The sequence below is a fragment of the Nicotiana sylvestris genome, chromosome 8 (genome assembly GCF_000393655.2).
Source record: "Nicotiana sylvestris chromosome 8, ASM39365v2, whole genome shotgun sequence".
NCBI classification, from domain to species: domain Eukaryota; kingdom Viridiplantae; phylum Streptophyta; class Magnoliopsida; order Solanales; family Solanaceae; genus Nicotiana; species Nicotiana sylvestris.
The window spans coordinates 102,939,766-103,011,854 of NC_091064.1; the positions used below are offsets into that span (position 1 = coordinate 102,939,766).

A 72,089-nucleotide genomic window follows, 5' to 3' on the forward strand; every position below is an offset into this window, starting at 1 on the left:
TGATTTTGTTGTCTTCAAGGAATTGTGTTACCTTGCTCCCGATGAACTGCCTCCTATTATCGTATTCTATTTCAGACGGAATTCCGAACCAGCATATGATATGATCCCATATAAAATTGATGACTTCCTTCTTTCTTATTTTTTCGAAGGCCTGCATTTCCACCTATTTTGAAAAGTAGCCAGTCATAAACAGAATGAATCTAGCCTTACCTGGAGCCGTCGGCGAAGGGCCGACAATGTCCATTCCCCATTTCATGAATGGCCATGGTGATAAAACGGAATGTAGGTGCTCACCAGGCTGGTGGATCATGGGAGAAAACATCTGACACTTGTCGCATTTTCGGACGAATTCCCTGGTGTCTTTTTCCATGCTATCCCAATAGTAGCCCGCTCTGATCACCTTTCGGACTAAAGAATCGACCCTAGAATGATTTCCGCAGATGCCCTCGTGGATCTCCCGAAGCACATAATCTGTGTCACCCGGTCCCAAGCATACCGCCAGGGGGCCATCGAAAGTTCTTCTGTACAAAGCCCCATTTTCGTCGAGTGAGAACCGAGCTGCTTTGGTTCGCGGGGTACTCAATTCTTTTGGATATGCGGGTAACTTCCCATCCTTCAGATAAATGATGTATTTACTTCTCCAATCCCATGTTAAGCTGGTGGAGTTAATCTCCGCGTGACCTTTCTCGACCACAGATTTGAGCAATTAGATGATAGCCCTAGGGAGTAGGTCTTCTTCTTCATCAGAGGATCCCATGTTCGCGAGGGTATTAGCCTCGCTGTTCTGCCCTCGGGGTACATGGACTAAGGTCCATTCTTTGAAGCGACGTAATGTGATTTGGATTTTGTCAAAATACCTCTGTATCCTGTCCTCTCGGGCTTCGTAGCTTCCGTTCACTTGGATTACTACGAGGAGCGAATCACATTTTACCTCGATGGTCTTGGCTCCCAAACTTTTGGCCAGTTCTAAGCCTGCAATCATAGCCTCATACTCGGTTTCATTGTTAGTTAGTTTTGCGGTTTTTATGGATTGTCAGATTATGCTGCCGACGGGCGGCTTTAGGACTATACCGAGACCGGATCCTCGTATGTTTGCAGCACCGTCTATGAATAGAGTCCATACCCCAGAGGACGTGCATGATTTAAATAAAAGTTCTTTCTCTACCTCGGGCACGAGGGATGGTGAGAAATCGGCCATAAAGTCCGCCAGGATTTGGGACTTGATGACCGTCCGAGGTTGATACTCGATCATACCCTCTGAGTTCAATGGCCCATTTGGCCAATCGACCTAATAACTCAGGTTTGTGCAGTACGCTTCGGAGGGGATAAGTTGACAAAACGCAGATATGGTGACACTGAAAGTAAGGCTTCAACTTGCGCGAGGCACTTATCAGTGCGAAAGCCAATTTTTCTAGATAGGGATACCGGGTTTCGGTGTCCCCTAAGGTTCAGCTTACATAATAAACAGGAAATTGTGTACCTTGCTCTTCTCGAACCAATACGCCACTTACCGTTCGGACACGGCTAGGTATAGGTATAGCATTTCATCCTCCTTGGGTGTGTGCAGCAAAGGCGGGCTAGTTAGGTACCCCTTTAGTTCTTCTAGGGCGTGCTGGCATTCTGGAGTCCATTCGAAGCTGCTCTTTCTTTTGAGTAGGAAGAAGAAATGGTGGCTTTTGTTCGATGATCTTGATAAGAATCTACCTAGGGCCGCTATCCGCCCTGTCAGCCGTTGGATGGCTTTTACATTGTTCACTACCGTGATCTCTTTGATGTATTTTATTTAGTCGGGGTTGATCCCGATCCCCCTATTTGAAACCATGAAGCCCATGAATTTGCCCGAACCTACTGCGAAGGCACAATTCTCGGGGTTGAGCTTTATGTTGTAACTTATGAGGATGTTGAAAGTTTCCTGCAAATGGGCCAAATGGTCCTCTGCGCGTAGGGATTTGACTAGCATATCATCAATATACACTTTCATTGATTTACCTACTTGATGCTCGAGCATTTTATTATCTAGGCACTGGTATGTTGCTCCCGCGTTTTTTAGCCCGAAGGGCATTACATCATAGCAATATGTACCATACTTCGTGATGAATGAGGTCTTTTCCCTATCCTCGGGGTTCATCTGGATTTGATTATACCCCGAGTAGGCATCGAGGAAAGTGAGGGTCTCGTGGGTGGCCGTAGCATCGATCAGACGATCGATATTAGGCAACGAGAAGGAATCATTGGGGCATGCTTTATTCAAATCTTTATAATCTACATACATTCTTAGCTTGTTCCCTTTTTTTTGGCACTACTACTACGTTAGCTAGCCATTCGAGATATTTTACCTCCCTAATGGCTCAGATTTTAAGAAGTTTCGCTACCTCCTCTTTGATGAAGGCATGTTTTACCTCGGACTGTGATCTTCTCTTTTGCTTTACGGGTTTGAATTTGGGATCAACGCTTAGCCTGTGGGAGGTTATTTCCGGTGGGATTCCTGTCATATCTAGGTAGGACCAGGCAAAACAGTCGATATTGTTACTAAGAAATTGAATAAACCCTGTCCTGAGTTCGGGGGTCAGCCCTGTCCCCAGGTATACCTTGCGATTCGGGAGGTGCTCGATCAAAATGGTCTGCTCTAGTTCTTCGACTGTTGATTTGGTCGCATCTGATTCCTCGGGGGCGACAAAGGTTCGTGGGGCGAAGAAGTCTTCCTCGTCAACTTTGGGGGTCTGTACGCTTCCCTCCTCATTTGAGACCGGGCATATGGGGGTTGGCGTCTCATGCTGGACCGCGAACATTTCTTGCGCTGCCCGCTGTTCTCCATGTATGGTCATGATGCTATCCCGCGTGGGAAACCTTATCACTTGGTGCAAGGTTGAGGGCATTGCCTTCATGTTGTGTATCCAAGGCCTACCGAGTAAGGCGTTGTATCTCATGTCGCCATTGATGATTTGGAACTCGGTGTTCTGGATTGCGCCAGACGTGTTGATTGGGAGGGTGATCTCTCCTTTCGTTACTTCGCCGATCGTGTTGAAGCCATGGAAGATTCGAGGGATAGGAACGACTTGATTGAGTAGTCTACTACTTCTGACCTGATTATGTTGGCCGAGCTGCCTGGATCCACGAGCACGCGCTTTTATTCTGGTGTTGTTTAAGAGAAACGAGATCACTAGCTCATTATTGTGTGGTTCCGTCATAGCCTCGAGGTCCTCCTCGCTGAATATGATGGTATCTTCGGGCACGCGTTCTCGAGTCGGTCTTTCTTCCATAGCGGACATTCTCATTCGTTTGAACATGGGTCCTTAAGGAGCTGTGGTTCCCCCAATAATCATGTGGATGTTATGTTGGAGGACCATCCCTTTCGTCCGAGTTGAATCTGGTGGTATGTCGGCCTCTAGGACGGTCGCGTCCTTTTCTTTGTTGTTTTCGAGGTAGTTGTTCTTAACCTCGCTTACCGAGCCGGACATTTCGACCTGAAATCAAGAGATCTTGGACAAGAAAAAGCGTAAAAGATAACTTGCATTTGTGCAATGAAACTAGCAAGACAATAATCACTATTATTTTTAGCCCCACAGTGGGCGCCAAATTGTTTACCGTAAAAATGGTAACAACAATTAAATTTGTTAATGAGATTCTAAAAAATACGTGATCTATTTTTATGCTAGTTGTTAGAGCAGATGATGCTAAGAATATGAAGTTTGACGATAAAATACAAGCTAAAACAGGGTAGTGATCAAACCGAGGGGCCTGCTGCCCTGGCTTCGGAATGGTCGATGGAGAACCTCGAGGTCGATATCTGGGCTCGATCTTGAGCTATCGGGGGTAGTCGGGAATGTGATAACAGTTAAGATATGATTAAACAAGGCTTTTTATGGCCAATACCAAGCAATAAATGAAGAACAAGTGAGAGAATAGTAAATTCTAAAGTGGCCTCGAGCCAGTAAGAACGAGCGAGTTAGAGAGAAAAGAGAGAGAGATATTATTGATTTTGTGGAGAAATAGTTGGAGCAACATCAGCCAGCCCGTTGCAAAGTGATGGGGATCTCCTTTATATACGAGGGAAATCCGTTATAGCACAAAACATGTTAACGGTGAAGGCGTGGAGATAGGATGGCTGGACGTGACATCTTGAAATAGGCCCCGGGTAGGTCAGCTTTGTTAGATTTAAGCCGTGTGCCTTGGAAACTCCCCTCTTGCCTGTTGTAGCCCGCTATAGCTGTCGGAATGCGATGTCCTCTGGGCTGATACCTGACGACCCCTGAGGGTGAGTCTTGACTTTGGCTTCGAGCCTCGAGGGGCATGACAGTGAGACGACCCTACGACGGGGAAACCGGGTCCCCGGATTCGCTATATACATTCTCAAAAGCCTAATGCAAATATGCTTTATGTAGTTTAATATTATTACTATTATGCTAGGAGTACGGGCGGGGAGAGGGGGGTTGCCGTGCTTTTGAGATGGCAGTTCCGTAGCTTTTGCTTTAGAGAGCTTTTGCTTTGTTTGACTAGTGAGATACGTTGGCAAAAATAGGGACGCATCATAAAGTAATGATTAAGATATCTTGAAAATGACACAAATTCACAAGAAATCTGCGAAATCTGAGCTTCCACGTACACCTTAATTAAAATCCTTCTCCTGCCACTCTATTTTGCTTAATTCTGCTTTCTGTCTAATTTGGTTTATCTTTTTTCTCAAACTTTTGAGTACTTCAATTTGACACATTTTCTCGAGGTAGTATATCTTTAATTTAGACCAGTTGGTACTTGGTACTCGTACTGAATATTCAGTGTCTATTGCTTCTGCTACAATTCACCAAAGCAATCATTCATTCCCTACACTGAATTGAGTAAGAATTTAATTATATAAATCCTTGTCTTATTTCACATAATTTTGAGAATTACTTATATAAATCATGCGAGTATAAATAGATTGAAAACAACGCAACTAATTATTAGTTTAACCGATTTTATCATAATAAGGTTTTTACAATTTAAAGATGTATTATTCATAATGATATATGAATTTGGTAAATAAAAGAATTAAGTTGAATAAAATAAGTGATGATTGAGGACTATGTTACAGTTTCTTCAATTATTGAGTTATCTGTATATGATTAATACTCATAATTTTCAGAATTTTATAATTTTATTTGGTAACTAGCTCAAACACATTTTTTAAATATAATATTTATATTATTTTGATAAAGAAAATTATATTCATTAAAACAAGAAACACGCAGCGCGCGTACTCTAATACTAATTTAAAAAAAGCACCAGTAAAAGAAAAAGTAACACAAAATCCAACATTCATCAAAATTACAATATAACAGTCAAGAACACTAAAAGAAGAAGTAAGTTTCTAGAAAATCACAAGTAACCCAAATCCAACCCCGCCCTCTCAACAAACCCAACATCAACTAAAAGCACAATCTAACCATCAATATGTGCTACAAGTGACAGTTGTATGAAGAAATTGTACTCTGTCGTCCTCTTATTTAAGAAGGTGAAACTAAAGTTTAAAAGAAAATGTGGAAATACCACAAACATCTTTCCGAGATTTGTGTTTGCGAGCATCAAATTAGGGTTCTACTGCCGTCCTTGTGCCGTTAAGTAGTGCTATCCGGCGAAGTTCGTGTCTTTCCGACGACTTACCTGTTTTAAGGTGAGTTTTCCGGCAGGATCTGTATAAAGTGGTATTTGCTCGGTTAATTTCTGCTGTTTTTATCGGCTTCTTACTGCATGAACCTCAACAATAAGAGTTTTCAGCTTTTGAATTGATTGAAGATTTTTCTCAAAAAAAAAGAAGAAAAAAAAAAATTAGAAACTGCTAATTTACTATTCAAAAGTCGTAATTTTCAGAAAATTTTACTGCTTTTAATTAAGTTATTTCACTCCGCATTTCTATATTTGAGCTATTACATTCCCCATTTATGCCAAGATCTAAATCAGTAAGCTTAAACATTAATGATTTTACATAAATCCTAAACTTTTGTTGCCAGCATTGTGTGCCTCTGTGCATTTTGTGGCAATTGATTGTATTGACTAATTTTCAATTCCACTCTGCACTTGTGGTATTATTGCTTGGTCTATCAAGACTCTATATAGTTGAATTTTCAGCTGAGAAGGGCACTTGTTCTGTCTTGCTTCACGTCATCATTTTCTTCAATTTTTTTCTTCTTCTCCTTTCTTGGTACATTTTATATTGTTGGGGCTATACCAGTGGTAGCGGTGATAGCTCCTTCTGGTTTTTGGGTCGTGGTATTTTCTGTGATTTCAGAAATTCTCGGAGTATTGGAGACAAGTTGGGCGCACGAGCACTGACAAAGGAGAGCAACCTGGGCGAGTGTCAGCAAATGGCGGTAGGAAGTGGTGCGTGAGCGCACAACTGCATCGAGTACAACAAATCAGCCACAAGTTTTGTTATCAGGAGTTGGTACCTCCTGTTTTACTGTTTCCCTTTTGGTGTTAGCTAAATTACTGTTACTTTACTTCGCAATAGTTAAACCTTTCAACTAGGATACTAGTTACCACTTGTTTCCTTCTTGTTTGATTTGCGTACGTTGTGCACTAGCGAGTCTTCTCTAGATTGTTGTAGGTGTAGTGGCTGCAGTCTGGAATGATAGAATAAGGGCATGTCCTCGGGTGGGGCAGAGTGGGGGCTGGGGTTGGGGGTGGGTCGGGTAGCAGGGGAGGTAGAGGGGGCAAGGGAGCCTATAGGTTGAGAATCGGGTCATGGAACATAGGTTCACTAACGAGTAAATCCATAGAGTTGGCGAAAATCCTGCAGAAGAGGAAGATTAATATAGCGTGTGTCCAGGAGACTAGGTGGGTCGGATCGAGGGCGAAAAACGTGGATGGGTATAAGTTGTGGTACTCTGGTATCCTGAGGGGTAAGAATGGAGTGGGTATCCTGGTAGATAGTCATCTTAGAGAGTCCGTGGTAGAGGTCAGGCGGGTGAATGATAGACTAATGACTATTAAGTTGGTGGTAGGTGAGGGTACTTTAAATGTCGTTAGCGCGTACGCACCGCAAGCAGGCTTAGATGAGGATATTAAGAGGCGCTTTTGGGAGGGGTTGGATGAGATTGTTCGTAGTATACCGCCTTCTGAGAGGTTATTCATAGGAGGAGATTTCAATGGTCATATTGGGTCATCTGCAGGTGGGTACACTGAGGTGCATGGCGGCTTTGGTTTCGGAGAGCGGAACGGAGGGGGCATTGCGCTGTTGGACTTTGCCAAGGCTTTCGATCTAGTCATTGCGAACTCGAGTTTTACGAAGCAGGATGAACATTTTGTTACTTACCAAAGTTCGGTGGCGAAGACTCATATTGACTATCTCCTCCTCAGGAGATGCGACAAAAGGTTGTGCGAGGACTGCAAGGTTATCCCAGGTGAGACCCTCTCAACGCAGCATAGGCTTTTGGTGATGGACATTTGTATTAGGATAAGGAAGAAGAAGAGGTCAGTACAAGGACGCCCTAGGATTAGGTGGGGCGCCTTGACTAAGGATAAAGCCAAGGAGTTGGAAGGAAGGTTATCGGCAATGGGAGCTTGGAGAAGTGGTGGGGACGCAAACACAATGTGGTCGATGACGGCGGACTGTATAAGAAAGGCGGCGAGAGAGGTGTTAGGGATATCTACGGGCCGCAATGGTGGTCACAAAGGAGATTGGTGGTGGAATGCAGTTGTCCAAGGTAAAGTGAAAGCGAAGAAGGCGGCTTACCTGCGGTTAGTAGGGAGCACTAACGAGGAGGAGAAGAGAGAGAACAGTCAAAGGTATAAGGTAGCTAGGAAGGAGGCAAAGATGGCAGTGACGGAGGCTAAGACGACAGCTTTTGCTCGTCTGTATGAGGAACTAAGGAACAAAGGCGGGGAGAAGAAGTTATTCCGACTCGCTAAGGCGAGAGAGACTCGAGATCTAGACCAGGTGAGGTGCATAAAAGATGCCGACGGCAAAGTTTTGATGGGAGATGACCAGATTAAGAGGAGGTGGCAGACCTACTTTCATAAACTTCTAAGTAAAGAAGGAGATCAAGATATTAGACCTGGGGAATCGAGGAATGCCGACAGTCACCATGAATTAAGTAATTGTAGGGACATTTAGATCGATGAAGTCATGGAGGCAATGCGTAAGATGAGAAGGGGCAGAGCTACCGGGCCAGACGAAATCCCGGTTGAACTGTGGAGGTGTGTGAGTAGAGCAGGCTTGGAATGGCTTACTGCATTGTTTAGTGTTATATTCAAGACTAATATGATGCCTGAAGAGTGGAGGTGGAGTACAATGGTCCCGTTGTATAAGAACAAAGGTGATGTCCAAAGCTGTAACAACTATAGGGGCATCAAATTACTAAGTCACACCATGAAAGTTTGGGAGAGAGTGGTAGAAATGAAAGTGCGAAGGATGGTGTCTATTTCAGACAACCAGTTCGGGTTCATGCCGGGGCGATCTACCACAGAAGCTATCCACCTTATTAGGAGGATGGTGGAACAGTACAGGGATAGGAAGAAGGATCTTCACATGGTGTTTATTGATTTGGAGAAAGCGTACGATAAGGTTCCTAGGGAGGTCTTATGGAGCTGCTTAGAGGATAAAGGGGTCCCGATTGACTATATTAGGGTGATTAAAGACATGTATGATGGAGCTAAGACTCGGGTTAGGACAGTAGGAGGCGACTCTGAACATTTTCCAGTTATTACGGGGTTGCACCAAGGGTCTGCGCTCAGCCCATTCCTATTTGCCCTGGTGATGGATGCACTGACTCATCATATTCAAGGGGAGGTGCCATGGTGCATGCTATTTGCTGATGACATTATTCTAATTGACGAGACACGAGGCGGCGTCAACGAGAGGCTAGAGATTTGGAGACATGCTCTTGAGTCTAAAGGTTTCAAGTTGAGCAGGACGAAGACGGAATACCTCGAGTGCAAATTTGGAGTTGAGCCGACGGAAGCGGGAGTTGAAGTGAGGCTTGACTCTCAAGTCATTCCCAAGAGGGGTAGTTTCAAGTACCTTGGATCGGTTATTCAGGGGATCGGGGAGATTGACGAGGATGTCACACACCGTATAGGGGTGGGGTGGATGAAGTGGAGGTTAGCGTCGGGAGTCTTGTGTGACAAGAAAGTGCCACCGTTACTAAAAGGTAAGTTTTATAGAGCAGTGGTTAGGCCTGCCATGTTATATGGAACTGAATGTTGGCCGGTAAAGAACTCACACATCCAGAAGATGAAAGTAGCAGAGATGAGGATGTTGAGGTGGATGTGCGGGCATACAAGGATGGATAAGATTAGGAATGAAGATATTCGAGAGAAGGTGGGTGTGGCCCCCATGGAGGACAAGATGCGGGAAGTAAGACTCAGATGGTTCGGGCACATTCAGAGGAGGAGCACTGATGCACCGGTGAGGAGGTGTGAGCGACTGGCTGTAGTGGGCACGCGGAGAGGTAGAGGACGACCTAAGAAGTATTGGGGAGAGGTGATCAGACAGGACATGGCGCGACTTAGGATTACTGAGGACATGGCCCTAGACAAGGAATTATGGAGGTCGAGTATTAAGGTTGTAGGTTAGGGGAGAGTTGTGAATATTTCTACAATACAATAGGGTGAGACTAGCCAGTTAGGAGTTAGACTAAGAAGGTCATTGGTCGTCTATTGATGCAGGGCTTTACCTGCTAGTTTTACTATACCAACCATCTTTTTCGTATTTCGTATTCTATATTTCATATCTATTGTATCGCTGTTATTTTATTATGCATTTTTATGGTACTAATATATCGGCTTCTGTTGTTTTTTGAGCCGAGGGTCTCCTGGAAACAGCCTCTCTACCCTTCGGGGTAGGGGTAAGGTCTGCGTACATATTACCCTCCCCAGACCCCACGTGTGAGATTATACTGGGTTGTTGTTGTTGTTGTTGTTGTTGTATCTTTCGAGAACCTTTTGGAAGTACATAAACGTAAATAGAAAAGGAAAAAAGAAAACGACCCAACAAAACACGTTTTTCTTTTAAGCAAATATTTTTTTTCGTAGAATTTCTTTAAAACTTTTCCAGGAAGCTGTCCAAAATGGTTAGCCTTTGGGTCTCCAAATCTATGCTGATTTTTAACTCCCGGAAACATTTACGCCCTTCCTCCTCTTTGCTTGCCTAGGTATTATCACTATAAGCCTTTCCTGCTTTGAATTTTACCCTCTCGTCACAAGATTTCTTCACTTTTTAATCTCCTCTTGGCCACTACCACCATTTCAAGAAATATGCAGAAAGTCACCATTGCCACTCCCACTTCCACTGCGGCCGCCGTAAATTCACGACGGGCACTATCAAGCCAAATCGTACCACCACCAGAGCTACCCCTATTGCTATCACCACCACCGCAGCTGCAAAGCCAACCGCCACCACCGTCAGGAACCCAAAACCTTACCGAACGACATCAAACCCCTACCACCAACACAACCATCTCCGCTTCAGCTGTCGACGTTTGCTTTGCAAATGCTATTTGTGGTCCACCCTTAGCATCGACATCATCCTCTTCTTTGCAGCCATTATCGGTGCTATTTTCTACGTCCTTTACCATCCTCAGCGTCCCAGATTCTCAATCTACTCACTAAAAATCTCCAACTTCAGCCTCACTACCACCCCCGATGACATCACCCAGCGCTCCATAAATTTCAAGCTCATACTCTACACCTTAACTGCATTGGAAAATGAAGTTATTTTAGCCAGTGGATCATTTAACGGGATCAGTAGCAGTCCAAAAAACATTACCATTATGCACTTCATTCTATTGACGGGGTCGCAAGTTCTTGATATTGATTCGGTCACGTCCTTGCAATCTGATCTGCAAAGGAAAGGTTGGTTGCCGGTGACAATCTTAATAGATACAATGATTAGGGTGAAAATGGACAAAAAAGCAAGAGGGTAGGGATAAGAGTAACATGTGAAGGGGTTTATGGACAAACTCCAACGGGGGAAGTTCCAGCTGTGTGTTTATCCTTAAAATCGGATAACAATTAAACTTGTAAGTGATTTTAAGGATATGTGATTTCACTCAGCAAAAAATGATAAGTATAAGAATTAATGACAGAAATTACAGTAAAATAAAGTAAATCAATGTGATGGACAATTACGGCCCTCGAGCTAGTTACTCTCGAACCAATTGAACAAACTATTGAAAGTATGAATTAGACAATAGAGCTTGCAAGAGATAAAAACGTGATATATTGCTTTGATATGCCTTAATGTAAGATCATTACAAATGATTAAGACCCTCTTTATATAGTAGAGGAAAAAAACCATCTTCTCCTTCTCCAGATTAATCTCCTCTTCGGCACTACCACCATTTAAAGAAATATGCCTGCTGAGAAAGTCATCATCGTTTCCACTGCGATTGTAATTAATTATAGAAGTGAATTTTTAATGATTTTTTAAGAAACTAAGGACATTGAGGTGTAAATCATTAAAAAAAATAGAATAATGTGTAAATTAAAAAAAAGTGAATACATTAGGGGTGGAAAATGCAAAAAATCCATTTTGGTCAGGTGATAAATATTCAAGGAAAATCTTACAATTTGCTTTTATAAAAATGCACATAATTTACACGCCCATCGGCTTTAATTCCCAACCAAAATCTTATATATTTTAAATCGAACATAATTATGTTGAGGTTTAATTTGGGACAATTCCCCTAGATTAGAGCGACCATGACCATGTCGGCTTTAAAGATCTTTCTTAACTTCTTTTGCCTCATTCGCTCTCGTTGGTAAGTCCTTTCTTCATGACTCTTCTATCTTTGTTGGTTCTTCTCTCAGGTTCCATTCCTTGCTCTGTTTTGGACTCTCCCTAGTGATGTGTATAGTGTGAGTATTTAATTGTGTAGTGAGTGGATCATTCTTGGAGGGGAAGAATACCTCAAATTTAAATTTATTGTAGGATGAAGACCACAAGAATGCATCTAAGCGTTGTACAGATTTTCATTGCAACTATGGTTTTTCTCAACCATGATGAAGTTGAAGGCTTATCAAAGAAGGACCATGAAGAATTGGAGAGGCAACTAAAGCTTTTAAATAAGCTCGCAGTCAAAACTATTAAGGTAGATTCTTATTCTTTGTTCTGGTTAATTCTCGAAGTAATTGGTCTATCCGTTTTGTTATCAGTTATGTCCTTTTCATAGAGCTAAAAAATGTTACACATAAATAAGCTACATACTTAAAAATTAGTAACAAGTTATTTTGTTTTGTAGACCGTATATGGAGATATTTACGACTGTATAGATTTCTATCAACAACCTGCATTTGATCATCTTTTACTGAAGAATCATACTTATCATCCTCAGGTATATCTATTTGGTATGCAGATCCTTATCCATCATTATTGTATTACTTGTATTGTGAAAGTAAGAATGATGCATGCAGATGAAACCGTCTTTCTCCTTATTAAAGGGAGACAAAAAATCTTCAACATCCAATAGCTCATCCATAATCTAGCTGAAAGGTGCATGTTGTCCAATTGGAACGGTTTCTCTAAGAAGAACTACCAAAGAAGATCTCATTAGGGAAAGGAGATTTAATGCTAGTTATGTTGGTGGCATCTTGTCACGATCCTAAATCCGGACCCGGTCATGATGGAGTCTATCGTGAAACAAGGCCAGTCGACACAAACCCCCAATATTAATTAAACAGATATAATAATAATTCAATTGATTAATATTCTACATAACCCAAAATATAAGTGGAACAGAACAATTTGCGGAAAACAACATAGCCTGACATCAGGGTGTCACCAATCATGAGCATCTAAACAACTATCTGAAAGTAGGAAGAGTCTAGATAGTCTGCTACAAAGAAATCCAGTACAAATGAAAATGAAGATAGGAAGGAGAAACACTAGGCTGCGAACGCCGAGTAGCTACCTAGTGGACACCGAACAATCTGCTGGAAGCTATCAACCCTCGCTAGCAGGACCCGAAGCTCTAGAATCTGCACACATGGTGCAGGGAGTAATGTGAGTATGCCAACTCAGTGAGTAATAAGAATAAATGAAGGCTGAGTGATAAGAAAGCACGTAAAACACAACATAATGCTACATGAGGCCGTATGAAATCAATACAATGCAATAAAACAGTGAAAATCTCTTTAAAGCCTCTTTTACCAGTTAAACAAGTAAATGATAAAGCAGTGAGAATAGATAAACACCTAAAATCAGCCACTCGGGCACAATATCAACAGAATCAGCCCTTCGGGCAATAACATGGAACAACATCAGCCCCTCGGGCTATATCACATATCACACTAGGTACTCGCGCTCACTAGGGGTGTACAGACTCGGGAGGGGTGTCTTACGGCCCAAGGCAATATCAAGCCATCTCGTGGCATAATCAAATAGGCTCTCAGCCTCATTTCAAGCCACCTTGTGGCATACAACTCAGGCCATCGGCCTTATAATCATAATCAGTACAATATTGTTGCGTCATGCAGCCGATCCCGTAATAATCCTCACAACACAAGCCCTCGGCCCTACTCAGTCAGAAATCTCTAAAAGCCACTTGGAGCATAGTAAAATGTGATGCTCAGCCCAAAATATCATTTAAAGTGTTAAAACATAGTAAAAATGGCTGAGTTATGAAAACAGTAGAACATAACATGACAGAGTACAAACAATTTTCGATCAAATACACAGTAAAACGTTCATTCGGGATGGACTAAGTCACAATCCCCAACGATGCACGACCCCACGCTCGTCATCTAGCATGTGTGTCACCTTAACATAGCACAACGATGTGTAATCCGGAGTTTCATACCCTCAGGACAACATTTACAATCATTACTCACCTCAATCTGGTCCAAACTCTAGCTCGCGATGCCTTTGCCCCTCGAATCGACCTCTGAATGCTCCAAATCTGGCTAAAATCAGTGCATAACCATCAAAATATGCTAAGGGAACAAAACCCACTCAAAAGTAATCAAAATACCACGCAAATTCCGAAATTAACCAAACCCGACCCCCGGGCCCACGTCTCGAAATTTGATAAATTTACATCATTAGACTCATTATCTCCGCACGAATTCATACATATCAAAAGCACTAAAATCCGAACACAAATGGCCCCTCAAACCTTTGCTTAAAGGTCTCCAATCTCAAGCCCTAGTTTTTCTAATTTTAACTCTTAATTTCCATAAATTACAAGCCTAATCCGTGAAATAACACCATAGAAATGAGTTTTTGGTTCAACAATCTTACCTCAACGAAGATCTCTTGAATTTCCTCTTCAAAATCTCCCAAAAAGCTCCAAAACCGACTTAAAATGGTGAAGAAAGGCTAAAAATAGCGAAGTCCATAATTTATATGTTCTGCCCCAGCTAAACCGCTTATGCGGTCACAACCTTGCACCTGTGAACCCCCACCAGCGGTCCCAGGTGCGCTTCTATGCAAATCACTTAAACACCCAATTTCCGCATCTTCGATAAGATACCCGCACCTATGCTATCGCAGGTGCGCTCACCTAACCGCTTCTGTGGCTCCAGTTCTTTTTGGCCCCTACCGCTTTTGCGACTTATTTTCTGCATCTGCGGGGGTCACACCTGCGGCCACCCAACTGCAGATGCGGTTATGACAGCAGTCCTAAAACATCAACTGCCATTTCCAAATTCCTATCTTTCTGTCAACCACCTGAAATTAGCCCCGAGGCCCCCGAGACCTCAACCAAAAGCACAAACAAGTCATATACCACCATTCAAACTTATACAAATGTTCAAAACACCTCAAACCTCATCGAATCAACCAAAACACATCGGGTTCAAGCCTAAGGTTCCCAAAATCTTCTGAATTCCGCTTTCGATAAAAAAGTCTAACAAACCACGCCCGAATGACCTGAAATTTTGCACACACATCCCAAATGACACAATGGACCTATTTCAACTCCCGAAATTCCATCCCGACCCCTATATCAAAATTTTACCTATAAATCGGAAAATGCCAAAATTTTAATTTCGCCAATTCAAGCCTAAATCTACTACGGATCTCCAAAATACGGTTCGATCACACTCCTAAGTCCCAATCATCTCTCCAAGCTATCTGAACTATCGAAATTTACATCCGAGTCCTAATTCACATAAGTCAACATCCGGTTGACTTTTTCAACTTAAGCTTACTCAAAAGAGACTAAATATCTCAAACCTTACCAAAATGACTGGCTGGGTCATTACATCTTCCCCCTCTTAAACTCGTCCTCAAACGGGTCAAGAAACATACCTGAAACCTCAAATAGGTGAGGATATCTGCTCCATATCTCCCGCTCGGTCTCCCAGGTAGCCTCTCCAACGGGCCGACCTCTCCACTGCACTTTCACTGAAGCTATATCCTTTGATCTCAACTTTCGAACCTGACGCTCCAAAATAGCAACTGGCTCCACATCATAAGTCAAATCACCATCTAACTTAACCATGTGAAATCCAGAACATGAGACAGATCCCCAATATACTTCTGCAGCATTGAAACATGAAATACTGGATGCACACCCGACAAGCAGGATGGCAAAGCAAGCTCATAAGCAACCTCCCTAATCCTCCGAAGTACCCCAAAAGGTCCAATGAACCGAGGACTCAATTTACCTTTCTTCCCAAATTTCATAACAGCCTTCATGGGTGAAACCTTCAACAGAACCTTCTCACCAACCATGTAGGACACGTCTCGTACCTTCCTGTTAGCATAACTCTTTTGTCTCGACTGCGTTGTATGAAGTCTCTCCTAAATCACCTTCACCTTGTCTAAATCATCCTCCACCAAGTCTGTACCCAATAGCCTAGCCTCACCTGACTCAAACCAACCAATCGGAGATCTATACTGCCTCCCAAACAAAGCCTCATATGGAGCCATCTGAATACTCGACTGGTAGCTGTTGTTATAAGCAAACTCTGCAAGCGATAGAAATTGATCCCATGACCCTCCAAAATCAATGACACAAGCGCGCAACATGTCCTCCAATATCTGAATAGTGCGCTTGGACTGCCCATCCATCTGAGGGTGAAAAGATGTGCTCAACTTAACCTGAGTACCCAAATCTCGCTGCACAGACCTCCAAAACTGTGAAGTAAATTGAGTGCCCCTATCTAAAATGTTGGAAACTGGGACACTATGCAAAATAACAATCTTCCGGATATAGATCTCTGCCAATCGCTCTGAAGAATAGGTAGTACACACAGGAATGAAGTGCGCGAACTTGGTCAGCCGATCCACAATAACCCAAATAGCATCAAACTTCTTCAAAGTCCATGGGAGCCCAACTACAAAGTCCATGGTGACCCTCTCCCACTTCCACTCTGGAATATCCATCCGCTGAAGCAAGCCACCCGGTCTCTGATGCTCATATTTCACCTGATGACAATTGAGACACCGAGCAACAAATTCCACAATGCCTTTCTTCATTCTCCTCCGCCGATAATGTTGTCTTAGTTCCTGATACATCTTTGCGGAACCCGGATGAATGGAATACCGTGAGCTATGGGCCTCTTCCAGAATCAACTCTCGAAGCCCATATATGTTGGGCACACATATCCGACCCTGCATCCTCAACACCCCATCATCACCAATGGTCATATCTCTGGCATCATCGTGCTGAACTCTGTCCTTAAGGACAAGCAAATGAGGATCATCATACTGGCACTCTCTGATGAGATCAAATTAGGAAGACCGAGAAATCACACAAGCCAATAACCGACTGGGCTCCAAAATATTTAGCCTCATGAACCGATTGGCCAAGGCCTGAACATCAACTGCAGGAGGTCTCTCCCCAACTAGAATGTATGCCAAACTCCCCATACTCACTGCCTTTTGGCTCAAAGCGTCGACCACCACATTGTCCCTCCCCAGATGGTACAAAATAGTAATATCATAATCCTTTAGCAACTCCAACCACCTCCACTGCCTCAAATTGAGATCCTTCTACTTGAACAAGTGCTGGAGGCTACGATGATCCGTAAACACCTCATAAGACACTCCATACAAATAATGCCTCCAAATCTTTAACGCGTGAACAATGGCAGCCAACTCCAAATCATGAAGAGGGTAGTTCTTCTCATGGGGCTTCAACTGACGAGAAGCATAAGCAATAACTCCACCCTCCTGCATCAACACACATCCAATACCAACTCTCGAAGTATCACAATACATGATATAAAAACCTGAAGCTGATGGCAATACTAACACTGGAGCTGGTCAAGGTAGTCTTGAGCTTCTGAAAAGCTCTCCTCACACTCATCCAACCACATAAATGGAGCACTTTTCTGAGTCAACTTGGTCAAGGGAGATGCGATGAATGAAAATCCCTGAACAAACCGACGGTAATAACCCGCCAAACCAAGAAAACTGCGAATCTCTATGGCTGAGGACGGTCTGGGTGTTGATACATAATTTTTTCCTATATATATTTTTAATACTTTCAAAATAGCATATATGCATATATAAGCATGCACAAGCTTTTTTATAATTTTTTCTACAATTTTAAAGGCTTTAAATTGATTTATTTCTTCCCTTTTTACTTATAAAATATCCAATAATTATCCTCCAAATTATTGTTGTGGTAATTTAGCCATCTAAATTCTATATTTATGCTAAAATATTTCTTAAATATTTTTAGTACATTTATTATATAATTGTATTTACATTTTAAAGCCAATTTGCATATATTTGCAATACTAGCCCTATTAATACATAATTACGTTATTAATGCATAATTTGGTATTTTATATTTAATATGTTAAACAACTATTTTAAATTATTTTTGTACACAAAATTATTTTTTCATAGATCATTTATTATTAATTATAAATTATATAGCGTTGAAATGGCTATTTAAAATCTAGCCTAATTGCATTTCAATATAAGCCCAATTCCAATCGCTACCCAATCCCAATTCAGCCCAAACCGGACCCCAAATTACCTTGCCAAATTTCTGATTAAAATACCGACTCAATACCGACCAAATCCTGGCCGTAGATCATTTTGATCAACGTCCCAGGTTCTCCTTTTCCTAATTAAACCAACCAATACCCCCTCAAACCTAATTCATTTTACAACCCACCCCGCCGCCCTAAAATTCTCTCTGCTAAACACTCTCAACCTAAACCCTAATCTACAAACGCTGACCCCCCATCCATGGCCATCTTCAGTGACCTCTCATCATCTCTCAGGCCTCCAATGGTTTCTCTCATGTCATTCTTGCCTTCTCTAAGCCCCTCAAGGGACCAGGGCCATGCCGACTTACATTTAGGGTTCATCTCTTGCCTGTTCTTGGTTATTCCAGTGTGATTTCGAGTGAAATCGTTCTATGTTAGCCACGATCTAAGGGGTTTTCAGTATGTTTCTTCACCTTTGTATGGTTTTTTACGAAACCCTAACTTCGTTTCTGAACCTCCTAGATCTGTACAGATCTAGGATGATTTGAGTTTGTTTCTTGTGTGTCTTACAATAGCCTTGAGATTCTCTACCAGAATCGTTTGATTTCAAGTGATTTCTTCACCTTTTCTAAAATTAGGGTTTTCGGAATTTCTTTTAACACTTTGTTTGATGATTCTTTGTGCTTAAACTTCTGATTCTCACACGTTTTGGCTAATTTTATGAACCTGCTATAACCCTAGCCTATTTGTACTGAAAACCCTAATGTTTTGGGGTTTTTCGTTTGGTTTCTGATAATGGTACTTTTGATTGTGTTATTGCCTTAGTTTCTTGTGATTTCTCATGATTTACGTGTCCTAGTATGCTTCTATTGAATCTTCTTAGTTCAAACGTTCACTAATATTATGAACTTGTGTTTGTACTAGCCATTCATGCAAAACTTGTATGCTTCTCTTTGAATCAGTGTCGTTTAACCATAGGTTTTGTCGAGGCCATGTGAAATCCTGACTGTTCATGCCTTACCTTATTTTATATGCTAAGCATGCTGCTTCTTTCATGATCTTCTGAATCCTTGATTACTCTGAATCCCTTATTTTCTAGTTTAATTTGACTACTTTCCTTTAAACGTTTGATTCTTGCTTCTTTACTCAATTTGATTGATTTTCTTTCCTTAATTAATTTTCCCTTACCATGTCTGCATTATTACTTGATTCATACTGATTATTTTCCTAATTAGAACTTTATGTACGTTGACCTAATTACTTATTCTATACTTGCACTGTTTGAAGTCTTTCCTTATTTGGTATATCCCAGCTATGTATGATTTCTTTTCTTACTTGTCACCTGCTCTTTACCATTTGAACTACTTCCCTTAATTAAGGGAAGACTTGGACTGATTTTACTTTAATTGATTTCGAGATTCTCCAATCACTGAACAATTTGATTCTTACCTTATGTACCTAGCTTTCAAACTACTATTTATATGCTTTCTTCTACTCTCATTAGACAGAACATTGAGTTCACAAAAAAGCACACTTACACGTTAAAAGTTCTCTTTCTCTTCTGCTATTTGTGATACTTGTTGATCTAGCTGGCTGAAATCCAAGGCTATATATTGGAACTTTATTCGCTTCATATTCTGCACCTTACTTCGACTGGTATGTCTCTATTTAAGTTTTGAGATTCAAACCCTATGTGTTTTTATTCTTGCACTAATTAAGCTATTGGAGGCTTGGGGAAGTCATTTGGGCCTGCTTCAGTCTCCCTATAGTTAACTTCTTCTTTTCTTTATTGCTTATGTAATTTATTCAACTTGTATGTAATAATTATTTGTAAACAACTTTGGGGTGATTAGTAAAAAAGGGTGGGTAGATATATCTGTTGGGTATTTTAGGTAGAGGCCATGCCTATAGGATTGTATTAGTGCACTTGCTATGTTTACTTTCACAACATTAAAGATCATGTCTATAAGTTTTAAATGGATTCAATAATATAAACCATATCTATAGGTTTAAAATCAACTTCATGATTAGATACCATGCCTATAGAATGTAAAGTGATTGAGTTCAATTCTGCTACTGCATGTATTTACATTTGTCTCACTAAAATCATGCCTATAAGTTCCAGCATCGGCTCTTAATAATTAGATACCATGCCTATAGGAAACAAAATCAGAAATCCTGCCTATAGAACCTAAAATCAATTTAGTTAAATAAATAAGTCTAATTCATGTTAGTTCCTTTTGAATTGGCTTAAATCAACTGCCTGTTTCTTTGAACGAATTTTCGAACACTGCCTTAATTTACTATCACTAGAAAGCATGCCTATAGGATCTCAAATATCCGTTTAAAACTGTTCGCCGTTTTATTGCATCAATGTAGTTATCATGCCCTTAGGACATCACTATTCTGTGTCTAGGCAAGCCTATAGGGTGATTTTAAAATTTGCAACTCTGAAACTGCGTTTTGCTACTTAAAGTTGTCCAGATTTAACAAGTTTAAATCAATAAGCAAGCTAAATAGGATTTCTCACACATTTTCCTAGTTCCACACTGTATAACCCCTGCTCACCTAGATATCACGTTCTAGGAGTTTCTCTTAAGTATTGGAATGTTATTTGAAGACGTGCACTTACTTGCTATGTTTGACAGGGTAACTGTGAACCTATAACTTGTTTTTTTTAAATGCAGTCCTAACTGTTCTTGATTGACGCCTAGACTATCCTTTAAAACCTTAGGAAAGTCTAGAACTGTCCCAAGAAATAGAGGTCCTAAAATACATCCAGGGCCATGAGGAAGGGACGGGTAGTGCACACATAGTATATTGTCAAGGTTACTAGAACGTTTTAGGCTATGACCAATGGGAGGGAATTGGGTAGTAAGGATATGATGACTATGCGCTAATGTCATGTGTAGCCCCTTATTGAGGAGTGTTTACCGGGCATTGTGTGGGGTGATCCTGTAGGCTAATCAACCTAGGACCCCTTTCTCCAATTCCCAATGTTTAAACTTTACTCTTTTATATGCAACTTGCTCAAAACAGTTTCCAACATGCTTTATTTACAAATTATGTGTCTCAACTTCTTGTTTGTTAAAGGACCAATTCATAAGTATAAGTTCGGCCGGGACCCACCGTTGTGGACCAAGAGGGGTGCCTAACACCTTCCCCTCCGGGTTATTTCGAGCCCTTACCCTAAATCTCTTGTAATGCAAACCAATCCAAGAGTTAATCACTCTGGTTGCCCTAACGCACCATAATCTGTTAGATGGCGACTCTTCAAAACCCAAATTCCCAAAAGGAAATGAGTTATTACCCCAATGAATGTCAAACTGGGACTTTCTCCATGGAGGAAAAAAGGGGGAGCGACAGCATGGCGACTCTGCTCGGGATACCTTTAAGCTCTTACCATAACACACTTATTTTTATGAATTAGTCCAAGCATGCTTTATCCCGTACCCTTTCCCCTTATTTGAATTTAACTATCTGTTTTTTTTTTAATTATTTACGATTTTTTATTCCTAAAACTGACTTATCTCTTCGTTTTCTTTTCCACAACTGTCTTTAAATTATTTAAATACCGCATTTATTTTTTCTACGTGCAAATAATTGACTACATATTATTAATTGCTGCATAAATCATGCTCCACATCATATTCTACTCGTGCGTATTAAATCCTATAGCAACGCCTTATGAGTGGTTGCGCTCTTCCTATTCATTACCCTTAAATTCGAAAAGGCTTATTTGCGGTAAAACTAGTCGATTAGCGGTGCAGTCAACGGTTTCGTGCCTATCCCCCTCAAGTTGTCCGCTTGAGGGTACTAGTCTAAACCCCCATAGTAACCTTATTCTGATCGAAATTAAGCATGCATTATGGTCAAACCTAGTCGGATCATTTATGTTGTCAAAATAATGATCCTTTAAGATGAACCTCATCCAAAGTCCACCGGGGTTTCCATAATCCCAAAGGACACAACCACGTTCTATGCCTTAATTTGGAGAACTAAATGCCAATATGCTAATTATGAATGTATAAATAGTCGAGTCTGGTGGGGGAGAAAGGCCTAACCCTTTTGTTTTTGCAGAAAATGAGGCATGAGGTCCCCAGATTTGGTATGGTTAGCAACATTCCACCATTGCTGCTAGGTTGGTGGGAGGATCTTTCCTCAAGTGACAAGAAACATGTAAGGAAGTACCTGGGTAACTTGCCTTCCCTACTAGACATTGAGCCAAATAACAAGTTGATCGAGGCTTTCACTTTGTTCTAGGATAGTGAGAGGTCTGTGTTCCGTTTCGGCGACATAGAAATGACACCACTTCTAGAAGAAATTAGAGGGCTTGCGGGATTGACTTGGGATAGTCCCGGGTTATTGGTATCGGAGAACTGTACTGGTAAAGGGTTCTTAAAGATCATGGGGTTGAAGAAGAATGCTGATCTGGTATGCCTGAAAGAATCTTATATACCCTTTGAATATCTGTATGAGAGGTATGGCCATAGCAAGTCCTACCGTACCAACCATGATGATATCTATCTCACCTCTCTAGGCCACATCCACCGTAGAGTGTTCATGTTCATTATATGCTTCTTAGGCCTGATAGTATTCCCAATGAAAAGGGAAAGAATCCACACTAGGTTGACCATGGTCTCCTAGACTTTGATGGAAGGGATCAATGGACAGACATACACTATAGTCCCCATTATCATAGCCGACATCTACAGGGCTCTAGAGCGCTGTCAAAGAGGGGTCAAACATTTCGAGGGTTGTAACTTATTGCTGCAGTTGTGGTTGTTAGAACGTTTTCAAAAGGGTCACTACCGCCAAGAATTTCCGGGAAGGGCTAGGAGCGACCATATTGCCTTCCATCACCCCAAGCGAATGATTTACATTCCAGACAGATTTGCTTAGCTGAAAAGCGCCAAAGAATGAGTAGAATTCTTCGACAATCTGACCGAGGAACGGGTGCAATGGATGTTTGAATGGTTCCCAACAAACAAATTCATCATCAGATTCAGGGACGCTCCATACTTGGTGCTGATTGGGTTGAGAGGGATATACCCTTATGTTCCTATCCGAGTTATGAGGCAAGCAGGCAGGAAACAGGCTGTACCCAGGGTTGTCAAGATAAACAATTTCAGGGCAGACTTTCAAGATGACAACGTCCCTTACAAGTGCCAAGCTCAGCACATGTGGCATTGCAAAATCATTGTGGAAAAGAACACCGTTGAGCCAGACAGGTATCATGCAGGGTGTGAGCCTCTCTACCCAGCATGGCTAGAGGACAATCTAAAAGGAATGGTGATGCCAGGAGCCGGTAGAGGGAATAGAATCATTGATGAAGAAGATGAAGCTCAAGTCAAATACAACAGGTTGCGCAAGAGGGTCCACGACTCTGAGAATGAGCATCAGGAAATACATGAGAGGAATGTGAGGTTGATTGAAGAATGGAAAGAGATAGCAATCACTTCTAACATGAAACTGGAATATCTGGAGTGAGGAATAGTGGAGCTAGAAGGTAAAGTCATAAAGAGGATCGAGGATTGCCAGAACGCTAAAAGAGCTGAGGGAGGACATTTGGCCAGAGTATACTTTCTGCTGGGTCTACGCGGGCTGGGGGACCTATATGATGGAGTCAGGAAGATCAATCTGGGGAAGGTCCTTCTAGGACCAAATAGGCTAGATTTATTTGCTTTCCCAAATGTAATAAGGCCAAGTGCCAGTGGTGACTTAATTTTTATTATCATAGTGTCATTTTGGGATTCGTCTATTGTTATATTATTAATGAAGTATTTATTGTCATTTAAAGTTCTCCAAATTTATTTGTCGCTAGGCCTACCTCGGTCACAACGAGGCTCCAAAATTAAGATGCGAATTTACCTTTCTGCAATATATGTTTAAATACTGCAAATGTTTCAGAACCTTCACTGACTTGTTACCTTTTTGTTTTTTTCCTTATTTTTATTCCCTTCCCCTTAGGTTGGTTCACTCATACTAGCCTCATCAGCGCATCATACCAGATCTAGAGGCCCTCCACCTCCTCCTTCTCCAAGCAACACAAAGGGAAAAGGAAAAGCAAAAATGGACGATTTAAGTGGCATCCGAAAGGAGAATGTTGAGAATGCAGAAACCTTAGATGGCCGTAGTACTCCGGCCCCAAATGATCTAGTCTTGAGACTGGAACAAAAAATACTGGAACTACAAGGAGAACTTGAGCAGGTTTGCAACTTGGCAAACTGGTCACTCACCTTAAATGTCCCCGACAACCACCAACAAAATACAAAGAACCCAGCATCTCCCTAGAACACACAAAACCAACCTCTACAAAATCCTCCAGCGCCAAATCAATACGCGACTCCACCCCAAAATCTAAATCCATTGCCAATACCAACTCCACCAGAATATCACAATCAACCAATTTAGCACCCACCAACCACCACTTACCACACTCCCCAAAACATACCACAACCCATTCCCTATCCTCAAAACTCCACTATTGACCATCATTACACCCAAGTCCCTGGAACCCATCAAAGAAACCCTATATACGTAGAAACCACACCTCACTCCATCCAACCAATATCCTATACACCAGATTCCTTCGAGAAGGACCTGCTCATCAAAAACATGGCTGAAGAACTTAAGAAGTTGACAAGCCGAGTTCAGGGTGTTGAAGGCGACAGAGGAATAGAAGGTTTGAACTATGAAGACCTATGCATATAGCCAGATGTGGAACTGCCAGAAGGGTACAAAACTCCCAAGTTTGAGATGTTCGACGGCACAAGTGATCCCAGAGTTCATCTATGGACCTATTATGACAAGCTTGTCGGGGTCAGGAAAGAAGAAAATATCCGGATGAAGCTCTTTATGAGGAGTCTTACTGGGGATGCTTTGTTCTGGTATATCATCCAAGATCCCAATAAATGGTACAATTGGGTAAGTATGGCATCAGATTTCATGGACCGATTCAGGTTAAATACAAAAAACGCACCAGATATTTTCTACATTCGAAATCTTAAGAAGAAACCTACTGAGACCTTCCGTGAGTATGCTACTCATTGGAGGTCGGAAGCGGCCAAGGTCAGGCTATCTTTGGATGAAGAACAAATGAACAAATTCTCCATCAGAGCACAAGATCCGCAATATTATGAAAGGTTGATGGTTATCGAAAATCATAAATTCTCTGATATCATCAAACTTGAAGAAAGGATCGAGGAAGGAATCAAGAGCGGGATGGTAACGAATTTTGAGGTACTACAGGCCACGAATAAGGCATTACAATTAGGTGGCATATCGAAGAAGAGAGATGTTGGGGTAGTAATGGTGGCCCGGGGTCCAAAATCTCCACTTATCTATCAAACGACTCCACCCACATATCAAACACCTCTGCCCACATACCAAGCATCAACACCTACATATCAGCTTTTATCCCCCAGATATTCCCAACTGGCCACTGTCCATCAAACCTATAACTCCCAACCATCCCATTTTCAGTCACCTCCAACTCGCCAAAAATTTCCAAGACCAAGACCCAATTTCGACCGCAAGCCACCTAGACAATACACCGCCATTGCTGAACCTATCGACCAACTGTATGAAAGGTTGAAAGCCACTGGTTATGTCACCCCCATTCCTGTTGTAGCATCAGAGAATCTATCCCAATCGGTCAATCAAAACAAAACTTGTGCGTACCATTCCAGGATGAAGGGCACACCACTGATGAGTGTCGAACATTGAAAGATAAGATCCAGACGCTAATTGACAACAAGGTCATACATGCAAAGGAAGTTTTGCCTAATGTCCGCAACAATCCCCTCCCTGATCATAGATGTGGTGGAGTACATGTGATAGAGACGAACGAAGAATGGGACCCTGAGGGGTCGATTGGGCTCATTTGAGAAGGCGATGACTTTAAAGTTGCAGTCACACTTACTCCTATTGTGGTACATACTCAGTCGCTAATCCAGGTTGAGGTAGCTGCTCAGTTCCATTCGACTCAAAAGAAATACCATAGGATTACGTTGCCGAAGCTCGGCGAAGGTAGAGGAATCTGATGCTGCACAAGGAATGACTATGACTGGAAGAGTCTATACACCTGAACATTTGGGGGGACCAAGTAATGATACCACTACCAGGCAGCCTGTCATTGAGACAGGGCTAGATGACCTGTGGAGGAAAGTACAAGCAAAAGAGTATTCCGTCGTTGACCATTTGAACAAAACCCCTGCTCAGATATATATCCTATCACCTTTGTAAAATTTAGAGGCACATAAGAACACTTTAATGAAAGTGCTAAGCGAGGTTTATGTACCCAATAACATCACTGGTGGAGAAATGACCAATATGGTAGGGCAAGTAATGGTAAGTTGAAAGATTATCTTCCATGAAGATGAACTGCCACCTGAGGGATTGAATCACAATCGAGCATTGCATATCACAGTGCAATTTGAAGACAAATTCATTGCCAGAGCCTTGGTTGACAGAGGTTCTAGCCTCAATATTTGTCCGTTGGACACTATGAAAAGGTTGGACAAAGGTTTTCATTAAATACGGATAGAAAGCATGAACGTGAAAGCTTTCGATGGGTCCCAAAGGGCCACGATTGGGGAAATCAACCTTTGCTTGCAGATGGGGCCAACTTGGTTCGATGTCGAGTTTCAAGTGCTTGACATACCCGCCTCATATAATCTTCTGTTGGGCCGACCATGGATCCATGCTGCTGGAGCCGTACCTTCCACACTACATCAAGTCATGAAATTCGAATGGAATCGTCACGAGGTGATCATTCACGAAGACGGGAGTAACCCCATTTACACTAGTCAAACCATCCCGGCTATTGGACATAAAAGAAGGCTAGGAGGGGAAACCTATCATCACATTGAACAGGTCAACGCCGTCAAGAAGGATAAATGGTGGAGTGGTAAAATAGAAAGTATACTGGCTTGGTCTGGATATGAACCCGACAAAGAATTAGGAAAGAACCTTCAAGGTATCCCTAAACTGATACAACTAAAAAATCATGGTACCACATTTGGGCTCGGATACTAGTACACATGGCAAGAGTATAGAAATTGGTCGCCTCCATGGCGTGAACCATACTACCCTCTTGAATAGCCAGTGCCACGTTAAGAACAAGCTTTTCACCAAGCTGATACGATATGGGGGACTGCAGAAGAGGAAGCACTAGCTGGGTTGAAGAATTTGTTCTTGGAGGATGAGGACATGGACTTCAGTGCCATAATCGAGGAGGAAGAAGGCCTCACTATTCAGACCGTAAAAAAGGGAGCTGTTCTCAGGAACTGGATCGCCACACCATCCCGAGCCTGCCGAGTCCCTGGGTAGCTTGGCAGATTTTACTTCTATAGCCATTCTAGGCATTTAAGATTTCCCGTAATTTTGTTCAAGATTTACTTGTTTCAAAATAAATGCTCGATTCATCGAGCTGTACTTTGTCTGGATAATTTTTCAGTATTAATAAAATGCATTTGCTCTTTATTATTCACTACTATCTTTACACTTTTACTTTCTACAACGTTATTATTACTTTTCCTGATGAACCAGTGACTGTGACATGTAATGAGGCAACACAACATGAGAATAGTGATTAAGATGAAGAAGATGAGATACCCGAGGAAATTGTTAGGGAGGTTGAAAACTTTGAAAATAAGCCTAAGTCCAATCTGGACGAGATCGAAGCAGTAAATTTGGGAGACGCCGAGACCGTCAAGGAGACTCACATCAGCATTCACTTGTCACCAACAGAGAAGGAAGAGTACATTCGCTTCCTAAAAGAGTATGAGGATATTTTTGCATGGTTATATGATGACATGACTAGTTTGAGCATGTCCATAGTGGCTCACAAGCTGCTCGCTAATCCCACATGACCGCCAGTAAAACAGAAACTCAGAAAGTTCAAACCAGATATGAGCCTGAAAATCAAGGAGGAAGTTACCAAGTAGATTAAAGCCAAAGTTCTCAGGGTGGTTGAGTACCCAACCTGGTTACCTAACATTGTGCCAGTTCCGAAGAAAGATGGGAAGGTCAGAGTATGTGTTGACTATTGGGATTTAAATAGAGCAAGTCCCAAGATTGACTTCCCACTGCCAAATATACACATCGTGATCGATAATTGTGCCAAGCATGAACTCCAATCCTTTGTAGATTGCTTCGCGGGTTATCACCAGATTTGGATGGATGAAGAAGATGCAAAGAAGAAAACTTTCATCATACCTTGGGGTGTATACTATTACAAGATGATGCCATTCGGTATGAAGAATGCTGGGGCCACTTACATGAGAGCCATGACAACTATCTTCCATGACATGATCCACAATGAAATAGAGGTGTATGTGGACGTCGTCATTATCAAATCCAAGAGGGCCATAGATCACATAGATGACCCGAGAAAGTTCTTTGACAGGCTAAGGAGGTACAATTTTAAACTAAATCCTGCAAAGTGTGAATCAGGGTTCCCGCGGGGAAATTATTGGGATTCATCGTCAGTCGTCGAGGAATCGAGCTGGATTCGTCTAAAGTCAAGGATATTCGGGAGTTACCACCGCATAAGAGCAAAAAGGATGTGATGATCTTCCTAGGACGTCTCAACTATATCAGTCGCTTCATAGCACAGTCTACAATCATATGTGAACGCATCTTCAAGATGCTGAGGCAAGATGCTGAAACAAGCTGGACAGAGGATTGTCAGAAAGCTTTTGATAAGATCAAGGAGTACCTGTCCACACCACCAGTTCTGGTCCCGCCAGAACTAGGACAACATTTGCTACTCTATCTATCTATATAAGATGGAGCCTTCAGATGTGTTTTGGGACAATATGACGAGACATGAAGAAAGGAGCAAGCCATATATTACTTGAGTAAGAAGTTCACACCTTATGAAGCACGATACTCTCTACTTGAACGCACTTGCTGTGCTTTGACCTGGACAACTCAGAAATTGAGGCATTACTTCTGTGCCTACACTACATACCTCATATCCAGGATGGACCCTCTGAAGTACATATTCCAGAAACCCATGCCAACTGGAAAGTTGACGAAATGGCAGATATTGTTGAGTAAGTTCGACATCGTCTACGTAACTCAAAAGGGGGTCAAGGGACAAGCATTGGCAGATCACCTTGCGGAAAATCCGGTAGGAGGAGAGTACAAACCCTTGAAAATGTATTTTCCTGATGAAGAAGTATCGTTCGTAGGAGAAGACATTACCGAAGCATACGACGATTCGAAGATGTTCTTTGATGGAGCTGCAAATTTTAAAGGAGGGGGCATTGGAGCAGTTCTAGTATCAAAAATGGGTCAACATTATCAGGTATCTGCTAAACTCAGATTTTCTTGCACCAACAATATGGCAGAGTATGAAGCCTGCATACTAGGGCTCAACATGGCAGTCGACATGAACATTTAGGAGTTGCTGGTAATCGGTGATTCGGATTTGCTTGTGCACCATGTACAAGGAGAGTGGGCTACCAAGAATTCCAAGATATTGCTATATCTGCACTATGTGCAGGAATTGAGAAAGAGGTTCATGAAGATAGAATTCCGACATATGCTCAGAATTTAGAACGAGTTTGTCGATGCATTGGTCACCTTGTCATCTATGATACAACATCCAAATACGAGTTATATTGATCATATTCTTGTGAAGATCTATAATCAACCGGCATATTATGCTCATGTTGAAGAAAAAATAGATGGAAAGCTTGGTTCCATGACATCAAGGAGTATTTGTCGAAGGGAGAATATCCGGAGTATGCAACCCACACTCAGAAATGCACCCTCCGGAGATTGTCCAATCACTTCTTCCACAGCAGAGGAAACTTGTACAGAAGAACTTCTGATTTGGGTTTACTAAGATGTGTCGACCCAATGGAAGCTCTAAGATACTTGAGGATGTATATGTCGGGACCTGCGGCACGCACATGAATGGCTTTGTCATGGCTAAAAAGATATTCAGGGCCGGTTACTTTTGGATGACCATGGAGATGGATTGCATCCAGTATGTCCGCAAATGCTTTCAATGCCAAGTGCATGCCAATATGATAAAAGTGCCGCCAAACGAGCTCAATGCAACAACCTCTCCTTGGTCATTCACCACTTGGGGAATGGATGTTATTGCTCCGATTGAGACTACTACTTCAAACGGACACCTGTTTATTCTGTTAGCCATTGATTATTTAACAACATGGGTAGAGGCTGCATCTTGCAAAGCTGTAACCAATAAAGTTGTCGCAGATTTTGTCAAGAATCGAATTGTTTGCCGATTCGGTGTTCCCAAATCCATTGTTACTGATAATGCCGCCAATCTCAACAGTGATCTGATGAAAGCTATGTGTGAAACTTTCAAAATCAAACAAAAGAAATCTACAGCTTATAGACCTCAGATGAATGGAGCCGTAGAAGCCGCCAACAAAAACATCAAGAAGATACTAAGGAAAATGGTAGAGAACCACAAACAATGGCATGAGAAGCTACCTTTTGCTTTATTGAGATACCTCACTACAGTTCGCATATAAATCGGGGCAACCTCTTACATGTTGGTTTATGGTATCGAGGCTGTCATTCCAGCCGAGGTAGAGATTCCATCTTTAAGAATCATGCAGGAAGATGAACTCAGCGATGCAGGGTAGATAAGGAGTCGCTATGAACAATTGTCCCTTATCGATAGGAAGAGGATGAATGCAGTGTATCGCGGCCAACTTTATGAGAACAAAATGTCCAGAGCTTTCAACAAAAGGGTCAAACCAAGGCAATTTGCACCAGGTCAATTGGTGTTGAAAAAGACCTTCCCACATCAAGATGAAGCCAAAGGGAAATTCTCTCCTAACTGGCAAGATCCGTACATGGTTCATAGGGTGCTGACAGGAGGAGCACTCATACTTGTAGCGATTGATGGAGAAATCTGGCCAAAACCAATCAATTCAGACGCAGTCAAGAGATACTATGATTATATTATTTACATTTTTCTCATCTAATATAATTGAACTACGCTTGACCTGATTCCCGTTTAAAAGGGAATACGTAGGCAGCCTTATGAGCTCGGTCATATCATAATAAATTTCCATTTTCTCCAAAATCAGAAACTAGGGCAGAATTTTAAGGAGCACCCTCAAAATTCCGGAACAAGTCCAGCCAAGCCGACATATGTCAGACAGTCAATAATTAGTTAAAAAATTGGGGAAGAATTTTGAGAAGGATTCTCCAAATTCCGAAAAAGGTTCAGCAAGGCCTTTCATCCGCAAACAACCGAAGGATCATCTACTAAACTGGGGCAGAATTTTGAGGAGAACCCTGAAAATTCCGATATAAGAGACCTGTAATGCCTTTGAGATGTGTCACAGTCACTAGTTCATCAAAATTACTTAATGTATCAATATATTTCTAAAATATCTCTATTTTTATCAACAATTGCATATTTTTCGAAAAAAAACTCTATTTCCATAACAGTCAGGTGTCACCTAGGGAAACTCAAAAGGGCCTCGGGAATGGAGCAAGGCCAGCAGACAGAAGTACGAACCAACCTCCCCCACAGAATTTACAATTTTTCTTTGAACGCAGGCACATTTGACGTAACGATAGCACTCGCAAACATGTATACACGAAGCAAATTCACTATCAATCCGGCCATTAGATATTAAACATATCTCTAGCTAAGACATACACTACTCTTATTTGATACTCGCTCTTTGCATGGGATTAATCCCTGTCCCACATATCTGCATGAGGCTAATCCCTGCCTCCATATCTGCATGAGGCTAATCCTTGCCTCCATATTTGCATGAGGCTAATCCTTGCCTCCATGTCTACATGAGGCTAATCCCTGCCTCCATACCTGCATGAGGCTAATCTTTGTCTCCCTATTCGCATGAGGCTAATCCTTGCCTCCATCTGCATGAGGCGAATCCTCTCCTCTATATTTGCATGAGGCTAATCCCTACCTCCCTATCTGCATGAGGCTAATCCTTGCCTCCATATTTGTATGAGGCTAATCCTTGCCTCCCTATGTGCATGAGGCTAATCCCTGTCTCCATATCTGCATGAGGCTAATCCTTGCCTCCATATTTGTATGAGGCTAATCCTTGCCTCCATGTCTACATGAGGCTAATCCCTGCCCCCATACCCGCATAAGGCTAATCCTTGCCTCCATATTAGCATGAGGCTAATCCTTGCCTCCACCTGCATGAGGCTAATCCTTGCCTCCACATTTTCATGAGACTAATCCTTGCCTCCATATTTGCATGAGGCTAATCCCTACCTCCCTATCTGCATGAGGCTAATAGCTGCCTCTATATCTGCATGAAGCTAATCCCTGCCTCCATATCTGCATGGGACTAAGCATTGTCCCTCTTTGCACAAATATTGCTCTAATTCTAGTACTATCTATTTGCTTTTCAATCGGTCTAAGATCTGCCTTTCATTTCACAAGAATAAGCCTTGTCTTATTAACATCATGATTATTGCATATCATGGGCTAAAATATCGTCAATCTATCCAAAGGCGCCATAGTCTAAAAGGCATCATCTCATAGCTGGACGACACCATGCCATGGCCTGAGGATCCCTCAAATTTGCATATCATTATTCAATGGCGTCATGGTTCGGAGGCACCATTTGTCATGGCCCGAGAACATCATTTCATGGCTTGCGAATCCCTCACTAAACAGTTCATAGCCTAGGACGTCATGGTCCAAGGACGTCATCTTTAACCGTAAAAAGACAACCTTCATGGTCCAAAGGGAATCTGCATCATGTTTAAATCGTTGAAAATACATGTTTGTAGCATCTTTTATCTGCAGGTAACCAATAAGCAACCGCTATCCTAGAAGGAGCGATCTCGCTCCAGTTCCTTCAACTGTCTCGAACCTTAACCGCTCACCATAGGCGCTTTTGCACCTCATGTTTGTTAATGCAATGATTTCATCGGCATGTTCCGACGAGGAATCCAGAACTACATATGGCCTGATTCCTATAAGACCAGGGATATGTAGGAAACTCGAAGACCGGAGCTCGGCCTCTGTCTTTCAAAACATCCCACCCGGTCAAAATTAACTGTCATTTCTTTACCCGAAAACTCTTTCATCCTTTCCGTGTAAAGAGGGGCAGCTGTTGATACCCAATTGTTTTCCTATATATATTTTTAATACTTTCAAAATAGCATATATGCATATATAAGCATGCAGAAACTTTTTTATATAATTTTAAAGGCTTTAAATTGAGTTATTTCTTCCCTTTTTACTTATAAAATCTCCAAAGATTATCCTCCAAATTATTTTTGTGGTAATTTAGCCATCTAAATTCTATATTTATGCCAAAATATTGCTTAAATATTTTTAGTACATTTTTTATATAATTGTATTTATATTTTAAAGCCAATTTGCATATATTTGCAATACTAGTCCTATTAATGCATAATTACGTTATTAATGCATAATTTGGTCTTTTAGATTTTTAAAATATTAAACAACTATTTTAAATCATTTTAGTATGCGAAATTATTTTTTCAGAAATCATTTATTATTTATTATAAATTATATAGTGTTGAAATGACTATTTAAAATCTAGCCTAATTGCATTTTAATTTCATCCCAATTCCAACCCCTCCCCAATCCCAATTCAGCCCAAACCAGACCCTAAATTACCCAGCCCAATTTCTGATTAAAATACCCGACCCAATACGAGCCAAATCCTGGCCGTTGATCATTTTGATCGATGGCCCAGGTTCTCCCTTTCCTAATTAAACCAACCAATAATACCCCCCCCCCAAACCTAATTCATTTTACAACCCACCCCACCGCCCTAAAATCCTCTCTACTCTCAAAACACTCTCAACCTAAACCCTAATCTCCAAACACCGACCCACCATCCATGGCCATCTCCGGTGACCTCTCATCATCTCTCAGGCCTCTAGTGGTTTCTCTCATGTCATTCTTGCCATCCCTAAGGCGCTCAAGGGACCAGGGCCATGCCAACTTGCATCTAAGGTTCATCTGTTGCTTTTTCTTGGCCATTCTGGTGTGATTTCGAGTTAAATCGTTCTATGTTAGCCACGATCTAAGGGTTTTTCAGTATCTTTCTTCACCTCTGTATGGTTTTCTGTGAAACCCTAACTTCATTTCTAAACCTCCTAGATCTGTACAGATCTAGGACAATTTGAGTTTTTTCTTGTGTGTTTTACAATAGCCTTGTGATTCTCTACCAGAATCATTTGACTTCAAGTGATTTCTTCACCTTTTCTAAAATTAGGGTTTTCAGAATTTCATTTAAAACTTTGTTTAATGATTCTTTGTATTTAAACTTCTGACTCTCACACATTTTGTCTAATTTTATGAACCTGTTGTAACTCTAGCCCGTTTGTACTGAAAACCCTAATGTTTTGGGTTTTTTTGTTTGGTTTCTGATATGGGTACTTCTGACTGTGTTCTTGCCTTAGTTTCTTGTGACTTCTCATGATTTACCTGTCCTAGTATGTTTCTATTGAATCTTCTTAGTTCAAACTTTCACTAATTTTATGAACTTGTGTTTGTACTAGCCATTCATGCAAAACTTGTATGCTTCTCTTTGAATCGATGTCGTTGTCGGGGCTGTGTGAAATCCTAACTGTTCAGGCCTTACCTCATTTTATATGCTAAGCATGCTTCTTCTTTCATGATCTTCTGAATCCTTGATTACTCTGAATCCCTTATTTTTTGGTTTAATTTGACTACTTTCCTTTAAACGTTTGATTCTTGCTTCTTTAGTCAATTTGATTGATATCCTTGCCTTAATTAATTTTCCCTTACTCTGTCTGCATTATTACTTGATTCTTACGGATTATTTTCCTAATTAGAACTTTATTTACCTATCCCTAATTACCTGTTTTATACTTTCACTGTTTGAAGTCTTTCTTTATTTGGTATACTCCAGCTATGTGTGATTTCTTTCCTTACTTGTCACCTGCTCTTTACCATTTGAACTAATTCCCTTAATTAAGGGAAGACTTGGACTGATTTTACTTTAATTGATTCCGAGATACTCCAATCACTGAACAATTTGATTCTTACCTTTTTTACCTAGCTTTCAAACTACTATTTATATGCTTTCTTCTACTCTCATTAGACAGAATATTGAGTTAATAAAAAAGCACTCTTACACGTTAAAAGTTCTCTTTCTCTTCTGCTATTTGTGATACTTGCTGATCTAGCAGGCTGAAAGCGAAAGCTAGATATTGGAACATTATTTGCTTCATATTCTGCACCTTTCTTCAACTGGTGCGTCTCTAATTAAGTTTTAAGATTCAAAACCTATGTGTTTTCATTCTTGCTGTATGCGGTAAATTCGGGGGCCTGATTTCCCCATCATTAGGTCGTCTCGCGGTCATACTCTTCGAGGATCGAAGCCGAGGTCAAGACCCACCCTCGGGGGTCATCAGGTACCGGCCCCGGAGGGCATTGCGTACTAACGACTATACTATGCGAGAGGGGAATTCCCAATGCACACGGCTAAATCTGACAAAGCTGACCTATCCAGGGCCTGTCTGAAGGTGTCACGTCCATCCGTCCCATCTCCATGCCCTTACAGTTAATGCATTTTGTACTATAACGGGATTCCCCTCCTATATAAAGGGGATCCCCCTCACTTTGTAAGCCTCGGCTATTGCTCCAACTACTCTACACAAGATCAATAACAACTTTCTCTTTTCTTCCTCTCTAACTTACATGCTCGAGGCTACCCCTCCCATTTATTACCTTCATACTTGTTCTTCATTTATTGCTTGATATTGGCCACAAAGAGCCTTCTTTAATTATATCCTAACTGTTATTCCCTTCCCAGTTACTCCCGATAGCTTGAACTCGAGCCCAGGCATCGACCTCGAGGCCTTTCACTGATCAGTCCGAGGTCCGGGTAGCAAGCCCCTCGGTTTAATTACTACCCCATTTTAGCTTGTATTTCGCCAATTGAACTTCACATATCTAGCATCCGCTGCTCTAACAACTAGCATAAAAATAGATTACGTATTTTTAGAGTCCCATTTACAAATTTAATTGTTATTACCATTTTCACGGCAAATAGTTTGGCGCCCACCGAGGGGCTAAAAATAATAGTGATTATTTTCTTGCTGGTTTCGTTACACAACGCAAGTTATCATTCATGCTTTTTCTTATCCAAGATCTTCGATTTAAGGGCAGAGATCCTAGCTCAGTGAGAAAAATGGGGAACCAAAACCTTAAACAACAGGGAGAGGGACACGACTGCTCCAGATGTCGGTACACCACCGAATTCAACCCGGGCGGAAGGGAAGGTTCTCCGACATGACGTCTACATGATTATTGGGGGAACTGACGTTCCCCAAGGACCCATGTTCAAACGAACGAGAACATCCACTACGGAAGAAGGACCGACCCGACATCGTGGTCCGGTTCAATGAGTAGGACCTCGAGGCCATGATAGAACCGGATAGCGACGCGCTGGTGATCTTGTTTCTTTTAAACAATACCAGGATAAAGCGCGTGCTCGTGGATCCAGGCAGATCGGCCAACATAATTGGATCAGAGGTAGTAGAACAGTTGGGGCTACTCAATCGAGTCATTCTCGTCCCTCGAATCCTCTACGGGTTCAACATGACCGTTGAAGTAACGAAATGAGAGATCATCCTCCTAATCGACATGTCCGGCGCGATTTAAAACACCGAGTTTCAGGTCATCGACGGTGACATGAGGTGCAATGCATTACTCGGCAGCCTTGGATACACAGCATGAGGGCAGTAACATCAACCTTGCATCAGGTGATAAGGTTTCCCATGAGGGATGGCGTCACAACCATATATGGAGAACAACGGGCAGCGAAAGAAATGTTCGCGGTCCACCATGAGGCGCCGATCCCCACATGCCCGATCCCGGACGAGGATAGAAACACACAGGCCCCCGAGGATGATGAGGAATATTTCTTTTCCCTCCAAACCTTCATTGACCCCGAAGAATCGAATGTGACTAAATCGGCAGTCGAAGAGCTGGAACAGACCATTTTAATCGAGCACCTACCGTGTCGTAAGGTATACCTAGGAACGGGGTTGACCCCCGAACTCAAGATAGGGTTTATTCAATTTCTTAGTAACAATATCGACTGATTTTCCTAGTCCCACCTAGATATTACAAGAATCCCGTCGGCAATAACCTCCTACAGGCTGAGCATTGATCCCAAATTCAAACCCGTGAAGCAGAAGAGAAGACTGCAGTCCAAGGAAAAACATGCCTTCATCAAAGAAGAGGTAGCGAAAATTCTTAAAATCGGATCCATTAGAGAGGTAAAGTACCCCGAATGGTTGGCCAACATAGTAGTAGTGCCCAAAAAGGGAAATTAGCTAAGAATGTGCGTAGATTATAAAGGTTTGAATAAGGTCTGCCCCAAAGATTCCTTCCTATTGCCTAATATAAATCTTCTGATTGATGCTACGACCGGCCACGAGACCCTCACTTTTTTGGATGCCTACTCGGGGTATAATCAAATCCAGATGAACCTCGAGGAGAGGAAAAAAACCTCATTCATCACAAAAGTATGGTACATATTGCTATAACGTAATGCCCTTCGGGCTAAAAAATGCAGGGGCAACGTACCAGCGCCTAGTTAATAAAATGTTCGAGCATCAAGTAGGTAAATCAATAAAGATATATATTGATGATATGCTAGTCAAGTCACTGCACGCAGAGGACCATTTGACCCATTTGTAGGAAACTTTCGACATCCTCAGAAGTTACAACATGAAGCTCAACCCCGAGAAGTGTGCCTTCGGGCAAATTCCTGGGCTTCATGGTTTCAAACAGGGGGATCGAGATCAATCCCGACAAGATAAAGGTCATTAAAAAATCGCGGTGGTGAACTATTTAAAAGCCATCCAACGGCTAACAGGGTGGATAGCGGCCCTGGGCAGATTCATATTAAGGTCATCAGACAAAGACACCATTTCTTCTCTCTACACAAAAAAAGAGCAACTTCGATACCTGACTAGCCCACCTTTGCTGCACACGCCCAAGGAGGATGAAATGCTATACTTGTACCTGCCCGTGTCTAATATAGCGGTAAGCGGCGTACTAGTTCGAGAGGAGCATGGTACACAATTTCCTGTTTATTACGTAAGCCGAACCTTGGGGGACGCCGAAACCCGGTATCCCCATCTAGAAAAATTAGCTCTCGTGCTGATAAGCGCCTCGCGTAAGCTGAAGCCTTATTTTCAGTGTCACCGTATCTGTGTTCTGTCAACGTACTCCCTCCGGAGCATACTGCATAAACCTGAGTTATCAGGTCAATTGGCCAAATGGGCCATTGAACTCGGAGGGTATGATATCGTGTATCAACCTCGAACAGCCATCAAGTCCCAAATTTTGGCAAACTTCGTGGTCGATTTCTCGCCATCCCTTGTACCCGAGGTAGAGAAGGAACTTTTATTTAAATTAGGCACGTCCTCCGGCGTATGGACCCTATTCATAGACGGCACCACAAATACAAGAGGATCCGAGCTCGGTATAGTCCTAAAGCCACCTGTTGGCGGCATAACCATACAATCCATAAAAATCGCAAAATTGACTAACAATGAAGCCGAGTAAGAGGCTATGAATGCAGGTTTAGAATAGGCCAAAGGGTTGGGAGCCCAGGTGAATGGGAGCTACGAAGCTCGAGAGGACAAGATGTAGAGGTACTTGGACAAAATCCAAGTCGCGTTACGTCACTTCAAAGAATGGACCTTAGTCCATGTACCTCGAGAGCAGAACAGCGAGGCTGATGCCGTCGCGGATCTGGGATCTTCTGCTAAAGAAGAAGACCTACTCCCCAGAGCTGTTGTCTAATTGTTTAAATTAATGGTCGAGGAAGGTCACACAGAGATTAACTCCACCAGTCTGACGTGGGATTGGAGAAATAAATATATTTATTATTTAAAAGACGAGAAGCTGCCCACAGATCCAAAAAAATTGAGGGCCCGGTGAACCAAAGCATCCCGGTTCTCGCTCGACGAAAACGGGACTCTATACAGGAGAACTTTCGATGGCCCCCTGGTGGTATGCTTGGGACCAGGCGACACATAATATGTACTCCGGGAGATCCAAAAGGGCACCTGTGGAAATTATTTCGGCATCGATTCCTTGGTTCGAAAGGCGATTAGAGCGGGCTACTATTAGGATAGTATGGAATAAGACACTAGAGAATTCGTCCGAAAGTGTGACAAGTGCCAGAGATTCGCTCCCATGATCCACCAACCCGGCGAGCAACTATATTCCGTTTTATTACCATGGCCATTCATGAAATGGGGAATGGATATTGTCGGCCTTTGCCGACGGCACCAGGTAAGGCTAGATTCATTATATTTATGACTGACTACTTTTCAAAATGGGTAGAAGCACAAGAGACAAGGAAGTCATCAATTTCATAAGGGATCACATCATATGTTGGTTCAGAATCCCATCCAATGTAATATGCGATAATGGGAGGCAGTTCATCGGGAGCAAGGTAACACAGTTCCTTGAAGATAACAAAATTAAGAGAATCCTGTCAACGCCTTACCATCCATGTGCAAACGGCCATGCCAAATCCACAAATAAAACTATCATTCAGAACTTAAAAAATAAACTAGAGAGAGCCAAGGGAAAATGGAGAGAAACGCTGCCCGAGGTGCTATGGGCATATAAAAAAACTTCAAAATCAAGCACCGGGGAAATACCTTTCTCTTTAGTGTACGACGCCGAGGCGTTGATACCGGTGGAAGTCGGGGAGCCGAGCGCCAGATTCTAGCACATTAATGAGGGCTCGAACAATGAGGCCATGACAACGGCCCTCGAGCTACTCGATGAAAAGCGAGGAGCCTCGCTGATTCAGATGGCTGCCCAGAAGCAGAAAATCGAAAGATACTATTCCAGGAGAACAAATCTCCGATATTTCGGGGTTGGGGACTTAGTCCTACGGAAGGTTACTCTCAACATCTGAAACCCTAATGAAGGAAAGCTGGGCCAGAATTGAGAAGGACCGTACCGTGTCCTCGGGATAGTTGGCAAGGGATCCTATAAGTTTGGAACCATGGAAGGCGAATAGCTTCCGAGAAACTGGAATGTATCTATGCCTAAACGGTATTACTGATAGGGCACCTGATCAGAAAATCCCGCAAAAATCCTCGAGCAAACGTTGCACTCTTTTCCTTCGACCGATTTTTTTATCCCGAAAAGGATTTTTGCTGACAAGGTTTTTAACGAGGAAACGTCCACGCGCTACAAGCTTACAGGGTTTCCTTACGACAACAAACTTCCACGCGCTTTATTCCAATAGGAAATGATGTACCGGGCTGAACGGTCGAATGAACCGTGTCCGCATAAGCCTGGATTACGGCAAGACAACGACATGTATTTACGCCAAGCAATCAAAGAATGTCTTTCGCCAAAAACATCTCGTACTCCAAAGAAAATTCAGCATGTTCACAGTAGGGATCCCTCCATCGAGTACGCCCCGAAATACTCGGAGACTAGAATCAACAATTTGGCACCCACGCGACCCTATGGTCGGAGTCTCCAAAAAATATAAGCCCTCAAGGAGGCAATTTCGAGCTCACGAGTGACGACCCTCGAGCCTAAGCAAACTCGATGACTCAAAGATTGTCGCCAATCGCCACTCGTTAAAAACCCGGGACCGTAAGACCCCAAGCAGGAAGACTCGGTCTCAAATGAAAACTCACATCGAGTACAAACGACTACACTTGTAAGACATCAACAAGCATGGCAAAACTATAAGACCTCAATAAGCATGGCAAAACTATAAGACCTCAACAGGCATGAAAAAACTGTAAGACCTCAACAGGCACGAAATTTTTGTAAGACTTTACTACAGGCATAAAACTCAATCCCGAAATTTAGGCTATATGTTGCACTTGTAAGACTCCCGAAAGGCATACCCTCGATGTACATGCCTAAACTACCACACTCGGTATCAAAAATGGCTCCGGCCAAATGCAAATGACTACGGTCAATACGGCTGCACCAGCAAAATTAACGCGACTCGAGGACGCCCGACCGTCGCTAACAAAATCACAGGTCATTACTTCGAATCTACTTCATAACGAACTGGTTAAAACAGGCTACCCTTGATAGGAAAATGAGCTTCGACCATGTCAGCTCCAAATCACAAAGGCTTCGAGCTACTCAACCTACGAGCTAAACCTTTCGAGGTGCTCGAACATTGCCGCTAATGACTTGAAATTGAGGTTCTTCCCGAATCGACGACGGATCAGGCAAAACTATTTCAAAAAGTCCTTAACGAGAGGAAAATAAAGCATACATAAGCCTAAGGTCAAAAGCGTAAGAGCCATTGTCACCAGCCAAACGAGCCTCAGGGCCACACATTAAACGGTCACAACGACCAAAAACATAAGAGCCACTGTCGCCAGCTTAGAAATTTGAAAGCTTGAGGGTCAAAGTGAGCTCGAGTCGTAACCTGATTCGGAGATCAGATCCAAAATAGTTAACTATACATGCCTAAGGGCAAGAGCGTAAAATCCATCGCCGCCAACTTCATGGTCTCAGGGCCACATACATAAAAGGTCGCTTCGACCCAAGGCATAAGAGCCATTGTCTCCAGCCCATGCAAATGTAAAACTTGAGGGTCGATTGAGCTTGATTCGAAGCCCGACTCGAAGACTGAACCCAAAACATTTGAGTAAAAGTATAAGAGCTCTAACGACAATTAACATTAAAGGTCGCATGGACCAGGCGCGTGAAAGCCCCTGAGCTTGCCTAACGAGCCACATGGCCATATCATAGATCTAAGGTTAAAAAAAGGAATAGAGGAAACAAAGCTGCATGATTCACTTTATACATATGCCAGTATGAAAGTACTATATACAAATAGGAAGATCAATAGGAAAATCGACAGGAAAATCAACAAAGATCCTAATCTATTGCCAAACCGGCGTCCTCAATGGATCACCAAGGGTTGCACCCTGGCAACTACGAGTTCCCTAATGGCCCCTTCTCAACGACATCTTCTCTCCTCTGGGATCCACCCTCATTTTTAGCACCACCCGAGCTGCCTTCCGACGTACCCCCAATGGTCTGCTTTAGGAAAATCGGCCAGGCACGACCCACAGCTTGAGGTAAATTCGGGCTAGCCCCCTCAAATTCCTTCCCAATGCAAGAATCTGCAACAACAGATCCCTCTCCATGCGAGGATACAAGCACCTCTGCCTTGACTTTGATCCAAAACAATGCACCCACCAGTTCGGAATGGAGACATTTGTACTTGTCATTATCCTCCTTCGTATCTGGGAGCTGACGCTTAATCAAGGTTACCTTCCCCTGGAGGGTGTCACTCTCGGAAGACATTTCTCTTACGTACCAGCGAAGCTCATATATTTTAGCATCTCTGGCGCAAAGCTCCCCTCTCAGCAGGGTGTTCTCTTTCTCAAACTGCACAAATTGGGTCCGAGAAGTTAAAAGTAGTGGAATCTCGCAAGGATTCGAATAAAGGTCGCAAATTGCTATGATTGCAGGATTAGAATATGACACACCGGGCCTTCTCCTTCTCAAATTGCTATGATTGTAGGTTTAGAATATGACACGCTGGGCCTTCAAGAATGAAATTACCCTACTGGGAACATAATCAGTCGAACCTCACCACTCAATCCGTGGCACACCCGGTATAGCCAATGTCACTATCTTAGCATGATAGTCCAAAATAGCACGACACAGAGATAGCCAATCCATGCCTAATATAACATCAAAGTCTACCATACACAATAACAATAAATCCACTCGGGTCTCCAAACCCCCAGTAGTCACCATGGAGGAACGGTACATACGTTCTACAACAACAGTATCACCCACCGGAGTAGATACACAAACAGATAAAACAAGAGACTCATGGGGCGTATCCAAATAACGAGCAAAGTATAATGACATATAAGAATAAGTGGAACCAGTATCAAATAATACAGAGGCATCTCTGCGGCACACTAAGACAATACCTGTAATAATAGCATCTAAATCAATAACATCGGGTCTAGCTGGGAGTGCATAGAAACGGGCCTAACCACCACCTGATCAACCTCCCCCTCTAGCACGACCCCTAGCTGACTGACCTCGACCCCTAGCTGGCTGGGTGGGTGTTGGTAAAGTAACTGGCGCTAAGGCCGATGGCTGACTCCTCTGCTGAGATGAACCTCTAAGGCGACGAGGACACTGCCTTCACATATGACCCAACTCTCTACACTCATATCAACTCACGGGTGCTGGGGATAGGGACTGAAGGGAACCCCTAGCACCGGAGTGACTAGTAGATGAACCCTGCATAGAAAAACCCTGAACTGATGGAGCACGGGATGAACTCTGGGCTGGAAGGGCACTGAGTGATGACTGGCCCTGATGAGAACTGTGAGAACCATGACCCGATGACGCCCCACGATAACCTGGGCGAGCTAGCTGAGCATGCCTGAATGGAAGGCCTCTGCTGTGATGAAACAGACCTCTCGAAGGAGCACCACCATAACTACCAGATCCTCGAGGCCTCTTGTCCTCTCTCTTGTCTCTCTCGTGGCGACGAACTAACTCGATCTCGCAAGCAATATCTACAACCTCCTCAAAAGTAGCACCAGACACCCTCTCCCTAGACATAAGAATATGAAGTTGATATGTGAGGCCATCAATGAACCTCCTAGTCCTCTCTCTCTCTATAAGAACCAACCAAATATCATGACGAGATAACTCCGAGAACCTCATCTCATACTGAGTCATAGTCATCTCTCCTTGACACAACTACTCAAACTGCCTACGCAACTCCTCTCTGTGAGACTGTGGAACACACTTCTCCAAAAAGAGAATGGAGAACTGCTGCCAAGTAATGGGTGCTGCACCAACAGGCCTACGCCTCTCATAAGCCTCCCACCAAGTGAAGGTGGCTCCAGAAAATGGGAAAGTAGTGAAAGCGGCCCCACTGGTCTCCAGAATACCCGTTGTACGAAGAATCCTCTGACACTTGTCTAAGAAATCCTGGGCATCCTCGCCCTCTACACCACTGAAAGTTGAAAGTTGAAGTCTACCAAACCTCTCCAACCTGTACTGCTCGTCCTCTGGCATAACTGGCGCTACATAGTCCTGAACAGTTGCTACCGGCTAGGCTGGATGTTCCCCCGGTGTCTGAAGAACCTACATATGTAAGCGGCGGGAGTCTGAGTGCCTCCCCCGGCCTGAAAAGTAGCTGCGACTATAGTGACTGAGACCGCCTGAGCTAGGCCAGTGCATACTAATAGAATCTGAGCCAGAGCCTCCTAAAGACCCAGAATCATAATAGACACAACTGGTGCCTGAGCTGGTGCTGCTGGAGCGTCCTGAACTGGGCCGACTAGTGGATCTGCAGGTGCTACCCTAGCTGCTCTGCGGGCCACACCCCTGCCCCTACCACGGCCTCGACCGTGTCCCCGACCTCTAGTGGCCATAACTGATGGTACTGGTGGTCGTCCATCTTGAGCAGTCGCTCGTATCCTCACCATCTGTAAGAGAATAGAATAACAGAAGTTTAGTACTCGGACCAACAGATTCGCACGACAAGAATTTCAAGAATATGAAGTTTTCCTAAAGGTTCTACATCCTCTCAAGGATAAATACAGACATCTTCGTACTGATCCGCAAGACTCTACTAAACCTGCTCATGACTCGTGAGACCTATGTAACCTATCTCTGATACCAACTTGTCACGACCCTAAATCCAGACCCAGTCTTGATGGCGCCTATCATGAAATAAAGCCTGCCGACACAAACCCCCAATATTAATTTAACAGATATAATAATAATTCAAGTGATTAATATGCTATAGAACCCAAAATATAAGTGGAATAGAACAATTTGCGAAAAACAACACAGCCCGACATCGGGGTATCACCAGTCATAAGCATCTAAACAACTATCTAAAAGTAGGAAGAGTCTACATAGTTTACTACAAAGAAATCATGTACAAATGAAAATGAAGATAGGAAGGAGAAACACTGGGCTGCGAACTTCGAGCAGCTACCTAGTGGACTCCGAACAATCTGCTGGAAGCTATCTGTCACGACCCAAACTGGAGGGCTATGACTAGCACCCGACCATACTTGTCGAGCACCAACGTACATTTTATCTAACCTTCTTTATTATCTTTTAGGGTCGACGAGATAAATATAATTGATAGACATAGATTATGGACAACTAACAATACAAGATGATGACATGAACATACATAACATGGGATGACCAGACAATCAAGAAACTATATATAGGGCATGAGCTACCACGCTACCATGAAAGACTATACAAAAAAAATCAGCCGACAAAGCATAACAAACTATACATAAGTCGACACCTGTCTATGAGCCTCTAAAGGAAAATAAGTGCTGCAACATTGCTAGAACAGGGCCCCGACATACCCATAATGTCTATAACAAAAATGCATACCAAGACCACAGCAAGTCCAAAGAAGGGATCTCGCCAATCACCGCTGAATTGGACCCCCTACTATAGTGGGGGAGCTGCGCCTACCTATCTATCAGGACCTGCAGCATGACATGCAACGTCCACAAATAAAAGGATGTCAGTACGAATAAATTACTGAGTATGTAAGGCAGGGAACCATAAGTACAAACAGTAATGTAAGTAGGGATCGAAAATATACAACCTGTAACGTCTGGGTACCTCTGAGGGCTACTGACATGCAATGCATGATACATATGTATATATGCATAAACTTTTAAAACATACGCCTCTATGGGCATCATCATCATCATCATATCATACCCGGCCATAATAAGCTCGGTAAAAACATACCCGACCATCATAAGGCTCAGTAGAATCGTATCTGGCCACGTGGAGCTCGATAAAACCCAACTAATCAGTGGTTGCACAATAGGTGCCGTACCCGGCCGACTACATAGCTCGGTAGAGTAAAATAGATACATATATATATATATATATACTGCATGCTCGACTCATGGAATCATGTTCTAAACCTTTTAGGGTGACGTAAGGTCAATATCCTCTGTACACGTTATTAGGACTAACTCTTCACTATGAACCTTATAAGAATTAGGAAGTACCAACAACATTGATAATATAAGAATAAGAGAAGCATCATCAACATTAATCGTTCCATAAGAGGGGAAACAATGTAAGTACTGCTAGCTTCTAAGAGTAGAGTATCTTTGGAAGCTCGTTCATTACATTATGTATAATCGGAGTCGTGCAAAAGAAGGAAAGGGATAGCCTCACATACCTTGTATATACTACCCCAATCTCAAGCTATGCAATTGTTAAAACTCCTTAGTCTACAATAAGAGAAATGATACTATCGTTATCATTTAAGCGTCAAGAGGTCACGAGAGTCGGGCCATTTCTCTGGTGCCCGTTCCCCAGTAGTAGGTCGTCATGGTAGGGGCTATATGAGCCGCCCTGTTCATTCATCTCTTCCAGCAGCCAGTGGTATTCCACCTCCTCCTAGACCTCAAGAGCCTTATTATGCACCTCTGGCATCTAGCGCGCCTCCTGCGCGGGGTGCTTTCATCTGGGTGCCACAAAGATGTAACAACATTTGAGGCAACACTACTGGTGGAGACAGATCAAGAAAGATATAGTTGGATTTGTAGCTCGGTGCCTCAACTGTCAGCAAGTGAAGTGTGAGAACTATAGGCCGGGTGGGTTGCTTCTGCAGATAGAGATTCCGGAGTGAAAGTGGGAGCAGATCACCATGGACTTTGTAGTTGGGCTCCCACGGACTCTGATGAAGCTCGACGCTATTTGGGTGATTGTGGATCGGCTGACCAAGTCTTCTCATTTCATTCATGTGTGTACTACTTATTCTTCGGAGCGGTTGGCGGAGATTTATATCCGGGAGATTGTTCGTCTGCATGGTATTCCAATGTCCATCATTTCAGATAGAGGTACTCAGTTCATATCATAGTTCTGAAGGGCTGTTCAACATGAGTTGGGTACTCGGGTGGAGTTGAGTACAACATTTCACCCTCAGACGGACGAACAATCCAAGTGCACTATTTAGATTCTTGAGGATATGCTTCGTGCGTGTGTGATTAAGTTTGGAAGGTCTTAAGGTCAGTTCTTGCCATTGGCAGAGTTTTCTTACAACAACAGCTATCAGTCCAACATTTAGATGGCACCATATGAGGATTTATATGGTAGGCAGTGTAGATCCCCGGTGGGTTAGCTTAAGCCGGGTGAGGCTAGATTATTAGGCACAGACTTAGTTCAAGATACTTTGGAGAAGGTTAAGGTGATTCAGGATAGACTCCGTACAGCCTAGTCCAGACAGAAGAGTTACGCAGACCGGAAGGTTCGTGATGTTTCCTATATAATTGGATAGCGGGTTCTGCTTCGGGTTTCGGCTATGAAGGACGTCATGAGATTTGGGAAGAAAGGGAAGTTGAGTCTGAGGTTTATTGGCCTTTTTGAGATATTGAGATGTGTTGGGGAGGTTGCTTATGAGCTTGCCTTACCTCACAGCTTGGCAGGAGTTCATCCAGTATTTCATGTTTCGATGCTACGGAGGTATCACGGTGATCCGTTGCATGTGTTGGATTTCAGTTCAGTCCAGTTGTACAAGGATCTATCCTAAGTTGAGGACCCAGTGGTAATATTGGACAGGTAGGTTAGAAAGCTGAGGTAAAAGAATATTGCTTCGATAAAGGTTTAGTGGCGGGGTCAGCCGGTCGAGGAGGCATCCTGGGAGACTGAGCAGGATATGCGCTGCCGTTACCCTCATCTTTTCACTACTTCAGGTATGTCTCTATACTTGTTCGAGGACAAATGAATGTTTAAGTGTAGGAGGATGTGATGACCCAGCCGGTTATCCTAAGAATTAACGCCCCGATCCCCTATTAATTGCTTTCCCCGAGTTTATTTCTGCAATTTAGATTTGCTGGGACGTTCGCTTTTGAGTTTCGGAGAGCTTTGGGACACTTAGTCCCTAAATAAGAGATTAAGTGTTGGAAAGTTGACCGTAGTCGGAACAATGTAAAGACGGCCTCGGAATGGAAATCCGATGGTTCTGTTAGCTCCGATGGGTGATTTCAGGGTTAGGAGCGTGTTCGGATTGTGTTTTGGAGGTCCGTAGCTAATTTAGGCTTGAAATACCGAAAGTTGAATTTTTGAAGTTTCTGGTTCGATAGTGAGATTTTGATCCGAGGGTCGGAATGAAATTCTGGAAGTTGGAGTAGCTCCGTAGTGTTGAATGTGATGTGTGTGCAAAATTTTAGATCATTCGGACGAGGGTTGATAGACTTTTTATCGAAAGTGTATTTTTAGAGTTTTTAGGATTCTTAGGCTTGAATCCGATTAAAAATAGGTGTTTTGATATTGTTTTGAGCGTTCCAAAGGTTGGATGAAGTTTCAATGAAGTTATGGGATATGTTGGTAGGTTTGGTTAAGGTCCCGGGGGCCTCGGGTGTGTTTCGTTGCTCAAACAGGCACTTTTGACCTTTGGGAGATTGCAGGTTTACTGATATTTCTACAGCAGTGATTTATGCATTGCGATCACGTGAGATAAAATGCGATCGCGTAGAGTAAGCTGAGACCAGGCACATTGTTGTGAATTGCGATCGCATGGTAAGGAGTGCGATCACATATGGCGAGTTTGTTGGTCATTGCGTTCGCATGAGGACCATTGCGTTCGCGTAGAAGGGTTTAGTGTGGCGGTGGGTGATGGAATTTTCTCTATGCGATCGCATAGAGCTGGTCGTGATTGCGTTGCTTTGAGGGAGTTGTCTTATGCTATCGCGTAGGGAGTTCTACGATTGTGATTAAGGATTATCTGGGCAGAATGTAAAATTTCAAAGTCGAGGGTTTAGCCATTTTTATCCAACCTTAACTTGGGAGCTCGGATTTGAGCGAGGTTTTGAGGGATTTTCAGAGATATCGATTGGGTAACGATTCCTAACTCTTTTTTCTTGTAACCCATTAATCTAAACATGAATTCATATTTAATTTCGGAATTTGTATGAAAATTAGGGGAAAGATCTTAGACCAAGAATTTGAGTTTTTATTGGGTATTTGACATTAGATTAGGATAATTTTGATATGGTTAGACTCGTGAGAGTGTGATGATTCTGAAAATATAAATTTTACCCGAATCCGAGACGTGGGTCGAGGGGCGTTTTGGTCATTTTACCTAATTTCGCGTATTAGCTTAGAATTTAATTGTAGAATCAGTTACTTGAAATATTATTTACATTATGCAATTGAATTTAATAGATTTGGGCCATTTGGAGTCGAGTACTCGTGGCAAGAGCGTGGTTTCAGAGTGATTTTGAGCTGGTTCGAGGTAAGTGACTTGTCTAACCTTGTGTGGGGGTTCTTCCCCTTAGGATTTGGTATATATGATAATTGAAATGCCTGGTACGTGAGGTAACGAGTGCGTACTTGAGCTAATTGTTGAAAATCTGGTTTTCTTTAAGTAATTCCAATTCTGTTCCTTGTTCCTATTTCATTTCACTTGCAATTTAAATCTGCTGTTAGCTTAGGAAAAGCATGTCTAATTGACTTAACTGCTTATTTGTTTAAACTGGCATAGTTGAATTATGTGAATCATGTTAGGGTAGAATTTCCGGTTTATTTGGTACGAAATTGAGCTTAATTGAGTATTCTTGTGTTGCTGCTGTATGTTTTACTTTTGGACTACAGGACGGCATCCCGGGAGATCCCCTGTACGTATTTATGATTTGAACTGAGGTGCGAGATACCAAGAGATCCTTGACACGCATATTGAGGATACCAAGAGATCCCTAGCGTATATTGAGGATACCAAGATATACTCAGGATACCAAGAGCTCCCCGGCATATATATTGACAATACTGAGAGATCCCCCGATTATTATCCTTGTTATGAGTAGTATTTCCTTGTGTTTTGTTCTTATCTCTATTTCAGTTATTGAATTTCTTATTATCCTGTATTAGATTCTAATTGTAGATTCTCAATTGAACTGCTTATCTTATTCTGTCATTTCTATACTTATTTAATCTCAGTAGGGCCCTGACCTTCCTCGTTACTACCCGACCGAGGTTAGGCTTGGCACTTACTAAGTACCGCTGTGGTGTACTCATGCCCTTTCTGCACATATTTTTCATGTGCAGATCCAGGTACTTTGACTCAGACTTACTATCCTTGAGGCGAGGTGAACCCTTCAGAGACTTCGAGGTATATCGGCCGCGTCCGAAGACTGAAGAGTCTCTCTCTATTCTTTTTGTAGTTACAACCCTTCTGTATCTCTTTTGTTTTAGACTATTCTAGAGTTAGAGCACTATGTAGTGATTGTTAGATTGTGATTCATGGGTTTTCAGGTCTTAGAAGTATGTATTGGTTTGAGAGTTAAATACTATTTTATTTCTCTACTTCTGTCTTAAATTGTTTTATTTCCGCAATTTGGTTTATCTTCCGCAATTTAGGCTTACCTAGTCGTAGAGACTAGGTGCCGTCATGATGGTTCACGGAGGGCGAACCGGGGTCGTGACAGTTCTGATCACACTCCTAAGTCCCAAATCATCTCTCGAGGCTATCCGAACAATCGAAATTCACATCCGAGTCCTAAATGACATAAGTTAATATCCGATTGACTTTTCCAACTTAAGCTTACTCACAAGAGACTAAGTGTCTCAAACCTTACTAAAATAATTCCGGATTCGAACCGACTAACCCGATACCACATAACACGGATAAACAAAGAATAAAGAGGCAAAATGGGGAAGACAGAGCGGTAACTCATGAAACAACCGGCCAGGTCGTTACACATCTTTCACGTAAGCTGCTTCTTTATAAATTGCTTTTGTTTATCCTAGTTTACTAAGATGGGAATTGAAATAATTATATACAATAGCAATAAAATAAACATGTTCCAAGTGGGAACTTCACTAATGTTATCATCTTTATGGAGCTCTTATGGCATTAAAACTCATTATTTTCATCTTATTAATTAATTTTATTTTCTAAGATTATTTGAATTTGGGTACATGTGAACGTGCAATTTTTTCGAAAAAGGAATTATATTTATTCTCAACCAAATACATGTAAGTATAAATATATCGTTACTTATTCTACTTTGAACATTTCAAGAAATATGCCTGCTGAGAAAAAATCCATTTTGGTCCAGATGATGAATATCCAAGCAAAATCTTACAATTTATTTTTATAAAAATGCACATAATTTGCAAGGCCATCGGCTTTAATTCCCAACCAAAATCTTATATATCTTAAATCGAACATTATTATGTTAGAGGTTTAATTAGGGACAATACCCCTAGATAGCGACCATGACCATGTCAGCTTTAAAGATCTTTCTAAACTTCTTTTGCCTCATCCGCTCTCGTTGGTAAGTCCTTTCTTCATGACTTTTCTATCTTTGTTGGTTCTTCTCTCAGGTTCCAATCCCCACTCTGTTTTGGACTCTGCCCAGTGATGTGTATAGTGTGAGTATTTAATTATGTAGTGAGTGGATCATTCTTGGAGGGGAAGAATACCTCAAATTTAAATTTATTGTAGGATGAAGACCACAAGAATGCATCTAAGCGTTATACAAATTTTGATTGCAACTATGGTTATTCTCAACCATGATGATGTTAAGGGCTTATCAAAGAAGGGCCATGAAGAATTGGAGAGGCAACTAAAGCTTTTAAATAAGCCTGTACTCAAAACTATTAAGGTAGATTCTAATTTTTTGTTCTGATCAATTCTTAAAGTAATTGGTCTATCCGTTTTGTTTTCAATAATGTCCTTTTCATAGAGCTAAAAAATGTTACACATAAAAATACTATATACTTAAAAATTAATAACAAGTTATTTTGTTTTGTAGACTGAATATGGAGATATTTACGACTGTATAGATTTCTATCAACAACCTGCATTTGATCATTCTTTACTGAAGAATCATACATATCATCCTCAGGTATGTCTATTTGGTATACAGATCCTTATTCATAATTATTGTATTACTTGTATTGTGAAAGTAAGAATGATGCATGCAGATGAAACCGTCTTTCTCCTTATTAAAGGGAGACGAAAAATCTCCAACATCCAATAGCTCTTCCATAACCAGGCTGAAATATGGAGGTTGTCCAATTGGAACGGTTTCCCTAAGAAGAACTACCATAGAAGATCTCATTAGACAAAGGAGACTTAATGCTAGTTATGCTGGTGGCGTCTTTCACGTAAGCTACTCCTTTATAAATTGCTTTTGTTTATCCTAGTTTAGTAAGATGTGAATTGAAATAAGTATATACAATAGCAACAAATTAAACATGTTCCAAGTAGGAATTTCACTATTGTTATCATCTTTTTGGAGCTCTTATGGCATTAAAACTCATGATTTTCATCTTATTAATTAATTTTCTTTTCTAAGATTATTTGAATTTGATTACATGTGAACGTGCAGTTTTTTCGGAAAAGGAATTATTTTTATTCTCAACTAAATTCATGTAAGTGTGTGTGTGTGTATATATATATATATATATATATATATATATATATATATATATATATATTGTTACTTATTCTTCTTTTAAAATTTCAAGAAATATTCCTGCTGAGAAAAAATCCATTTTGGTCTAGTTCATGAATATCCAAGGAAAATCTTACAATATGTTTTATTAAAAATGCACATAATCTGCACGCCCATCGACATTAATTCCCAACCAAAATCTTATATATTTTAAATCGAACATAATTACTTTGAAGTTTATTTTGGGACAATACCCCTAAATTAATGTGACGACCCGGCCAGTCGTCTCATGAGTTACCGCTCTATTTCCTTCATTTCTTCTTCTTTATGCTTTTTTTATCCATGTTATGTGGTATCGGCTTGGTAGGATCAAATCCAAAATGATCTTGGTAAGGTTTGAGACACTTAGTCTCTTTTGAGGAAGCTTAAGTGGAAAAGTCAACTAGATGTCGACTTATGTGTTAGAGGGCTCGGATGTCAGTTCCAGTGGTTCGGATAGCTTTGGAAGGTGATTTGGGACTTAGGAGTGTGATTGGAATGATTTTCGGAGGTTCGGAGTAGATTTAGGCTTGAATTGGCGAAGTTAATATTTTGGCAATTTTCGGTTGGTAGGCTAGATTTTGATATAGAGGTTGGAATGGAATTCTGATAGGTGCAGTGTGTTCCGTTGTGTCATTTGGGACGTGTGTGCAAAATTTTAGGTCATTTGGACGTGGTTTGGTTGGTTTTTTTATCAAAAGCGGAATTCAAAAGATTTTAGAAAGTTTAGCTTGAATCCGATGTGTTTTGGTTAATTTGATGTTGTTTGAGGTGTTTTGAAGATTGGAATAAGTTTGAATAAGGTTTTGGGATACGTTGGTGCTTTTGGTTGAGGTCCCGGGGGCCTCGGGGTGATTTCAGATGGTTGACGTGGAGTTTGAGACTTTGTTGCAACTGCTGAATTTGCTGCTTCTAGTATTTTCGTACTTGCGGATTGGGGACCGCAGGTGCGGCGCCGCATAAGCGAAAGAGTAGCCGCAGAAGAAGAATCTTGAGGAGTTGTCAGGAACTGCAGATGCGGTTGTGGGACCGCACCTGCGGAACTGCAGGTGCGGAAGGTTGTTCGTAGAAGCGGTTTTAGCCGTTAAGTGAGGAACCACAGAAGCTGATAGTTGGCCGCATATGCGGTACCGCAAAAGCGGTAATTGGGCCGCAGATGCTAAATGTCTGGGTAGAAAGTATAAATTGTGGCATTCGCGAATTTTGAGCTATTTCACCATTTTTATCTCGACTTTGGAGCTTTTTGGACAATTTGAATGAGGGATTTCAAGGGAACTTTATTGAGGTGAGGAATTTGGACCTAAAACGCGTTCCTATGCTATCATTTCACGAATTAGTACTAGAAATCATGGAAATTAAGGGTGAAAATAGAAGAACTAGGGCTTGGAAACTTAGACCTTTGCTTGAGGATTTGAAGGACCGTTTGAGGTCGAATTTCTGAACTTTTGATATGTATGAACTCGTGGGACGATAAGGAATCTATTGATATAAAAATTATCGAATTCCGAGATATGGGCCCGGGGGTCGAGTTTTGGTAATTTCGGTACTTGTGTCGTATTATGATTATTTTCGCTTGGGCTTCGTTCCCTTAGCATATTTTGACGTCCTCGTTCTGATTTTTGATAGATTCGACGCGAGTGGAGGCCAATTCGAGGGGCAAAGGCATCGCGAGTTAGAGATTTGACCGGTTCGAGGTGAGTAATGATTGTAAATGATGTTCTGAGGGTTTGAATCCTCGGATTGCACATCATAGTGCTATATTGAGGTAACGCACACGCTTGATGACAAGCGTGGGGTCGTGCACGGTTGGGGATTGTGACTTAGTCCATCCTGAATGACTATTTTACCGCGTATTTGACTGAAACCTATTTGCTATCATCATTATTTTGGCCTCATGCCAATTATTTGAACCCTTCGGGGATTTTTATTGATATTTCCTCACTGCTTTGACTTATTACTTGAACTCAGTCATGTTATTTTCCACTATTTTCATACTCAGCCATGTTTTCTCTTTTTTAAATAATTAAATGATCTTTTAAATGATAATTGGGCTGAGGTTCACTGTTTTACTATTGCCCGAATAGCTTGTGAGGATTTTTGACTGAGTAAGGCCGAGGGCCTACGTTGTGAGGAAACACTGATCATGATTTGAGGTCGAGGGCCTGAGATATGTACGCCACGAGGTGGCTTGATTGATATGAGGCCAGGAGCCTAGTGTTGATGCCACAAGATGGCTTTTTATTGCGCTTGGGCCGTAAGGGGCCCCTCTAGTAGTCTTCACACCCCCAGTAAGTGCGGGAACCCATTGTGATGTAAGAGTGATCCCGAGGGGCTGGTATTGTTCTAAGATATGCCCGAGGGACAGATTTGTTGATACTGTGCCCGAAGGGCAAACTTCTATGTGTTTATTTTTTCTTAATTACCTGTCAATTACCTGCTTACTTGTTGAAAAAGGATTTTACTTATCTTTTCACTGGTTTACTATTTTTAAATGGTTTTACTACTTCGTTATAGAATGCTTTGTGCCTTACGTGATTTCTTGCTTTCAGTCTTTATTAACATTTGTTACTCACTGAATTGGAGTACTCACTTTACTCCCTGCACCCTTTATGCAGATTCAGGCATAGCTGGTCCGCTCCCGAGTGCTGATCATTTCTGGCTTAGGCGGATCCGAGGAGTTTTTAGGTAGCTGTTGGCGTTCGCAGCCCAGAGCTCTTCCCTATCTCTTTTCCTTTATGTTCTTAGTTCTGTACTTAACTCTGTAGTTGATTTAGAGTATTCCGAATTTGGTTAGATGCTCATGATTAGTGACACCCTGGTATCGGGCCGTGTTGGGCTGTATTCCGCATATTGTTACTATCGTTTGCTTAAACTTTGGTTTATTTTTTCATGTTTAGACCGTTGCTTAATGCTTAACTGTTAATATTTGGAAAAATGAGAAGTGTCTGCTTGCCTTGTCTTCACGAGAGGCGCCATCACGACCGGGTCCGAGTTTAGGGTCGTGACATTTAGAGCGACCATGACCATGTCGGCTTTAAAGATCTTTCTTAACTTCTTTTGCCTCATCCGCTCTCGTTGGTAAGTCCATTCTTCATGACTCTTCTATCTCTGTTGGTTCTTCTCTCAGGTTCCATTCCCCACTCTGTTTTGGAATTTCCCAGTGATGTGTATAGTGTGAGTATTAAGTTGCGTAGTGAGTAGATCATTCTTGGAGGGGAAGAATACCTCAAATTTAAATTTATTGAAGGATGAATACCACAAGAATGCATCTAAGCGTTGTACAGATTTTGATCGCAACTATGGTTTTTCTCAACCATGATGAAGTTGAGAGCTTATCAAAGAAGGACCATGAAGAATTGGAGAGGCAACTAAAGCTTTTAAATAAGCCCGCAGTCAAAACTATTAAGGTAGATTCTTATTTTTTGATCAGGTCAATTCTCGAAGTAATTGATCTATCCGTTTTGTTTTAAATTATGTCCTTTTCATAGAGCTAAAAACTGTTACACATAAATAAGCTATATACTTAAAAATTAATAACAAGTTATTTTGTTTTGTAGACCGAATATGCAAATATTTACGATTGTATAGATTTCTATCAACACTGCAGCTGATCATCCTTTAATGAAGAATCATACTTATTATCATCAGGTATGTCTATTTGGTATACAGATCCTTATTCATCATTAATGTATTACTTGTATTGTGAAAGTAAGAATGATGCATGCAGATGAAACCGCCTTTCTCCTTATTAAAGAGAGATAAAAAATCTTCAACATCTAATAGCTCCTCCATAATCAGGTTGAAAGATGGAGGTTGTCCAATTAGAACGGTTCCTGTAAGAAGAAATAGCAAAGAAGATCTCATTAGACAAAGGAGATTTAATGCTAGTTAAGCCATTGGCATCTTTCACGTAAGTTGCTCCTTTATAAATTGCTTTTGTTTATCCTAGTTTACTAGGATGGAAATTGAAATAATTATATACAATAGCAACAAATTAAACGTGTTCCAAGTGGGAACTTCACTATTGTTATCATCTTTTTGGAGCTCTTATGGCATTAAAACTCATGATTTCTATCTTATTAATTAATTTTCTTTTCTAAGATTATTTGAATTTGGGTACATGTGAACGTGCAATTTTTTCGAAAAAGGAATCATTTTTATTCTCGACCAAATGCATGTAAGTAGTTATATAGCGTTACTATTCTTCTTTGAACATTTCAAGAAATATGCCTGCCGAGAAAAAATCCATTTTCCAGGTGATGAATATCCAAGCAAAATCTTACAATTTTTTTTTATGAAAATGCACATAATTTGCACGCCCATCGGCTTTAATTCCCAACCAAAATGTTATATATTTTAAATCGAACATAATTACGTTGAGGTCTAATTTGGGACGATACCCCTAGATTTGAGCGACCATGATCATGTCGTCTTTAAAGATCTTTCTTAACTTCTTTTGCCTCATCCGCTCTCGTTGGTAAGTCCTTTCTTCATGACTCTTCTATCTCGTTGGTTCTTCTCTCAGGTTCCATTCCCCACACTGTTATGGACTCTCCCCAGTGATGTGTATAGTGTGAGTATTTAATTGTGTAGTGAGTGGATCATTCTTGGAGGGGAAGAATACCTCAAATTTAAATTTATTGTAGGATGAAGACCACAAGAATGCATACAAGCGTTGTATAGATTTTGATTGCAAGTATGGTTTTTCTCAACCTTGATGAAGTTGAGGACTTATCAAAGAAGGACCATGAAAAATTGGAGAGGCAACTAAATCTTTTAAGTATGCCCACAATCAAAACTATTAAGGTAGATTCTTATTTTTTGTTCTGGTCAATTCTCGAAGTAATTGGTCGATCCGTTTTGTTTTCAATTATGTCCTTTTCATAGAGCTAAAAAATGTTAAACGTAAATAAGCTATATACTTAAAAATTAATAACATGTTATTTTGTTTTGTAGACAGAATATGGAGATATTTAAGACTATATAGATTTCTATCAACAACCTGCATTTGATCATCCTTTACTGAAGAATCATACTTTTCATCCTCTGGTATGTCTATTTGGTATACAGATCCTTATTCATCATTATTTTATTGCTTGTATTGTAAAAGTAAGAATGATGCATGCAGATGAAACCGTCTTTCTCCTTATTAAAGGGAGATAAAAAATCTTCTAACATCCAATAGCTCCTCCAAAATCAGGCTGAAAGATGGAGGTTGTCCTATTGGAACGGTTCCTGGAAGAAAAACTACCAAAGAAGATCTCATTAGACAAAGGAGATTTAATGCTAGTTATGCTGGTAGCATCTTTCACGTAAGCTACTCCTTTATAAATTGCTTTTGTTTATCCTAGTTTTGTAAGATGGGAATTGAAATAATTATATACAATAGCAACAAATTAAATATGTTCCAAGTGGGAGCTTCACTATTGTTATTTCAAGAAATTTGCCTGCTGAGAAAGTCATCATCGGTTCCACTGCGGCTGTAATTAATTATAGAAGTGAATTTTTAATGATTTTCTAAGGAACTAAGGACATTAGGGTGTAAATCATTAAAAATAGAATAAGGTGTTAATTACAAAAAAAAAAGTGAATACATTAGGGGTGGAAAATGCAAAAAGATCTATTTTGGTCCAGGCGATGAATATCCAAGCAAAATATTACAATTGTTTTTTATAAAAATGCACATAATTTGTACGCCCATCGGCTTTAATTCCCAACCAAAATCTTATATATTTTAAATCGAACATAATTACGTGTAGGTTTAATTTGGGACAATACCCTAGATTAGAGCGACCATGACCATGTCGGCTTTAAAGATCTTTCCTAACTTCTTTTGCCTCATTCGCTCTCGTTGGTAAATCCTTTCTTCATGACTTTTCTATCTCTATTGGTTTTTCTCTCAGGTTCCAGTCCCTACTCTATTTTGGACTCTTCCCTGTGATGTGTATAGTGTGAGTATTTAATTGTGTAGTTAGTGAATCATTCTTGGAGGGGAAGAATACCTCAAATTTAAATTTATTGTAGGATGAAGACCACAAGAATGCATCTAAGCGTTGTACATATTTTGATTGCAACTATGTTTTTTCTCAACCGTGAAGAATTGGATAGGCAACTAAATCTTTTAAATAAGCCCACAGTCAAAACTATTAAGATAGATTCTTATTTTTTGTTCCGGTCAATTCTCGATGTAATTGGTCTTTCCGTTTTGTTTTCAATTATGTCCTTTTCATAGAGCTAAAAAGTTTTACACATAAATAAGCTATATACTTAAAAATTAATAACAAGTTATTTTGTTTTGTTAGACCGAATATGGAGATATTTACGACTATATAGATTTCTATCAACACTGTATTTGATCATCCTTTAATGAAGAATCATACTTATTATCATCAGGTATGTTTATTTGGTATATAGATACTTATTCATCATTAATGTATTACTTGTATTGTGAAAGTAAGAATGATGCATGCAGATGAAACCGCCTTTCTCCTTACTAAAGAGAGATAAAAAATCTTCAACATCCAATAGCTCCTCCATAATCAGGTTGAAAGATGAAGGTTATCCAATTAGAACGGTTCCTGTAAGAAGAACTACCAAAGAAGATCTCATTAGACAAAGGAGATTTAATGCTAGTTATGCTGGTGTCATCTTTCATGTAAGCTGCTCCTTTATAAATTGCTTTTGTTTATCCTAGTTTACTAAGATGGGAATTGAAATATTTATAAACGATAGCAACAAATTAAACATGTTTCAAATGGGAACTTCACTATAGTTATCATCTTTTTGGAGCTCTTATGGCATTAAAACTCATGATTTTCATCTTATTAATTAATTTTCTTTTCTAAGATTATTAGAATTTGGGTACATGTGAACGTGCAGTTTTTCGAAAAAGGAATTATTTTCATCTCAACCAAATGCATGTAAGCATAAATATATATCGTTACTTATTCTTCTTTGAACATTTCAAGAAATATGCTTGTTGAGAAAAAATCCATTTTGGTCCAGGTGATGAATATCCAAGCAAAATCTTACAATTTATTTTTTATAAAAATGCACATAATTAGCACGCCCATCGGCTTTAATCCCAACCAAAATCTTATATATTTTAAATCGAACATAATTATGTTGAGTTTTAATTTGGGACAATACCCCTAGATTTGAGCAACCATGACCATGTCGGCTTTAAAGATCTTTCTTAACTTCTTTTGGCTCATCCGCTCTCGTTGGTAAGTCCTTTCTTCATGACTCTTCTATCTCTGTTGGTTCTTCTCTCAGGTTCCATTCCCTACTCTGTTTTAGACTCTCCCCAGTGATGTGTATAGTGTGAGTATTTAATTGTGTAGTGAGTGGATCATTCTTGGAGGGGAAGAATACCTCAAATTTAAATTTATTGTAGGATTAAGACCACAAGAATGCATCTAAGCGTTGTACAGATTTCGATTGCAACTATGGTTTTGCTCAACCATGATGAAGTTGAGGACTTATCAAAGAAGGACCATGGAGAATTGGATAGGCAACTAAAGCTTTTAAATAAGCCCGCAGTCAAAACTATTAAGGTAGATTCTTATTTTTTGTTCAGGTCAATTCTCGAAGTAATTGGTCTATCCGTTTCGTTGTCAATTATGTCCTTTTAATAGAGCTCAAAAATGTTACACGTAAATAATCTATATACTAAAAAATTAATAACAAGTTATTTGATTTTGTAGACCGAATATGGAGATATTTATGACTGTATTGATTTCTATCAATAACCTACATTTGATCATCCTTTATTGAAGAATCATACTTATCATTCTTAAGTATGTCTATTTGGTATACAAATCCTTATGCATCATTATTGTATTACCTGTATTGTGAAAGTAAGAATGATGCATGCAGATGAAACCGTCTTTCTCCTTATTTAAGGGAGACAAAAATCTGCAACATCAAATAGCTCCTCCAAAATCAGGCTGAAAGATGGAGGTTGTCCTATTGGAACGGTTCCTGTAAGAAGAACTACTAAAGAAGATCTCACCAGACAAAGGAGATTTAATGCTAGTTATGCTAGTAGCATCTTTCACGTAAGCTGCTCCTTAATAAATTGCTTTTGTTTATCCTAGTTTACTAAGATGGGAATTGAAATAATTATATACGATAGCAACAAATTAAACATGTGCCAAGTGGGAACTTCACTATTGTTATTTTAAGAAATATGCCTGCTGAGAAAGTCATCATCGTTTCCACTGCGGCTGTAATTAATTATAGAAGTGAATTTTTAATGATTTTCTAAGGAACTAAGGACATTAGGATATAAATCATTAAAAAATAGAATAAGATGTAAATTACAAAAAAAAAGTGAATATATTAGGGGTGAAAAATGCAAAAAAATTCATTTTGGTCAGGGCGATGAATATCCAAGCAAAATCTTACAATTTGTTTTTATAAAAATGCACATAATTTGTACGCCCATCGGCTTTAATTCCCAACCAAAATCTTATATATTTTTAATCCAACATAATTACGTTAAGGTTTAATTTGGGACAATACCCTAGATTAGAGAGACCATGACCATGTCGGCTTTAAAGATCTTTCTTAATTTCTTTTGCCTCATCCGCTCTCGTTAGTAAGTCCTTTCTTCATGACTTTTCTATCTCTATTGGTTCTTCTCTCAGGTTCCATTCCCCACTTTGTTTTGGACTCTTCCTTGTGATGTGTATAGTGTGAGTATTTAATTGTGTAGTAAGTGGATCATTCTTGGAGGGGAAGAATACCTCAAATTTAAATTTATTATAGGATGAAGACCACAAGAATGCATCTAAGTGAAGTACAGATTTTGATTGCAACTATGATTTTTCTCAACCATGATGAAGTTGAGGTCTTATCAAAGAAGGACCATGAAGAATTGGATAGGCAACTAAAGCTTTTAAATAAGGCCGCAATCAAAACTATTAAGGTAGATTCTTATTCTTTGTTCTGGTCAATTCTCATAGTAATTGGTCTATCCATATTGTTTTCAATTATGTCCTTTTCATTGAGCTAAAATATGTTACACATAAATAAGCTATATACTTAAAAATTAATAACAAGTTATTTTGTTTTGTAGACCGAATATAGAGATATTTATGACTGTATTAATTTCTATCAACAACCTACATTTGATCATCCTTTACTGAAGAATCATACTTATCATTCTTAGGTATGTCTATTTGGTATACAGATCCTTATGCATCATTATTGTATTACTTGTATTGTGAATGTAAGAATGATGCATGAAGATGAAACCGTCTTTCTCCTTATTAAATGGAGAAAAAAATCTTCAACACCCAATAGCTCCTCCATAATCAGGCTGAAAAATGGAGGTTGTCCAATTGGAACGGTTCCTCTAAGAAGAACTACCAAAGAAGATCTCATCAGACAAAGGAGATTTAATGTTAATTATGCTGGTGGCATCTTTCACGTAAGCTGCTCCTTTATAAATTGCTTTTGTTTATCCGAGTTTACTAAGATGGGAATTGAAATAATTATATACAATAGCAACAAATTAAACATGTTCCAAGTGGGAACTTCACTATTGTTGTCATCTTTTTGGAGCTCTTATGGCATTAAAACTCATGATTTCCATCTTATTAATCAATTTTCTTTTCTATGATTGTTTGAATTTGGGTACATGTAACGTGCAGTTTTTTTGGAAAAGGAATTATTTTAATTCTCAACCAAATGCATGTAAGCATATATATATATATATATATATATATATATATATATATATATATATTGTTACATATTCTTCTTTGAACATTTCAAGAAATGTGCCTGCAGAAAATTCATCATCGTCTCCACTGCGGCTGTAATTAATTATAGAAGTGAATATTTAATGATTTTCTAAGGAACTAAGGACATTAGGGTGTAAATCATGAAAAAATAGAATAAGGTGTAAATTACAAAAAAAGTCAATACATAAGGGGTGGAAAATGCAAAAAATCCATTTTGGTCCAGGTGATGAATATCCAAGCAAGATCTTACAATTTATTTTTATCAAAATGCACATAATTTGCATGCCCATCGGCTTTAATTCCCAACCAAAATCTTATATATTTTAAATCGAACATAATTACATTGAGTTTTAATTTGGGATAATACCCTAGATTAGAGAGACCATGACCATATCGGCTTTAAAGATCTTTCTTAACTTCTTTTGCCTCATCCTCTCTCGTTGGTAATTCCTTTCTCCATGAGTCTTCTATCTCTATTGGTTCTTATCTCAGGTTCCATTTCCCACTCTGTTTTGGACTCTCCCTAGTGATGTGTATAGTTTGGGTATTTAATTATGTAGTGAGTGGATCATTCTTGGAGGGTAAGACTACCTAAATTTAAATTTATTGTAGGATGAAGATCACAAGAATGCATCTAAGCGTTGCACAGATTTTGATTGCAACTATGGGTTTTCTCAACCATGATGAAGTTGAGGGCTTATCAAAGGACCATGAAAAATTGGTGTCACGACCCAAAATCCACTAAGGACCGTAATGGCGCCGGACACAATTGTCTGGCAAGCCAATACTAATTAACTAGTAATTTCTCATTTTAGAACTTATTGAAATCGTTCCTTTTATGCATTAACAACAAATAATGAAATTCAATTAAATAAGAAAATTTCTTTAACCAATTTTATATTAAAAAATCCTGTAACCATCCCAGAACCCAGTGTCACAAGTGCATGAGCTATCTCTTAGAAGTAATATAATACAACAACCGCCCGGAATACAAATTGGACAGAAAGCAAATACAACAATCTGAAAGAGACTTTGCCGGCTGGTGGTCGTCTCGAGAAGTGCAGCTCACCCGAGTCTCCGTATCAACCATGCTACTACGCCCACTAGGCCACTAGAGAGGCATGTGTCTGTGCAACAAAAATGCACAGCAAGTGTAGCATGAGTACGAAAACAACGTGTACTCAGCAAGTATCCCGTCTAATCTCGAAGAAGTAGAGACGAGAGTCGACTTCGACACTTGCTAGTGGTCCAATAATAATATACCAATAATGTAGTATATTCATAAAATTACTTTAACTTAATAACATGAGGCACATAAATAGTTCTTTTATTAGTGGAAAATTTCCAGATTTATTTCATCATTTAAGCATTTATCTTACGACGGGGAGGACAATTACCAACATCTGTAAATCTCAAGGCAAGCAATACAAGCATGCGTAAATCATGCCGAGGACGTACAACCCGATCCAATAATATTTAAATTGTGCACTACCAGAGGGTCGAATGGCGCGAACCATAGATGCATCTATTTAATATACCAAGGCTGTCACGACCCAATTCCCGAACCCAATCGTGATGGCGCCTCTCGTGAAGACAAGGCCAGCCAGACCAAAACAAAACATTTCTTTTAAACAGTTAAATATCATAAATAGTTCTAAACATGATATAATAGCCATAATTTGCGGAAAATAACGATGACAATAGAAGAAACCATCCCGACACAACTCAAACAGGGGTGTCACAAGTCACGAGCATCTATTTGAGTATAAATACAACTACAAAGTCTAAATTATACAAAATAGGACTGATAAACAAAAGGAAGAAATGCAGTGCCGCGAACGCTGGCGGTCACCTTGCTAAACTCCGATAACTTAGCCTCCGATTGGCTCAAAACCCGCTACCGGGTGTATAAATACCTGTATCTGCACACAAGGTGTATGGAGTAAAGTGAGTACTCCAACTCAGTGAGTAATAAAGGTAAATAACAACTGAGCAGTAAGAAATCACGTAAAGCAACCAACATGTTGTAGAGAGGCAGTGAAAAACCCTTTGAGAAAAATAGTGAAGGTGTGAAATCTTTAGAAATATCTTAGCTCAGTTTAAAACTCTTTTGAAAATGACTTTCTCAACAGTTACGCAAATGAATGCAAAACAATTAGTGCAGATAAGCACGGAAATCAGCCCCTCGGGCGCAACACTCAATTAACAGATAATGCTAGGCAATCAGATAGATATCACATGAAGTAGCACAATGACAGATAATGGCAGACAAATTAAATAAAGTAAACACATAGAACAGTACCAGCACCGCTGCGGCGTGCAACCCGATCCATATATCACTGCGGCGTGCAGCCCGATCCATTTATTGTCGACGACGCTCACTAGGGGTGTGCAGACTCTGGGAGGGGACCCTTACGGCCCAAGCGCAATATCAAGCCATCTCGTGGCATCAAATCTAGGCCTTCGACCTCATATAAAGCAGTATCTCACTCCTGCGGCGTGCAGCCCGATCCAAGAGTATCCTTACAATACAGGCCCTCGGCCTTACTCAGTCAAAATTCACATAAGCCCCTCGGGCAACAGTAAAAAATAATGCTCAGCCTAAAATATTATTTAAAATACCATTTCAAGTGTTAGAGCAGAGTAGACATGACTGAGTTTTGAAAACAGTAGAAAATAACATGACTGAGTTCAACTATATAATCAAACAGTGAGGAAATATCAAACAACAATCCTCGAAGGGTTCAAATAGCTGGCACTAGACCCAAATATGGCATTCAGCCCAAGTAATGATGATTACAATTAGTTTTCAGTTAAATACGCGGTAAAATCATCAATCGGGACGGACCAAGTCACAATCCCCAATAGTAAAAGACCCCAAGCTCGTCATCCAGCGTGTGTCTCACCTCAATACAGCACTACGATGTGCAAATTCGGGGTTTCAAACCCTCAAGATATCATTTACAATCATTACTCACCTCGAACCAGCGAAATCTCTAGCTCGCGACGCCTTTGCCCCTCAAATCGGCCTCCACGCGCGTCAAATCTATCCAAAATCAGAACGAATACATCACAATATGCTAAGGGAACAAAGCCCAAGCGAAAACATTCGAAAAATATCAAAAATCCCGAAATTAGCAAAACCCGAGCTCCAGGCCCAAGTCTCGGAATCGGGTAAAATTTACAATTTCAGAATCCTCATACCCTCACGAGTCTAACCATACCAAAATTATCCAATTCCAATATTATTTGGCCCTTCAAATCATCATTTTATATTTTTGAAAGATTTCACAATTTTCTTCCCAAATTCTATCCCAAATCACGAATTAAATGATGAATTCAGTGATAGATTCATGTACTCTAGCCAAATCTGAGTTAGAAACACTTACCCCAATGAATTTCTTGAAAAACCTTCGAAAAATCGCCAAAATCCGAGCTCTCTAGGTCAAAATATCAAATAAAATCTAAAACCTCGTATTTATAGAGTACACCTCAGATTTCAGCCACCGCGAGCCGCATCAAATCGACCACGGTCCGCGCTAGCCAGTGCGGTCCGCGCAAAAACAACTGCGACCGCACAAGCCTTCCTCTGCAGTGACAGGCTTTAGTATTTTGACCATAACTTTCGCTACATATGTTCAAATTGAGATATCTTTACCTTTCTGGAAAGTAGACACGAAGTGCTACAACTTTCAATTTTCAATCATCTCAAAGATCCTTGTAGATCAAATGATATGAGCTTCCAAAGTAGGACCAGCGGGAAGGTTCTTCACCGCGGCCGCGCCCACTTTTGTACGGTCCGCGCGACGCCTACCGCGGCCGCATCCACTTTTGTGCGGTCCGCACAGCACTCACCGCGGGCGTACTTATTTTTGTGCAGACCGCATGAGTGAGTTCCGGGGCTTGTAACCCCTGTGGACCTGCTACGGCTATGATTTTTGCACTAAAACATCCCGGAACCTACCCGGAACTCTCGGAACTTTAAACCAATTGTACCAACACATCTCGTGACATCGTTCAAACTTGCTCAAAACTTCGGAACGCTCACAACAACATCCAATCACCAATTTAACATAGAATCCAAGCCTAAGAACTCCAAGAACTCTTAAATTATGCTTTCACTCAAAAAGTCTATCAAATCTCGTCCGAATGACCTGAAATTTTGCACACACATCCCAAATGACACAACGATGCTACTACAACTCTCGGAATTTCATTTCGACTTTTATATCAAAATCTCACCTATCAACCGGAAAGCGCCGAAATCTCAATTTCGCCAATCCAAGCCTAAACCTTCCACGGACTTCCAAAATGCATTCCGATCACACTCCTAAGTCCCAAATCACCTAACAGAGCTAACCAAATCATAAAAATTTCAATCCGAGATCAAATACACATAAGTCAAATCTTTCAAATTTTAAGCTTTCAATTGAGACTGTTCTTCCAAATTCACTCTGATTAACCTGAAACCCAACACTAACGATTTACATAAGTCATAATACACCACACGGGGTAAGTCATGCCCGAAGACCGGCGATCAAAGTGCAAAAGTTCAAAACGACCGGTCGGGTCGTTACATCCTCCCCCACTTAAACATATGTTCGTCCTCGAACGTGCCAAGAGTTGTTCCAAAAGCCAACCAATTGCTGAATAACTTCACCATGCACATGCCCGGGGGTGATCCCACGTCACCCTATCTCGCATAGGTCCGATAACACAATATAACGGAAAATTCACAATCCATCCTAGTCCATGAATTATGGAACCACATTTCCTCTTCTAAAATCATCGACACGATCAGAATTTCACGTTTATACTGAAAATAAGTCCGAACAAGCGGTAACAAACCATATGTGATATCTCCGGTGCAGTCACATGATATACCACATAACTCAACACTTGTAGTGATAGCTTCTAACCACAGCAGCTGCACACAACATCCGCATACCGATAGAAACATTCTTGTCAACTAAAGTCTCATCCCAACACTTTCATTTACTGCCAATTATCACTAAGACATGCGATAAGCCATAACCATTTTCCAGATCAACAATTCATGAAGCCACTTCTTCCTTGGCAAATACCACAGCAAATTTCCGAATCGAAGCTCGATACTATCCTTCCAACATGCTGAAATCTCATCCGTTCGTATTTATTAATGATCCCCAACGATCTCCTCTAATCCAACACATTACTCTGGTGACATGACACATCCATACAGGCCTAAGCCACAACTTGCACAATACACGCATCAATATGCAACAATCCGAACGTACTCTAACCATGAAAATGATTCAAATGAAAGAGTTGTACCTCAAGCTCACCGGTACCACCACAACACAAGGCTGAGAACCCGTCTCACATCATAGGAACAAAACACACGAGTCTAACCCGCAAGGTCATACCTCCACATAACTTCGCTACGATGTGCGATCCTATCCAATACTGCCCTACATGAACCACCTTAAGTCAATAGCTCGAAATCGACAACCATGCACAATTTGATATCTGTAACTAAAGCAATTCATCATACTCATGGTGAAGTAAATAACATACACCATGCAAACCCGAAAGGACATAACCGATATGCCGTTCATCGAGCAACACCCAATTACTCTTCCCGCTCGACTTCCACTACGAGACCCCAATAGAACCGCACCACATGTACCTAACCAACAAATCATAACATCTTAAACTCCTTTAGCTCTGCCGGTGCCATACGATACAATATCCGGCATCATATCAATACCGAAATAAACAACCTTGCCCAACGACATGCACGGCCACAAGAAACACACTCAAAAAGTCTCTCACCACTGGAACTAAATCAATATGAGGAGCCTCAGCACTGGCTCCCATTAAAAGAGCCCAATTAAGAAAGGCAAATCCTTTCCAACCGTCCGTTGGGCCTTCGAAATGTAAAAATCTCTCTAATAGGACATGATCCATCGAACATTGCCACTCAACTCGTGGTATTTTTCGGCATAGCCAATAGTGTCGCCTTAGTGCAATAGCCCAGAATAACACAACACGGAGACAATCAGTTTGAACCTCATATCACGTCTAAGATCTAATCTACCAAGTAACAAAAGATCCGTTCGGGTCTCCAAACCATGATAGTCACTAAACAGTGCCGATACACACGACTCACAACCTCCACATAGCCTGAATATGAGAACTACCCATCTCCAACTCCATATGGCCCATGAATCCACATATCTGGTTCCAATTCCGCCCTCTGAATGCATACCACACCTCGAATACTCAATCATTCCACGAGAGATAATCTAGAATTCTTCTGTGCCACTAAGCAAACACAAGTATCAGCAGTCGTTCTAACCAGAAAATGTTGCAATACTACAAAAGTATCACCAACTTAATCACGTTGCTTTTATTTTTTTGAAACATATAATCTCGTCAAATCATTTCCTTAATCATCTGAAGATTCCTTCTCAAACCATTTGACGTTCATTTCTCTAATTATCTGAAACTACTCGTTGCCTAAGAGTTTTATGAACTCCCTTTCCATAACTGAACTGAACCTTACACATACTAATCTCGATCCTCCACTACATATCGCACATACCATACCATCCTAGTATAACATGAGAACTTCATCTCCCTTACGAGCCACAGACATCTACGTACTCAACTAGTCAAGAACTTTCCATTGATCCCATCACGAAGAAAAATCACTATACATCACATGCTCCGCATGCCTATAGAAAATATTTATCTCCAAACCGCAGTAGAAATCCTCAATGACTCTCCGAATTCCATTTGCATAAATTCAATTGATCCTTCTACTAGACCAAGCTAAGCAAGCCATCAAAACCCAAGAGCATTGCTGCAAAACACCTGTAAGAACTCATTACCTCAAGCACACACAAGGAGTTAATCATATCCTTACCATACTGATCCGGTCTACTATCAAGCTGCTCCATCTATCTAAACTTCCTTCTGATTCGTCTTCAACTTGTAGTTCCCTCTTGCTATAGCACCATAATTCTTCAACCCAGGCTTACCACACAAGATCCAAGCATAAAACCACACTGTCTAAGAACCATAAGCCGCTGACTACTCTCTCAAATATTCCAAAAAGCATTACATTCAATATACTTCGCTCTGAAGAACTTCCTGCGGATCTAAATCGGTTACCTCCTAATATTAATACATAGAATCCCACAATTAATATAAAGAACACCACAAGTCTTGATGTCTTCTAAGAAAAACTTAGTTCCTAACTACACATACAACTTGAAAATATCCAATTGTTACATGGAAAAGTTTGAACACAATAGGACCATTCTCTAGAGGCATCCACTCTACTTAAACCGTAGTTAGATTGATTAAACGACCGAACAACCTGTGCTTCATTTGCGCTTCGACACTGCAGAATGTGACCTCATTTCGATATAACCAAGCAACTTCCTACCCTATGCACCGAGCATTCCTTACCGACCACAACTCAAGTCTTTCCCCGATTCTCGCACACCCATAAGGCATAACATAAACTTTATTAAAATTTCCTTTACTCGAGCCATAACTGGTTCACAAATACGCCTCCAACTGGAACCATTAGAGCACATAACCGTGCAATCAACTATTCAATAGAGGACTCCCCCACTTGGCTCAAAGCCATAGATTAAAATACGCACCATAACTTATAATGCGTATACTTTATTGTTTCCATAATACCATAGTGAGATTAGACTCAGTCCTTCATAAACTCTTGAAACACCGACCATTGGGTACTTTAACTCTATGCAAATCTCGCATTCACTCTCGTAACAGTTAAGCCCACTCTATTAATTGACCCAAATTTAAATTTCAACACGTATGTTTCACTTGTGAATGAGATCTTCCAACAGACAGCATAAGGATCACACAATCTCAGAACACCGCAGGAGACAACCCTCCTGCTTCGTCTCAATATAACATTTTTGTATACCTTTCACTGTCATACACATTACACAGTCACTTAATTTTCCTAAGTCTGAACTCATACCGCAATATGAAATTTACTTCACTCCAACTAAGAGACATGAAAAGATTCTTCATGTGCCCATAACTCGGGGCTACACATCCAATTACAATGGAAATCAAACACTTAATGGCTCATCTATCATCCAGCAGACCTTCTTCTCCACTTCTGAGTCATATAGATACATCTCGCAGTACTTACGTACTCATCACGTAGCTACCCAACCGTCCTTCACACCAATAGGGGCAATACCGAACGTATACGTTCAAAACACTTGCTCACACAATCAGCACCTCGGTGCTCAAGCCATAGGCAAAGATCCAGCCTCAAGTCCTCCAGACTGGCCCAACATCAACTCACAGAGATTGCATCTCGCCCCTCGATCGGGGGATCACAAGCCATCAAGGCACATCTGATACTAAGCGCTCATGCGCACATGCGAACGCGTGGAAGGAATTTCAAGAGTAACTTTTCAAGCTAAATCAAGGACGCACAATAAGAATTCAAGAATGTGAAGTTTTCCTAAAGGTTCTGCAGCCTCTCGAGGATAAATACAGACATCTCTATACTGATCCGCGAGACTCTACTAAACCTACTCATGACTCGTGAGACCTATGTAACCTGGCTCTGATACAATCTTGTCATGACCCAATTCCCGAACCCGGTCGTGATGGCACCTCTCGTGAAGACAAGGCCAGCCAGACCAAAACGGAACATTTCTTTTAAACAGTTAAATATCATAAACAGTTCTAAACATGATATAATAGCCATAATTTGCGGAAAATAACGATGACAATAGAAGAAACCATCCCGACATAGCCCAAATTAGGGTGTCACAAGTCACGAGCATCTATTAGAGTATAAATACAACTACATAGTCTGAATTACACAAAATAGGACTGATAAACAAGAGGAAGAAATGCGGTGTCGCGAACGCTGGCGGTCACCTTGCTAAACTCCGATAACTTAGCCTCAGATCGGCTCAAAATCCGTTACCGGGTGTATAAATACCTACATCTGCACACAAGGTGCAGGGAGTAAAGTGAGTACTCCAACTCAGTGAGTAATAAAGGTAAATAACAACTAAGCAGTAAGAAATCACGTAAAGAAACCAACATGATGTAGAGAGGCAGTGAAAAACCCTTTGAGAAAAATAGTGAAGGTGTGAAATCTTTAGAAATATCTTAGCTCAGTTTAAAACTCTTTTGAAAATGACTTTCTCAACAATTACGCAAATGAAAGCAAAACAAATAGTGCAGATAAGCACAGAAATCAGCCCCTCGGGCGCAACACTCAATTAACAGATAATGCCAGGCAATCAGATAGATATAACATGAAGTAGCACAACAACAGATAATGGCAGAAAAATAAAATAAAGTAAACACATAGAACAGTACCAGCACCGCTGCGGCGTGCAGCCCGATCCATATATTGCTGCGGCGTGCAACCCGATCCATTTATCGTCGACGGTGCTCATTGGGGGTGTGCAGACTCCGGGAGGGGCCTTTTACGTCCCAAGCGCAATATCAAGTCATCTCGTGGCATCAAATCTAGGCCTTCGGCCTCATATAAATTAGTATCTCACTGCTGCGGCGTGCAGCCCGATCCAAGAGTATCCTCACAATACAGGCCCTCGGCCTTACTCAGTCAAAATTCACATAAGCCCCTTGGGCAACAATAAAACATGATGCTCAGCCTAAAATATTATTTAAAATACCATTTCAAGTGTTAGAGCAAAGTAGACATGGCTGAGTTTTGAAAACAGTAGAAAATAACATGACTGAGTTCAACTATATAATCAAACAGTGAGGAAATATCAAACAACAATCCCCGAAGGGTTCAAATAGCTGGCACTAGGCCCAAAGATGGCATTCAGCCCAAATAATGATGATAACAATTAGTTTTCAGTTAAATACGCGGTAAAATCATCAATCGGGACGGACCAAGTCACAATCCCCAATAGTAAATGACCCCAC

General features: G+C 40.9%; 1 protein-coding gene across 2 annotated transcripts; it reads left to right on the plus strand.

The window, feature by feature from the left end:
* The first annotated feature begins 5,913 nt into the window (after positions 1–5,913).
* Positions 5,914–50,167, plus strand: LOC104214543 (protein neprosin-like). Of its 2 annotated transcripts, XM_070155683.1 has the most exons (7): positions 5,914–6,421; positions 11,788–11,835; positions 11,909–12,068; positions 12,219–12,311; positions 19,458–19,524; positions 49,103–49,172; positions 49,982–50,167. In XM_070155683.1, the coding sequence occupies exons 2-6, from the start codon at positions 11,825–11,827 to the stop codon at positions 49,153–49,155; spliced, it is 384 nt and encodes a 127-aa protein (XP_070011784.1). In that variant the 5' UTR covers positions 5,914–6,421; positions 11,788–11,824; the 3' UTR covers positions 49,156–49,172; positions 49,982–50,167. The 2 variants fall into 2 exon arrangements, with proteins under 2 accessions (XP_070011784.1, XP_009762537.1); XM_009764235.2 differs by lacking the exons at positions 5,914–6,421; positions 49,103–49,172; positions 49,982–50,167 and adding an exon at positions 21,949–22,034 and having other exon boundaries at positions 11,392–11,835.
* Positions 50,168–72,089: the final 21,922 nt, after the last annotated feature.

Bases quoted from the DNA above. Each gene is read 5' to 3' on its own strand.
- LOC104214543 (XM_070155683.1), top strand. The intron at 12,312-19,457 runs GTATATCTATTT...TTGTTGATCTAG, and splicing joins ATCATACTTATCATCCTCAG to CTGGCTGAAATCCAAGGCTA. The intron at 19,525-49,102 runs GTATGTCTCTAT...TGAATTTAATAG, and splicing joins TCTGCACCTTACTTCGACTG to ATTTGGGCCATTTGGAGTCG.